General features: G+C 36.8%; 5 protein-coding genes across 5 annotated transcripts; all 5 read right to left on the reverse strand.

Moving 5' to 3' along the window:
- Window positions 1-5321: 5321 nt before the first annotated feature.
- LOC130851753 (olfactory receptor 2A2-like) lies at window positions 5322-6254 on the reverse strand. Its single transcript, XM_057732466.1, has one exon. It carries the CDS (start codon window positions 6252-6254, stop codon window positions 5322-5324), a length of 933 nt encoding a protein of 310 aa, XP_057588449.1.
- Window positions 6255-27993: 21739 nt separating this feature from the next.
- LOC130851689 (olfactory receptor 2A2-like) lies at window positions 27994-28923 on the reverse strand. The gene has a single exon (XM_057732354.1). It carries the CDS (start codon window positions 28921-28923, stop codon window positions 27994-27996), a length of 930 nt encoding a protein of 309 aa, XP_057588337.1.
- A 6665-nt stretch (window positions 28924-35588) lies between these two features.
- Window positions 35589-36521, reverse strand: LOC130851709 (olfactory receptor 2A14-like). The gene has a single exon (XM_057732389.1). It carries the CDS (start codon window positions 36519-36521, stop codon window positions 35589-35591), a length of 933 nt encoding a protein of 310 aa, XP_057588372.1.
- An 11930-nt stretch (window positions 36522-48451) lies between these two features.
- On the reverse strand, window positions 48452-49384 carry LOC130851707 (olfactory receptor 2A12-like). The gene has a single exon (XM_057732387.1). The coding sequence runs from the start codon at window positions 49382-49384 to the stop codon at window positions 48452-48454; it is 933 nt and encodes a 310-aa protein (XP_057588370.1).
- A 12995-nt stretch (window positions 49385-62379) lies between these two features.
- LOC130851712 (olfactory receptor 2A12) lies at window positions 62380-63312 on the reverse strand. Its single transcript, XM_057732395.1, has one exon. The coding sequence runs from the start codon at window positions 63310-63312 to the stop codon at window positions 62380-62382; it is 933 nt and encodes a 310-aa protein (XP_057588378.1).
- Window positions 63313-72089: the final 8777 nt, after the last annotated feature.

Raw genomic sequence — 72089 nt, forward strand, 5'->3', positions numbered from 1 at the left:
ATGTTTACTATCATTCCTCTAAATACTTTTTCAGGCAATTTGCCTATTTCTTCTTCATTCATTTGGTCTTGTGGGTTTTGATCTTGCTCCTTTGCCTGCAAGATATTTCTCTGTCTTCTCATTTTGTGTAATTTACAGTATTTGAGGTCTCCTTTCCCTGGGCTGCAGGGTCGTAGTTCCTCTTGCTTCTGTTCTCTGCCCCCAGTGGTGAGGTTGGTCCAGTGTCTTGAGTAGGCTTCCTGATGGGAGGAACCGGTGCCTGCGTTCTGGTGGGTGGAGCTGAGTCTTTTCCCTCTGATGTGCAGGGCTGTGTCAGATGTTGTGTTTTGGGGTATCTGTGAGCTTAGTATGACTAGATAGTCTGTGTGCTGATGGGTGGGTTTGTGTTCCTGTCTTGTTTATAGTTTGGTGTGAGGCATGCAGCACTGGGAGCCAGTTACATAGGGCTCTTTATTGTCCTTTCCAGTGTCCAAAGTCTTTTGCTAGTATTCAGCCAGTTTTCTGTGAGAATAGTTGCATCTATAGATGTATTCCTGATACATGTGTGGAGAGAGACGAACTCCTCATCCTTCTACTCTGCTGCCATCTTAACTGCAGTATGCTTTCCACATGATCCAGCAATTCCACACCTGGGTATATATCTTAGTAGCATCTTATGGTAGATTATCCACGTCTATCTTCTCATTTTTATCACTGAAGTTCAAAGCTGGAAATACCCCTGAAAACCAGCAGCTTTATTTCATTGTTCCTTGAAAATACATGCTTTTTTTCCTTTCCTTTTGTGTTTCATCTAGTTTCACTTGCTCATAGGGTGCAACATAGAGGCCTCACACCTGGTGCTTCACACCTGAGTTCCTAGTGCAAAACAGCTGCACCTCATACCTCAGGTCAGCAGGCTGTATCTATTTTCTATTCATTTTCTATAGGACCTCATGAATCCCATGGATTTCAACACATTTCATGTGCTGATAACACATAAATTGGTATCACAAGCCAGGCCTTTCCCCAAAATGCAGTGGTCCAGAATAAATGTTTATCTACTGCACAAAATGAATCAGCAGATCCTTTGACTTCCCATATCCTAGAGTAATTCCAATGCCAAAAAGCCACCTACAAGGAGCCAATTATAAGCTTTTCTCTTATGCCTTACTCTCACTTGTTGTCAAGAGAGTGCCTGGTTTATAATAGATACCATTACAAATGGAAATACATCAAACTAAAAATTGTTTGCACAACAAAGGGAACTATCAACAAAAAGAAAAGGCCATGTACCAAATGCAAGAAAATTATTTTCAAATGATTTATCCAATAATGGATTAATATTCAAAATATACAAAAAACTCATACAACTCAACATCAAAAAAACCTACAACCTCATGAAAAAATTTGTCAGAGGATCTGAACAGACTTTTTTTTTTTTTACAAAGAAGACATACATATGGTCAACAGCACATGAAAAGGTGCTCAACATCACTAACCATCAGAGAAATGCAAATCAAAACCACAATGAGGTATGACTTCATACCCATTAGATGGCTATTATCAAAAAGACAAGAAATAACAAATGTTGGTGAGGATATGGAGAAAAGGGAACTCTTGTTCACTGTTGGTTTGAAGGTAAATTGGTATATCCACTATGGAAAAAAATGGGGAGATTTTTTAAAAAAAACTAAAGATAGAATTACCACATAATCCAACAATTCCACCTCTGGGTATTTACCCAAAGAAAACAAAAACACTAATTTGAAAAGATATGTGCAACCCATGTTCATTGCAACATAATTTACAATAGCCAAGATATCCAAGTAACCTAAGTGCCCATCAATAGATGACTGGATAAAGCATATGTAGTACATATACATGATGGAATATTACTCAGACATAAAAAATAATGAAATCTTGCCATTTCCACAATATGGATGAACCTAGAGCTGTTATGCTGAGTGAAATGTCGGACAGAGAAAGACAAGTATTTTATGGTTTCACTTACATGTTGAATCTAAATAATAAAGTAAATGAACAAACAAAACAGAAACAGAGATATAGATACAGAAAACAAACAGGTGGTTGCCAGAGGGGAGGGGGATAGGAGGAGGAAAAAAATAGGCGAGGGAGATGAAAAGGTACAAATTTCCAGTTGCAAAGTAAAAGAGTCACAGTATGAAATGTACAGTATGGGGAATACAGACAATAACTATATAACATCTTTGAATAGTGATAAATACTAACTAGACTTACCCTGGTGACAATTTGGAGATGTATAGAAATAGCAAATCACTATGTTGTGTAGCAGGAGCTAACATATAGGTCAATTATTCTTCAAAAACAACAAATAATCAGGCTTATAGAGAAAGAGATAGGGTTTGTGGTTATCAGATATGGGGGCGCTGGGAACCAGGGGAATTGGATGAAGATAGTCAAAATTACAAAATCCTGGCTATAAGATAAAGTAGTATTAGGGATATAATGTATAATGGAATAGATACAAGTAACACTACTATCCACTATATACGAAAGTTTCTAGGAGAGAAAATTCTAAGAGTTCCCATCACAAGGAAAAAAATTTTTCTATTTCTTTAATTTTTTATCTATATGAAATGATGGATATTTACTAAACTTATTGTGATTAAAAAATTCAGGTTTTATGTGACTCAAATCATTATACTCTGCATTTTAAACTTAGTGCTGTATGTCAATTATAGCTCAATAAAACTGGAAGAAAAAATAAAAATTAAAAAAACCAAAATGGGACAAAAGAAAATTTTGAGGAAATTATTTTGGAGTATTTCCGAATATGATAAAGATTATGTTTCCATGAATACAGAAAGCTCAGCAAATCAGAGGCAGGGTAAGTGGAACTAAAACATCATTGGGCATATTATAGTCACACTTCTGAAAACAAAAGAGAAAACTCTCAAATCTCAAAGAGGAAATAATTATATGCAACTTCATCAGGGAGCATTTCTTTCAGATTGAAAAAATATTTTGTTTCGTGTTTCTTGCAGTGCACCTACTGTCAATAGACACTTAATTTTGTTTGGTTTTATTTTTTCCCATACTGGATCCTTGAGATTTTGTCCTATCTATTATTTCTCACTTAGATTTATTTCTGAGTAAATATAGGTAAATTCAGACTCTCCGAGATTTCCTTTCGTTAATCAATTATTCACTCTTTCTCTGTTCCCGGATATAGATTCAACTATTAATTTTGTGTAAGTTAATAAGTTATGTGAAAGGATCATTGTTTACCAAGCTGCTGTGCTTTAGAGTTGGAGAGTTATTTGTGAGGCTTGCTCTGATGATTACTGCTTTCAGTATTCACTGTTAAGTCTTGCCTCAGGGTGAACCACATTTAAAACAACTATCCACTCTTCCTCCCTTCAAAATACAAAATGAGAACCCTGAACTGAAAATCAAAAACTCCTCATCATTAAAAAAGAAATTAGTTGATTAATTGCATTTAAAGACTTTCGCACTGTGAAAAACACTAGTAAGGATGTGACAAGACAAGCCATGGGCTGGGGAAAAATCTTTGCACATGTAGGAAATATGACTTGATTCTAAAATATAAAAAAGAACTCTTACAACACAATAAAAAAACAAACAACTCAACTTAAAAAATGGGCAAAAGATCCTGACAGACATCTATTCAAAGAATACACACAGATGGCAAATAAGCATATGAAAAGATGGTCCAATCTATGTGATCAGGGCAATGCAAATTTAAACAATGAAATCTCACTGTACACCTAGTAGAATGGCTAAAACTAGAACACTGGCAAAACCAAACACTGACTCATGTGGATCAATAGAAACTTTCATATATTGCTGAGGGGAATTTTCATTCACTGCAAAATGGTACAGCCACATTGAAAAGTGGTTTGACAACTTCTTAAAAAAAATGAACATACTCTACTCTATGATCTACCAATTGTACTACTAGGTATTTACCGAAAGGATTTGAAAACATGTCCAGACAAAAACTTGCACAGTTATATTTAAAGCAGCTTTATTCATAATTGCCTGAACGTAGAAGCAAACAAGATGTCCTTCAGTTGGTAAGTGGATAAACTGTGGTACAGCCAGATGATAGAATCGTATTCTGCACTAAAAAGAAATGAACTAGCAAGCAAAAAAAACAAAACAAAGCAAATGTAAATACATACTACTGAGTGAAAGAAGCCAATGTGAAAATACTACATGCTGTATGATTCCAACTGTGTGATCTTCTGAAAAGCCAAAACTGTTGAGGCTTTAAATTAAAATATCAGTGGTTGCCAAGGACTAGTAATGACAGAGGAAGGAAGAGGGGACTGTCAGGGGGGTGAAACTACTCTGTATGAAAAGGTATTTGTGGGTGCACATAATTATATACTCCTGCAAACACAGAGAATATACAACACCATGAATGAATGCTAATGTAAGCTATGGACTTTGGGTGACATGGATGTATCAGTGCAGATTTATGAATGATAATTAACGTATGACACTATGGGGGGATGTTGATAATGGGGAGGTTATGCAGGTGTGGAGGCAGGGAGTATGCGGGGTATCTCTGTACCCTCCACTCAATTTTGCTGTGATTCTAAAATTACTCTAAATATAGAGTTTATTACATAAAAATGAGAAAAAGATGTAAAGAAATACCTCACCAAAGAAGATGTACAGATGGCAAGGAAACACCAGCAAAGAAACTCAACATCAAATGTCACAAGGGAATTTCATGTTAAAACAAGAATGAGATACCAGCGCAGATCTATGAGAACTGTGAAAACCCAAAATACCTCTGTATATCATTAAAAAGTTGAAGTGCTTGCCATACCTCTCAGTGGTCCCAACAAGTAGTCCAAAGTACCATTCGCATCAGTGCTCTGAGTCAGGCATGACACAAAAAAGCCCGCAGCCTCCCCCACACCACATCAAGTTAGAAAGTAGTAGGCATGGTCCATTTTTCTCTTTCCCTCTTGAGGAAGAGCTGGGAGTTGAGGACTTTCTCCTGATCCTAACACACTGGGACAGGGAGGTGAGGTGGATATGGCAGGTAAAATGCCATCAATTTGCCTAAAACCTTCACTGTATCTCTTCTTGGCTTTGTGCTAGCCTGGGTGGCCGCAAATGCCTATGTGGTTTCTGTATTTTCATAAAGACAATTTGATCTACATTATGTCTTCTCCATGGAGGAAGAGGGGCATGGGGATTCTTATTCTCCCACCTGGCTGATGTTACCCGTGAATTATTCTCATCCTCAACTCATGTATTTTGTTGGAATATTTTCTTGAGTTTTAGGGGGAAAATTCAATAATCCATAATTCTACCTTTTGTTATATTGTTCTATTTTTCTGCAGTACTCTGTGGAAGGCAGCTTTCACTTGAGCATTCCTTAGACTGTAGACAAGGGGGTTCAGCAATGGGTTGAAGAAGGTATAAAACAGGAAAAGGATTTTCTGTTGCTCCTCTGTTTGACTATCACCTGGGACCAAGTAAACCATCATGGCTATGCCAAAGTAGAACCCAACCACACAGAGGTGGGAGGAGCAGGTGGAAAAGGCTTTCTGGCGGCCCTCCTTTGACTGGATCTGCAGGATGGCCCAGAGGATGCGCACATAGGAGACCAGCATCAGGGAAAGGGGCCCAACTAAGATAAACACACCGTCAGCCAAGAGGAAAATTTCATTGATCCAGGTTTCACCACAGGTCACTTTAAGGACAGAGTGAATTTCACAGAAGAAGTGGTTCACCTTCTGGGGCCCACAGAAGGGCAGCCTCAGAAAGAGACTTACTTGTACGAGGGCCAGGGAAAACCCACATGCCCAGCAAATGATGGCCAGGACCGTGCACACTCTCCAGTTCATGATGACAGTGTACTGGAGGGGGTGGCAGATCGCCACATACCTGTCATAGGACATCACCACCAAAGTCAGGCACTCGACAGAAGCAAAAGCCAGATAGAAAACCATCTGCATAGTGCATGAGAAGTAGGAGATGGTTTTTTTGTGTTTCACTAGGTTTTCCAGCATATTGGGTAAATTGCTGGAAGCATAGGATACATCAGTGATGGCCAGATGAGAAAGGAAGTAGTACATGGGGGAGTGCAGTCTGGGGTCTAGGCAAATGAGTCCCAAGATCATGCCATTGGCCAGCAGGTTGAAGATATATAACAGGAAGAAGATAATGAAGAGGAGCAATTCCATGTCTTCACTGAGCTGGAATCCCACCAGGATGAATTCTGTGATCCACGATTGGTTTCCCTCCATTCTTAATGACAGTCTGCAAAGGACTGAAGTGTGATGGAAAGGTCAGAGCTGGATAGCAATGAAAACTGGAGTTATTTATCTGAACTGAATTTGGAGGAGGCTTGTGTGCTTGTCTCTACCTCACTGAGGTTTTTCTTCAGTGTTTCTCTGCCTTTACTCTTTATTGTGAAGAAACTCAAATTTTCAGATAAATATCAAGAAATATAAATAAATTTAGTATATACATTTTACCAAATTTTTTTCACGTTTGCTTTATCATTTCTTTTTCCCTATATATATTTTGTTAATTTTCTCTGGACCACTTAAGACGTAAGTGCAAACATAAGGCCAACTTATTCCTAAACTGTTCATTATTTCCAAGAAAAAGGATATTCACTACTTTATTTTCAGTATAATTACCAAAATCAGGAGATATTAACATCATTCCCTATTCTAGGTATAGCATTTTCAGCACCTGTGTTCCAAAATTGAAATCCAACAAAATAAATAATAAAATATTTTACCTCCTCTAATCTGAAATATTCAGTCTTTCTTTCCTTGACACTGATAGTTTTGGCGAGGATAAGCTCTTGTTTTCTATAATGTCTCTCAATTGGGGTTTTCCATTAATTGTCCATGTTTCAAGTTCAGATTATAAATTTTTGGTAGCAAAAATATATTCTTCTTAATCTTAAAGCCTCTCATGAAAACACAGGTACTGCTAATTAGTATCAATATAGGTGATGCTAATGTGGATTACTTGGTTAAGGTGGTGTCTCCAAGTTATCTCTATTATAAAGTTATTAATTTTAGGTACTTTCTTCCTTCTGACTTAACAAATTATTCTGTACCCATCTTGAACATTTCTCACTTCAGCTCAGAATCAGTACTTTCACCAAAAATATTTGTTTCCTTACTGAAGAATCATGTTTTCAAAGCTGTATCTCGAGTTATTGAATGTTAAGTAATTACTATTTTTATCAGGATTGTTGCCAAATTTCTAATGTTCTCATTTAATAGAGGGTATGTATAATTTGGGAGAATACCTAAGTTTTTAAGGGGAAAACAGATTCTCAACTTCACTTGCCTAATCCTAATATACCTTTACTGACTTCTTTTGGAAAATATCACTAATATTACTATTTAAAAAATGATATCAATATTATGTGGTAGTATTTTTTTTAGGCAAAAGTACATTTAGAATTCAGTTATCTTGTTTATACTTTTGCTTTTCTTTGTATTTAAGTAATTATAGGCTCTTAAAAACTTTACACTTACAAATTAAGCTTTTAATAGTCTGGTTCATTATGTGAACAAAGTGGCATCTATCTCATATGAGACTTTTGACATCAAGTTTTCTTAAGTCTTAGAAAACATGACATTCAATAAAAAGCTTAAGAGAGAGTATATATGTGAAACCTATGGCCAACAGTGATCATCGCCAATAACTTGTACATATAGTTTTCCATTAGTCACTGCACCTATATTTTTATATATATAATTAAAATTATATAAACATTATTATTTCTTTCATTTGTCATATTATGTACATTTTCCATGTCAAAATATTTTTATGCAAAATACTTTAAACATTTACATACTATTTTATTGCATACAAATATTTTAACTGATTTAATTCATTACCTTCTAACTAGGTTGTATGTACTGTAATGCCACTGATTACATTTTATACATATATTTTTGCATATCTTTTATAATTTTCTTATTGTATACTCCTAGGCATGGAAGTTCTCAAATCTCTCTCTGTCATCTTTTTATCTATATCCATCACCATCTATAAAAAAGTCAAAAAAATCAAAATATATTGTCACTACAAGAAACCATTAAATGGTAAAGGATTTCTGATTTAACAGTCATGACTGTAATCTCAAGTTCACCTTTCTTATGAAGTTGTCCCACTTCAACTTTTCTACTTTTATCATGTTGACTCTTACTTTAATACAATTTAGCCAAACCTATTATAAAATGCATTTCCTTAGGTTCATCCTCGTCTCAGCTTCATATTAAATACCAAGGAAGAACAAGAACAGTTCATGGAAAGTACAACTCCATGAAGGTTAAGTATATCATTTGACTACAATAGACGTAACTTCTTGTTTACTGGGTTAAATCTGTCCTCTTCTTAGTCTACATACAACCTTGAGATATCTACACTGATTACAAACTCATGTTACAATTTTATTTGTCTGTGTTTCTTACTGCCCAGGATTCAAACGGTTCCATGTGGAAGTAACTATCCCAATACCCACTATTTAGCATTTCCTCCCTAGACATCTTTTTACATATTTGGTTTTAATTAACCTAAAGTTACAAATTTATCACTTTGCTTCTAATCTATTGTTTCTTCTTAATTTCACTTTGGGACTTGAAGAGATATTTGTTCCCTAGATGAATGACAAGAAGGAATGACTTGACATTTAAGACCTACACCACCCATTACACAATGATGTCTTTACCAACAGTCATCACAAGTTTAACAATATTTTAATATAATTAACACACGGCTTTTAAATATAAAATGTTGCCAACAGTGATGTGACTTTTATCATTCATGGCCAAAGCATAGTTTGTACAAAACTAATATATTCCTGATGATATGAGATAAATCTCTTAAGAGAGATGATACATATAGTTTTAATTCATACTTCTGGACTTACGGAAGTATATTTTGGAGGCAATTAGTAATTAAAATATTCTGGAAATTATTATATATCTCTGTGAATAATATCAGATTTAGGCAAATGTAAATTTTGAAGCAGGCATATATGGAGCTGGAAATGCATGTAGGCCATTCAAAAGTACCAGTATGGTTACACACTATGCTTATTCACTAATCTTATATAAGCCTGAAGGGGTGTCCCAGAGATCAGTGAAGACATAAGGCTCCGCATCCGAGGGGTTTTCTTATGTGCCCGTAACCAGTTAGTATACAAAGGAAGATGGTAGTCTTGTTTATTCTTCTCTAGACACCACTAAATGTCTAGGTGACAAGCAGTCTATTAAGAGGGTCTTTTTCTTTAAAGAAAACTTTGTGAGTTATGACTGACATATAAAATGTTGTACTTATGTAATGTATACAACTTGATGACCTTGGAAATAAATATTATCCATGAAACCATCACTATAATCTATGTTACAAACATATCCATTACCTCCAAAATTTCCTACCACCAAGAGGATCTTTTTCTGTCCTAGGCAATTAGAGGAGATTAATATTAAGTATAGATTAATAAAACAGGCTCTGACGATTGTAACAGCAAATGTTCTAATCTCACTAGGAAGGTCTGTGTAATCCTCAAGATAAAATCAAGATTAGGAGGGGCTGATACCAACTGTCATTTAAGTGAGATGACTCAACTGATTATAACAACCTCACCAGTGGGTACTATGTCATATACATGTCTTATGTCTCTTATAATAACTTGCAGAATTCTAGATGAAATAGGCACTCAACAAATATGAGCTAGTATGGGAGAAGAATTAGCAGGAGGAATTTAAAAAAACCTAACTGGGAAGTTCGAGTGTTGAAATTTGAAGTATGTGCTTTACAAACATTAAGACTGAAATTTCAGTTTCTGTGCCAATTAAAGTGTAACCAATAAGTACCTTCTAGCCACATGCAAACTTTAAGTCCATTCTAAATAAAGGATGGATTAGAGAAGGAGGGGGCAAAAGGGGTAGGAAATTAACAGGTCCAAACTACCACGTGTAGGATAAAAAAGTTACACAGATATATTGTACAGAACAGGGAATATAGCCAATATGTTATAACTTTAAATGGAATACAATCTACAAAAATATTGAATGACTATGTTGTACACCTGAAACTAATATAATATTGTAAATCAACTATACTTCAATAATTTAAAGAATAAACTTCAGTTTTTATTAGCAACACACTTATGCATGTTGAAAATATTAAAATCTCTGTAGATGACCTCTTATAATAAGCAAATGTCCAAAAACCTGGAACATACATAACATTTTATGGAATAAATGAACATTTTGTAAAGACTGCAGATTTCTTCATATTGATCTATAGGTTCAATGAAATCCAAATCAGAATTTAAGGAAGGTTTTTTATGTGCAGAAATTGATAATCTTACTTATAAGTTTCATGAGAAATTATACAAGATCAAGGAGAGTCAAGGAAAAGGTGAAGAAGGATGAAGTAAAAGGACTTTGTCTACGAAACATTGAGACCTGTAAAGTTACAGCGACTTTATCCAGTCAGCCAGTGTTGTAATGGGACAAAGATAGACTCGTGGAATAGCATGGTTAAAGCAGAAACTCAGAAATGCACATGCCCATCTCTCCACAAGCACACTGAACCAAGACAAAGGCATGCGTGTTTTCAATAATAATGCGGGATCAATTGATTGTCTACTTGAAGAAACTAAAGCAAAACAAAATACAAATACAGGTAGGTAATAGATCTAAGCATGAAAGATAAAAACAAGCTTTGTAGAATATTAAACAGTGGCATGTAGTTATGACCTTGGAGTGAGTGGAATTGAAACAACATAAAAGATGGATAAAACCAAGAAATTAACTGCTATTTATCTAAAGGCATCATTAAGAAAGCGAAAGCACAATCTACATAATAGAAGGAAATATTTATAACAGGTATAATAAATTCAGGGCTCATATTCAGAATATAAAAGAATTTCCGCAAATCATTAATGAAAAGATAGATAATCCAGTTTCAATTGGGCAAAATATTTGAACTTACATTTCACATGAAAGATCATTCAAATGACCCACAAGCACATTAAGACATTAAGAGGTACTAAATTTCCTAGGTCACCAAAGAGATGAAACTAAAAATCACAGTGAATGGCTAAAATTCTTAAGTATGAAAGTACAAGGCCTTGGTGAGGGTATGAAGCAGGGATACATTACTGATGAGAATGTAAATTAATGCAATCATTTTGGAAAACTCTGGAAGTATATACTGTTTTTGAACACATGCTTACCAATGACCCATGGATTCTACTTCCAAATATACTCAAATGTGTGTGTACATATACATGAGTTATATACATATTTAGATTTATAGAAAGATTTTATATATATATATTCTTAAAATGATTGTAGTAATTTTTTTCCTATCTTCCAAGGGGAAGATCTCTCTTAGCTTATTAAAGAAGATTGAAGCAAGGACTTATCTCTTCGCTTGACCTTACAATCCATGTGAGCAAACAAATATTTATTGCAGGGATTCCTATAATAGTTTTAGATATGTTTGATTTAATTTACTTATTCCTAGAAAAATGAAGTTTGGGGAAACTCACTTGAGAATATTCTGGCTGGTATCTATTTTTTTAAAGCTCTTTATTGGGGTATAATTGCTTTATACTGCTGTATAACAAAATGAATCAGCTGTATTTATACATATATTCCCATATCCTCTCCCTCCCACGACTCCCTCCCCATTCCCTATTCCACCCCTCTAAGTCATCACCAACCATCGAGCTGATCTCCCCATGTTATGCCTGGCTGGTATCTCTTTACAAAGTCATTTTGCAGAAATAAAAAATGAGGGTCATAGGCACATTCCCAAAATTGTGTGATCAACACTGAATTCCATAGAAAGTTCTCTGATTTCAATATCTGTGAACATCAATTTACATTACTTAATTTATCTCTATAATATGAATGAAATGATATCAATGAGATTTTTAAAACTGTAGTATAACATTCTGATAACCAAGCATTTTGGTGCTAAAATACCCAGACTTCTACAAATATCTTTAATATTTGTAAACATAAAAATCACCATGTCAAGTTTCTATACATATTCAAAATTGCCTGAGTTTGTATCTTTTCCCATCGTGAATTAAGTCAGTCTAAATATTGGCTTCAGTTAAAAGATATATCTTTGTTTGGGTTCCTCCAGAGGCCAATCCTGGGACAAGTATTCAACTACAAGTAGTTTGGGGGAAGCAATCTCAGGAAATGTAAGTAGAGTAATGGAAAAGGGGTACAAACGGAAAAGACAGCCACTGAAGGTTGGATGATTAAAAAGGACAAAATTGTAGTAACTGAAGTTAGATCCTAATGGAAAAATCTTGGAGCCAGTATAGAATATGTTTCTCAGTGTTAATCCACCTGGAATGGAAGGGACCTGAAGTGTCTATATACCAACCAGTATTCATTATTGGATGAGTGCCTTGAGGTGGGTGGACCAATATTAGGGCTCCTTTTCCCTGAGTAACAGGCTACTAAAGTGGCTCTGGTGGCCAGGGAACCCGCCCAGGCAAACACATGCAGGTGGTGGCATTTGGAAGTCAGGCTAGTGTGCACTGAAGTGGGAAGGCAAGGTGTTATGTACGGGGCACCCACAGCATCAGCTACAAAATCCCTGTCTGTACATCACCTCTGGCATCCAAAATTTGATTGGACATAATCAGGCAAAGGGATAGGTGTGGTTTTCTGGTTCCAAATTGAAGAGGATAATTAACTACAAAAATTTAATGAATATATTTTTTCTAATGATTTTTAAAATTACAGTAGCATAGATATTTCTCCATAGTTAAGTTGAAAGGAAGCTTATTTTTTTAATGTCAAAAGTTGGCTTTAATGATACTCAACATACTAGCCTCCTTTATATTATGTATCTTGCCCCTGAAGTAATTTTATAAAATTTCTCTATTTAGATAAAATGTAATCTAAAAGATACTATCTAATATTAGCTCTATTACTCACTGTAAATAATATGAGAAAAGCCATTTATGTGCATCAGTAATGGGTTGAGAATGGTGTGGTAAATCTATGTAGATGAATTAAAGTTTCTGGTCTATTTACCACATGAAAAGTGCTCAGCAGATTTTCAACAGGAAGGCACATTTAGGATGGAACATAGATTATATAATGTGTACAAAGTCTTATTTCAGGGGCACTCACCAAGGAAGACAGTCATCCTTCAAAAACTGAAACTGCAGAAAAGTCTGATTTTTAATCATTGCATTTGGGGTAAAATAAATAATCAAACACTGATTTCAAATATGAGCCCCCAAAGAAAAAAATCAAATGGGCAAATACAACATATTGTAGGCATTGATTTATTAACTTTTTATAATGACAAATCTCTGTATTTTGTGCCAGGCAGAATAGATCAGAGGTTTTTCTTTTCTTTTGCTCTGTTTGAATTGAAGTATAGTTGATTTACAAGATTGTATTAGTTTTAGTTGTATAGCACAGTGATTCAATATTTTTGTAGAACATACTTCATTTAAAGTTACTATAAAATGATGGCTATATTTCTTTATGCTGTGCAATAAATCCTTTTTGCTTATCTGTTTTATACGTAGTAGTTTGTATCTCATAATTCCACATCCTAGAGATTTTTCTATTTAATGATAGTTTATGAGTTTCTCAAGCAGATTGAGTCAGCCAGGTAGTAAAATGATCCTAAGGCCCTCATCCTATTTCAGTGTATGTCTCTAATATCCAAGATTTAGGTCCTAAGTTACAATGAATGGTAGCATAAACATCAAATGTTACTAACGTCAGCATGAGCATTAAAAGCCACCATGGTAGCTGCTGATTCAACTGCTAGTTCTGGTCTACCCTCCTGTACTGAGTTGTTTGAGTGAGGCCTTAGCAACTTAGTTTAATATAGAATCTGCCTTCTACACAAATTCATATATTGAAAGATAAATCAAATCTCCAGTAGCTTTTGTTATCTTAGAAGTAGTAGTATCCTGACAACACTGCCTGATTCTTTGGCTCACAGACTTGTGCTCTCAAACTCTTGTCTTTCCTCATCGTTTCTGCTTGAAGTTCCCAGTTATGTGATATTAGCTTCTAAGTCCAGCCTCCCAATAGATTCAATATCTCTAAACCTTTTTCTATATTCTGGCATGTTGTTATTACAGGCTAAAATCAGGCTAAAAGAATATATTTGTCACATTGTACATTACATAAGAATATAGCTTTGGGAGATTCAGTTATATTTAAATTTCCACGTATTTTTAATACATGCTTAAAATGTGTATTTAATAAAAAAATAGCATTAATAAGCATTATAAGTTGATTATTGGAGGCCTTTTTTTTAATATTTATTATTCCTGGAACTTCTCCCATCCTACTTCATGTCTGTAGAGAATAATCACTACTTTCCCTGACTTTCTACAGAAGTGAAACCCTTTGTTTTAACACCTAGTACTACCACAGCAGATTCTGACTTATAAGCTCTAGGGGCTACCTAGAATACCTTTCCAGTAATTTCCTATTAGCAGATCATCAATTCTCATCTTTTACACAGCAAAAATTAGGTTAATATGAATATGAAACCCTTGTTAGACTCATAAATAGTATCTTGAATCTTATGTATTAGAATGCTAAAATATGGATAAAAGTAACCAAATTACAGCAGTTTACAGGAAGGTATTAGAAATCCTATGCCTCATTAAACATTACCAACACTGACAAGATTCTCCTGATTTTCTTTTTCATGATGTAAAATTTAAGAACAATACATTTTCGTTTGTCCCATTTTTCTTTAAAAGTGACCCAAAATAAATGTGAAGAGAATAAAAGCAGAAGTATTCACTGAAAATTTGCCAGGTACAAACTCATGTCAAATAGAGAAATTGTTTTTGTAGTAGGGACATTTTACCATGTTTTTTTTTACCAGCTAGAACTTTTCCCCCAAATTTGATAAATGACCACGGTAGTCATGTTATCCCACTCCAGGAGATGATCAAGGGTTATCCCGGATGAGGCCAAAGATGAGGTTATCCCTGGAGAGAAATTCTGGACAGGAAATCAGGATAAGCTAAACTGGCTCCTGCACCAGCTTCCCTGCTACAAGGGGAAGTAATAACGGGATCTTTATCAAACAGCTATAGGATTTCTCCCTGCCACTTACTAACACCTGCCTACTGGGCAGCAAAGAAAAGGACATTAATGATCCTTTCTTCCCTGACAAGAGGACGTTCCCAGGATGTAGTAGGAGCAGATGGTCCTCAACAGAAAAAGAAATGAAAGACATTAAAGAACAAATCACACAACATCCCCAGCCTCATCATTTGTAGGGAGAGGCAACAGCTTTAGATGGCTCTTAATGACCCTTTCAGTTTGATACGTGACTCAGAGACATTGAGTTTCACCAGCCCCTTCCCGTAAGTGGGACTGGAGAGGGACTCTGACTAAGAGGAATAAGAAAGCTTTGTTCAGACAGTATAGGTATCAGATGTTACTCTGAGACTCTAGGCACAGTGCAAGAAAGGGGTCTCTCAAAGGTGCCTTTTTCTTCTTCCTATATCTGATGTTTTCTGCCAGTCTTCTGTCCTGCTCTTCTGTAAACCATTAGCCAGTGGTAAATAATGATTTATACAACTGGGGGCTGGTACTATTTCTGTTATTTTCCTCAAATTGGCTTGAATGTACAGGAAAACTCATGGAGATGGGGAATGGTTGGAGCTGAGTTGCCTGATTCCTGAAGGAAGTATAGTGGATGATGAGTCCCGGATATCTTTTCTGCCCTCATCAAGAGCATAGGACTCAGGAGTGCTCAGGAGCTTCTATATATATACAAAGGCTTTATAGTCTGATCACCTAAAACGAACCCACTCCCCAGAGACATACCTGTGGCGTCCAGAGAAAAAATTAATAAGTGTCTCCTCATCATTCTATGTCTCCCCTACAGAGTAATGCAAAACCTGCCCCTTTCCCCTTGGCTCTTTAGCTTTGCTATCTGTGAGTGTGAGCATGTGTACGTGTATGAATGTATGAGTGAGTGAGTGAGAGAGAGAGAGAGAGAGTGTATGTGATCATGCAGAGAAATAAGAACTCTGGAAGAATGGCAGGGGTGTTCATCCTCAAGAACATGTTGCCATAAGAATTTAACAGGTCTAGGTCACGCATTATGAATTATGCCCCATAGCACAATCCCCAAGGATATGAATGTATTATGTACTTTAACCTGAAATTGTTCCTGTCTCCATATTCTACTTTTGGAAAGTTTCAGGATGTAATAAATGTGACCCCCATGGAGCTTGTTAAGGTATCCCCTCAAAGGACTGTATTTTCCTCAGGGAGGAAATCTTTGCTGAAAAGTGTTAATGTGAAATAATTTCTATAAAGTCCCCTTGCAAATATTACTTTTTACTTGGAAACTCATGGAGACTGCATCCACTTCCTCAGTGTTTTCCTGCCTTTTTTTTTGGTTTCAAGCTACTCTCCAAGTGTTCATCCCTTTTCTAAAATATTTTTCCCATAAATATATATCTTACATCTAGAGAACCCATTGTAACCTCTCTGCTTAAAACATTTAGATGATACATTAAATTCAGATGATGGACGGGTTTGCCTACATCCTCACATCTAGAGAAAACATGCAACCATAATGGCTGAGATCCCTTTAAATTAATTCTTTCATTAATTCTCATTTTTTGGCTCTTGATGCTACCCCAAATGATATTAAATTTCCCTACTCTTCTCTCCAAAATGAAATTTTTCTATTTTCTCGCTCTTTAAATCTCCCATATATTCTCTCATTCACAGTCTCAACAACTGATTGAGAGTCACTGAGAACATAAAAGAAATCAGATGACAACATTCACAATCTATATCATCACCTTCACAGTTACTAAATCTATGAATTTACCCCAACTTCTCTGCTGTTAATATTGAGTTATTAGTTTGTGCTTAGCGAAGGCCAGCCTTCCACTTAGGCTATGAATTCCATCCCTCTTGCCTACTCAAGAACTTCTCTCTGGCAATTTCTGCCTCAAATGTCTCTGCTCCTATTGTCTTGTGAACACAGTTACTCAGAATGTGAAACTTTTTATCAAAGATACCGATTAAATTTACTTTGCTAAATTCATGGATTCTTAATTCTCCTATGACTAGACCTGTCAGCAGCATTTAACATAGGCAAGTACTCGCTCTGTTTGAAACATTTTTTCCTACTTGACTATCATGTTTTGTTCCTTCAGTTGTCCTTCTACCTTTCTGGTGGTTCCTATCCCGTCTCCTTTGCTGGTTCCTCCTCATTTCCCAAATCTACAAACACTGGCATTTTTCAGGGTTTGTTCTTTGTGTTTATTTTCTATCCACTTTCTGTGAGACCTCATCAGGCCCAGGGATATCAATACATTTTATATGCTATTAACACAAAAATGAATTTCTCAAGCCAGGCCTCTTTCCAAAATGCATTGGTCCAGAAAGAATGTTTACCTACTGCACATTGGTGTGAATCAGCAAGTCCTTTGAATTACTATCTCAAAATATTAAATCCTACACCTTAAAGCCACTTAAAAGGCCCCAGTTATAAGCTTCACTTTCATGCCTTTTCCTCTCTTGTCAGGAGTGCCTGATTTGCCTGTTATCAAGCATTTTTTAATTTCTAAAGTTTTTAAAAAGTTGACTGACAAATTTTGTCAGTGCCCTTCTTGCTTTTATGAAGCAAAGAATCTGGGGAAGTCCTTACTCTGTTATTCTTAGTGATCAGTGCTTATTTTTATTTATTTATTTATTTTTACTACAATGAGATATCACCTCACACCTGTTAGAATGGCTATCATCAAGAAGATAAGAGATAACAAGTGCCAGAGAGGATGTGGGGAAAAAAGGAAACCTTTGTACACTCTTGGTAAGAATGGGAGTTGGTTCAACCATTGTGGAAAACCATACAGAGGTTGTTCAAAAAATCAGAAATAGAACTATAATATGATCCAGCAATTCCATTTCTGGTTATAATCCCAAAGGAGATGAAAACAGGATTTCAAAGAGATACACTCACTCCCATGTTTACTGCAGCACTATTTGCCATAGCCAAGACATGGAAACAACATAAGCGCTCATCAGTGGATAAATGGACAAAGAAGATGTGGTATATATACACAGTGGAATATTATTCAGCCATGAGAAAGGAGGACATCCTTCCATTTGCAACCACATGGATGGACCTTGAGCACATTATGCTATGTAAGATAAATCAGACTAAGAAAAACAAGTGTGATATCACTGATATGGGAATTTCAACAAGCCAAATTCATAAAAAGAGATTAAATGATGGTTATCAGGGAATGGGGGTAGGGGATATGATAGATGTTGCTTAAGGGTACAAATTTAATGAGTAGTGAATAAGCCCTAGAGATCTAATGCACAGTATAGTTAATATAGACAACAATATTGTATTATAATCAAACTTGCTAAATTACTACAATTTAACCTTAATTTTATAGTGGTTAGAATTTATACTAACCACTATAAAAAATGATAATTATGTAATGTGATAGAGGTGCTAATTATGGCTACAATGGCAATCACGTTGCAACATATAAATGTAACAAATTAACATTGTACACCTGAAATTTACAAAATGTTCTATGTCAAGTATGTTTCAATTTAAAATATAATGAAAGCAAGGCAAATTATTTTAGAATTATAGTAAAGAATATAACCTCAATGAAGAAGGTTATGAGACTCAATCACTAATCAGAGCTGGAAGAAGCTTTTAATCCAATTTACTTCACAGCATTTAAAAAGCTTCTGTTTCAGTCCCTACTGTGTGTATAACATTATGTAAAGTAATAACAAAGGTTATAAACATTTAGAAACAGTGTTTTTGTTTCTGAAATTAATAATCCAGCTAGGGAATATTTTCTATATATGATTATAATAATATTTTACATTAAAAAAATAACTTGTTATTTGCACTCTCTCCTCAGGATTCTTAGCAATTTCAACAAATAAAGTTGCTTTCTCTAGGACACTAGATACATTTTATTGTTTGCAGGGATATTGCTAAGTATGATATAAATCAAGTTGCCTCCTTTGCAACTGATGAGCATTATGTATAATGCCCATCAAAACAGTGGATTAGAATTGCAGACCTGTGGCACCATATTGGCCTTGACTGCTGTTCAATTTCTATTTTTATTCCTCCTCCCAAACTCCTATACTATCCTATCTATAAGTGCTTTACCTACTTATAAACATATTCTATAGGTATTCCTTCATCCAGTCAGTCATTTATTTGTAATACATTCATTCAAAAACATTTACTTCACTATGATATTATTCAAACACTAATGGTAAAGATCAATTGATTACTAGAACGGACAGAAATATTGTTTTTTAAGAATATTTAAAATTTTTAAGTTATTTAACATTATTTATATAAGTGCTTGAAATATTGGAGTTTCTCCTAATAATGTCAAAGGGATGCTAAAAGTTCTATACTGTGACTAAATATTGCATACGTAAAATAACAGGGTAATCTCGCCGGCTTTGTTTTCACTGCCCTGGGAGATGAGTATGAACAGGCTCAAAAACATTTGTTGACAGGAACGTTGTGTGCTTACACTTAGGTTCAGTTTTAGGTATATGGAGATTTTTAACAGAAAAAGGAAGAAGAAAGAGAGAAAGAGGGAGGAAGAGGGAGAGAGACGATGGAGCGGAAACACAGGGAGGAAAAGAAAAGATACTGCACCTCTTCCTTTACTTCCTCACTATTACTTTACAATTCCTGCGGGGGAGTGGGAGGGAGTCTGAGTTGGGGGTGGGATGGAGCATATAACACAGAAGAAGGGAAACTGAGTGCTGGATAGCTATAGAGAGGCTGGACCCAAAATTGCTTCTGAAAAGTTAATAGGATTTAAATGGTTGGTGTCAAAGACAAAACTAAGTCTGAGACAGTTTTAAAAGCTTGTTTATTTGTAGACTTTTGGCACAAACCCATCTGCTGTTGCTTTTATGTCAGTAGCGGTACAAAGCTGTTAGCAAGGAGAGTTAAGTTTTATACAGTAAAAAAGAGGAAGCACAGACAAGTCTCTGATTGGCAAGCATTCTACTATGGTGGGAACTTTTTTTTCTTTTCTTTCTTTTTTTTTTTTGAAGTGGGAGAGTCTTTCTAATTGGACTTTAAGGATATTTGGCAGCCCTTGGTTGTCTGCAAGGGGGCAAAGGAGTAGTTTAACGACACTCAAAGGCAGAAGGGTTGTCCAATGTTAGAAGTTTTTCCTGTGTTCCATTTCTTGAAACAAGTGAGTGGTTGAGGTGGTTTTTGCAGGGGCGGGGGGGGGGGCAGGCCTCAAACTGCCACAATGGTCCTCACAGGGTTGGTGGCAGGTAGCCCTGGTCCATGACAGGCAGTTGTCATTAGGAAAGAGTTGAAGGCCCCTCCAGCATGGAAAACAACAGGAATGAGAACATGAGCTGATAATCAACAAACAAGGGGTCTTGCTATTTAAACAGTGAGAAGACCCTGAGAAGACCACCCTAACAAAAGATCATGAGAAGTGAAACTTGTGCTGCCAGAAGATGAAATCTGAATGCCTATGACTAGAATTTGGAATTGATGGACTAGAACTTTGGATATCATTTACAATGCTTTGGAAACAAGGGTGAATAAATAAACAAGAATTTAAAGAAGGTTACAAGAGAGACATTAGTAAAGAGAGACCAAGTGGCTTATAAGGGAGTCACTACTAAGCATAGAGATGTTACTTTGAAAATAATTCTGGCCTTAATGATCCACATGTCCTTTGTGGGAGAGAAAAAAATACTTAGCATTTAAGCCTTGGTGGAAAACACACACATACACACACACACATACACACACACACACAATTTCTGAATACCAGAGACTGAAGGAAAATTCTGCCCATCCTAATTAGTGGAAAATACAAAGCTAACTCCAAAAATGAAGAGTTTGTACAGATTAATAAAAATACTTAAGCGTTACATGCTAACCATAGGATCCCATTTTTCAGAAATTTTCTTGTGACTCTGAGTCCGCTAGTTAAAAACAGCTAAATATGGGAAAGGCTTTAGAAAAGAAATAGCTTCTTCTACAGAAAGATATAGAATTTATTCACAATATGGGTCAGTGAATTTTATTTTTTAAGCTCATGAATAAGCAGAGACTTTAACCAAATATTTCAGATTTTTGTTCTATTCACTATGGAAAAAGGCACAAGTTACCAAACTTATTACCAGTGCATTTCATTTCCCTCAGGAGAAACTCAAACCACAATTCTCTTAACAGAGTTAAAAAAAAAGCCTCATCTTGCAACTAAGCCCATGCATCACAACTATTGAGCCCGTATGCTGCAACTACTGAATCCCGTGTGCCTAGAGCCCCTGCTCTGCAGCAAGAGAAGCCACCACAATGAGAAGCCAGCGCACAGAAACGTAGAGTAGCACCCCCCTCGCCACAACTAGAGAAAGCCCGCACGCAGCAACAAAAATCCAATGCAGCCAAAAAAAATAAATAAAATAATAAATCTTTAAAAAAAAGCCTCATCTTCCATGAAATAACCACTGTCCCCTTTTGTGGGCATCCTCCAAGCGCTGACAGCTTGAAGCACCCCGAGAGCAGTCTCCCAGTTATAAAGAAGCCATAGCCCTTTGAATAACACAGCTATGCCCTAGAATAAAGGAAGACTTTGGAGGTAGAAGTGGTTTCAAGCACTTACCTTCAATCTCTCCCTCACCCCACCGCAGACTCAGAGCTGGAACGGAAACTCGGCTGACTTGGGAAAGCTGAGGTTTTCGGTTGTTGTAACTCTCAAAAGACCATAATTGACTGAGGATATACAGCAATAATTTTAGTAAAATACTGGATGTTTCTGCCAAAGTTCCATAGTCTTTTATGACGATGCCTTTGAGAAGAGCTCTCTCACCTTCCAGTCTTATTTCTTTTTCTGTAAGCACAGCATCCTCGCGCAGCTTTCCCGCTGCCTAAATTGGCCCGTGGTTGGGGTATTTCCTTGCTACCCAGATTAAAAGATATCAGAGAGCTGTAACTGCTACTGGGATTTTTCTTTTTTTACCCTTAGAGCACACATCAGAATCACCTGGAAACCCTCACAATTCTGATGCCAGATCAGTGTCCTGATTCTGACGATGTGGGTCTGGGGTAGAGTCCTGGCCTGGTAGTTTACCGTGCTCCCCGTGTGATGCTGATGACAGCTCATCCACAGTTGTTTTAACACGGGTTTTAACAACTCCAAAGATGTTGCCAGATGTTGTGGGGGTGGGGGAGGAGGGGTGTGTTTGTAAAGGTCAAACCTGTTCCCCAAATAACCTCTAACTGGGAAAACCTTCGGGGGGACTGTTTTGATTAACAGAACCTGCCCCTTCTTAGATCGATCCCACCTGCAGGAGCTTAAAAATGGGGAGAAGGACTCCACAATACAAATTGCATTCGTTTTCCCCACCCCTTTGTTCTATTGAACAAGGCCCCTGAGGATGGGGGGAGGGAACTCTGGATTTTAGGAGCCAACAAAGACACGTTTGGGTCAAGCATGGATCTGTCTCCCCATCCCTTTCTCCTGGAGAAATTTGCTGAAGATCAAATAGGGGAGAGTGTCTTGAGTAAGCGAGTTTTGAAGTAAGTTCAACCAGTTCTTTTTCCAGTTGACAATGATACAGTCCAGCCCTTACAAAAAATGCCAGATGGTAGAGAATCAGAAGTGGCTTCTCAGGGTGAGAACCTGATGACCACAGGGAACTCCCCACTGAGGCTCTCCAAGGAACCTTCCTGACACCTTCTCCCATCACATCCTTTAGCCCTCTATCTACTCAGCACTTTCCGCTCCAGTGTGACAGTCTCCCAACATCATGCATTTGGAATATATGTCTCTTAGTCCACCCCTCTCCCGGGGTAGGGAGAGCTTTGGTGTTTGGGTAAAGAAGAGAAAAGGTGTGTCTGGCCTGAAGGTGATGATTGAAAAGGGATTTTCCTTCGAGGTAGCTTATTTCATGTGTTATTCCTTGACAGGCACCATCTGCATCACCTGGAAACTTGTTGGAAATGCAAATTCTTGGCCCTCACTCTAAGTTTATGGAATCAGAAACTCCAGAGTGAAGCCCAGCAATCAGAGTGTTAACAAGCCCTCCAGGTGATTCTGGTGCAAACTCAAGTTTGAGAACTACTGGTGTCTCATGTCTTCTCTGGTCTTATCCTTTCCAAGCGAGAGAGAGAGAGAAGAAAGAGGATTTATTATTATTTTTACTTTTGTCTGGAGCCTGTATGGGAAAGGGAGAGACAATAAACAAACAAATAAATAATAGATAAACCCACTGAACAAACCTGTTTGCCCATAGAAAGGATAAATAATGGCTTATTCAAGACACTTACATTCGGTTAAAGTTCTTTGAGTCTCCATAGCTGCAGCTGAGAAGATACTTATGTTTTAAAAAAGTTGGTCTAGTTGATCCCTTATGTCTCTTCCAACTTCAGTTCAGTGGATCTATGAATTTTTAGGATTAATAAAAAGCTTCAGGGAGTAAGAATCATTAAGAATATAGGAAGGAATGCTGTATTAAGTTGGGACATATGTATATATATATGTACATATTTAAAGACAACTTCTCAGATAAAATAATTTTGTGCTCACATCACAGTTTTGTTTCAAACATGCTGGTAAATGTGAGGTTGCCCAGTAAGCTGCACTCAAGGTTGCCCCCTGCTGGTGAAACATTTTGTAGGAAAAAAGAGACAATAACAATAAAAAAGCATCCAGTTAAAGATTATTAGGCTACTCACAAAAGAGATTAAAATGTAGGCAAGTTCCAAATCTGATAGTCAGCTGAGTGGGTGTCTACATCCCCAGAAAGGATCTTGAAAGATCATGAAAGTCTCTTAGAAAACTGCTCAAGAGTTTTATCAAGACTAGTTGCTTTCAGGAGGGCTGTGAGTTGCCTCTTCCTAAAAGGTCTGTTTCACAACAGGTTTAGGACAACTCTTTCCTCAGTTTCTAGTTCCTCTCTTCTCACTGAGTTTCTTTTTTCTTTATTCACTTTTGGTTAGTAATTTAAACTTCCTGAATCTTCCTGATTACTTCATCTATAAAGTGAAGAAAATAATTTCTTCCCTAAATGAAAGAATAAGGCTAGGAAAAAACAACTATCTTTCAAGTTCTATGACTGACCGATAAAAATTATACACTCAAGGGGAAAGTTAATATGATGTAGTTTTCTATCCTTGGATTCTGATCCAACCGTAATGCTGAGCCTGTGGTAGATTGATTTATTCTGTGTCATTTATCAATCAAACGCTTACACAGTTCCTGCTATGTGTTGTGTGTGCCCTATGCATTTACAAAAGTTAACTCAATCTGTATGATTACCCTATGAGGCGGGTGCAACTATATTCTCCCCATTTTACAGATGATAGAATGGAGACACTCAGAGGTTAGATAAGCAGCCAGGCACAATATCTGGTAAGTGGCAGCGCATGGATTTGAACTCAGGTAGCTGCATCCAAAGACTGTTCACTAAATTGTTCACTAATCAATATCCCGTTCCTTTGCTTGATTCTGCACCAGTCCGGCTGTGCCTTGTCAGGGATCCAAAGACAACAGATAATCTTAAAGGAGTTGAATTTTAAAGAGCACTGGTAAGAGGGAATGAAACACCTAGTGCAGGTAACTGGAACCTACGTCATTTCCTTCTATTCAATTGTATCGCCCGCCACCCACCCTGATGCTTGTGTGTTTATACTTGTCATCTGTCCCTGGACTGAACCCCCTATACCATAGGCACGGGGATTAGCGCTTATTCGAGAAGATGGTAGAGAAAGTGACACAGAAGCACCTCTTTTGACAGATGAGGGTTCCCTACCCACGTACAGTTAACATATGAACAGCACAGGATTGAACTGCATGGGCCCATTTATATGTAAAATTTTTAGTAGTAAATACTGTAGTGCTACAAAGTCTGTGGTCGGTTGAATCCACAGATACAGAAGAACCGCCCATAGGGAGGGCCAACTGTAAGTTATACACGAATTTTCAAAAGCCCATGTTATTTAAGGGTCAACTGTAAATGCTGCTGGTCATCTAGCAAGTACTCTAAAAATGATTTTGAACCAGATAATAGTTTAAAAATGCAGTTTTTTAATTCCCTTATTTTAAGAATATTAAATCTTTTTCTTTGACTTTTCCATTCATTCTCTCAGTAAAAAAAATAAAATAATGGAGAAATGCTTTATACTTTTACCTAAAAATGCATCATGTTTAATGTCACAACCATATGATTTTTCTTATTTTTGATTATATGGAGAAAATAAACATTTGATTCACTGGAATAACTTTATAGTTTATGAAATTGCTTATATTGATGAATATATTTAAGCTTATTCAAAATATACAGCCTCACATTTAGAATCTGAGGTACTGACTTTGGGCAACAGTTGATCCAATTTTTAAATTCTCACTGGAAGCACTGAATTGTAACACTGAGATCTTCTCTAGAAATATTTTCTTTGAAGAGATTCTAACTCTAAAAATGGTAGCCATTTATATTTTAAGGAAATATGATTATCTTGGTCAAAAAAGGGAAAAACCATAGAATTGCCTTTATTTTAAAATTATGACAATCATATATTGGCAGCACATGTGAACAATTTGGACATAAAATTATGATGGAAAAAACCTGCAACAAAGAAGTTTGTGTAGATAATGATCCTCTACCAAATAAAGTGAATTCTATTTTTCTATTTATTTATGTGCTTATTTAGACACAGTAAATGTCTACAGCAGCAATCTGGACTTTACCTTTTTTGGTTGGTTGTCTTTTTTAATACCTATATTTGCTTACCATGTTGAATATTATACATTTTATCCTTTGGGCACTATACATTTTTAAAACGAAAGTTAATTGTTTAATTTTGTAATTAATCTAGAATTTTATAACTTGAGAAAATAGAGAATAATCAATGTCCTTATGATACATTTTATAATAAAAACTGAAAATCTCCTGCATAGCAAAGGAAACCATTAACAAAATGAAAAGGCAACCTACCAAATGGGAAAAATTATTTGGAAATCATATATATGAAAGGGGTTAATATCCAAAATATATAAAACACTAATACAATTCAATAGCAAAAAAAAAAAAAAGGGAGAGAGACAAACCAATTTTAAATGGGCAGAGGATATGCATAGACTTTTTTCTAAAAAAGATATACAGATGGCCAATGGGTACATGGAAAGGTTCTCAACATCACTAAACGTTAGGAAATACAAATAAATCACAATAAAATACTACCTTACACCTATTAGAATAGCTATTATCAAAAAGACAAGAAATGACAAGTGTTGGTGAGGGTGTAGAGATAAGAGAACCTTTGTGCACTGTTGGTGGGAATGTAAATTGGTGCAGCCAGTATGGAAAACAGTATGGAGGGTTCTCAAAAAAAATTACAAATAGGACTACCATATGCTCCGGCAATTTCAATTCTGGGTATTTATCCAAAAGAACAAAAACGCTCACTCAAAAAGATATATGCACTCCCATGTTTATTGCAGCATTATTTACAATAGCCAAGATATAGAAGGAATCTAAGTGTCCATCAAAGAATAAACTGATAAATTATATATATATATATATATATATACACATACACACTCACAAAGTGGATGAAGGAAACTTTGCCATTGGCAACAATATGCATGGAACTTGAAGGCATATAAGTAAAATAAGTCAGAGAGAAAGACAAATACCATATGATCCCATTTATATGTGTAATCTAAAACAAAACAAGACAAAAATAAAAACAAAAACCGAGCTCCTAGTTACAGAGAGCAGATTGGTGGTTGCCAGAGGCAGCGGTGAGAGGGGTGGAGGGTGGGAGAAATGGGTGAAGGGGGTCAAAAGTGATAAACTTTCAGTTACGAAATAAATCAAGGGGATGTATTACAGCATGGTACTATGGTTAGTAATACTTATTGCATACTGAAAATTGCTAAGATAGTAGATCTTAAAAGTTCTCATCATAAGAAAAAAAATTTTTGTAACTATGTTTGGTGATGAATGTTAACTAGACTTATTGAGGTGACCATTTTGCAACATATGCAAATATCTAATCATAAAAATCACCATTAGCATTATGGAGACAGTTCTTCAATTTGTTTTCATAAATCCAGAGGAACTTTTGCCACCATGAGAGAGAAATAATGTCAGCTATATCATAGTTGTCTCATGCTGCTTGGTGTTACCCTAAACCATCTTCAGATAAGTTGGTTCAAAATTACAAAAATATTAGTAGGAAAATTTCAAGAACTTCAACAACTGATTAAATCTTGCCTTATTAGAAATTACCATAATTTAAAAATAAATGTAAAGTTTGAGCAATGCTCAAATGAATTTCCTTCATTTGACCAAATCCTAAACCTTTCTATATTTTGGGACTTTTCTTTCACCTAGTTTCTTGTTGGACTAGTACCTTCCCTAACTTTTTCTCTTTACTCCTAAATTATTCCACAAGGAAATTAGAGTTTCTCTAAACTCTTATTTCATCCACTGGCCTTACAATTGGTGAGGTAGATTCATTTAAATATAATATTTTCTGTATTGAAATTTCAACTCTACTTTGGAATATTTCTCTTATGGTATTAATTTTATTGTACTGTTTCCAGCTACTACCAGGTGATAAGAAGCTATGTATGTCTAAATACATAAGCCAGAGAAATGTGATAATATAATTTTCTTACATTTAATTTTTTTCTTCATTCATTAATATCCCTGGCTTTAAAAAACAGACTTCAGTATTTTTTAAGGAAGACTAAAAATTCTGATAACTTAGCTCTCCCTAAAGATAAAGGGACAAAAGATTCTCTTTTCCATGGATCTTTGCCCTATATTCAGAGCTAGAATTTGGACAATTACCATATTTATATCAAACTTTTAACTGGGAAATTTTTCTGAGTTTTTCTTTCAGCAAACTACACATTTTAAAAGAAAATCCCCAATCAAACAATACTCTATGTACCCCTCACATGGGCCTCTTCTGCAGAGCTCTGCACAAGGCAGCCTTTACCTGAGCATTCCTCAGGCTGTAGATGAGAGGGTTCAGCATTGGATTAAAGAGACTGTGAAACAAGGACAGTATTTTCTCCTGCTTTTCTCGTTGATTGGAGTCTGGGACCACATAAACCACCATGGCTATGCCAAAGAAGAGTCCAACCACACAGAGGTGGGAGGAACAGGTGGAGAGGGCCTTTCTGCGCCCCTCCTTGGACTGGATCCTTAGGATAGCCCAGAGGATGCATATGTAAGAGACTAGCATTAAGCATAGGGGCCCGACCAAGACAAACACAGAGGTAGCAAGGACGACCACTTGGTTGATCCACGTGCTGACACAGGCCAGCTTGAGAACAGACAGAATTTCACAGAAGAGGTGGTTCACTTCCCGGGGCCCACAGAAAGGCAACCTTAGGAGGAGAACTGCATGTACCAGAGCCAGAATAAATCCACATGCCCAGGAAGTGACAGCCAGGACCGTGCACACTCTCCAGCTCATGATGACAGTGTACTGAAGGGGGTGGCAGATCGCAACAAACCTATCATAGGACATCACCATCAAAATCAAGCACTCTGTAGCAGCAAAACCCAAATACAAAAAAGTCTGCAATATGCATGGAACAAAGGAGATAGTTCTGTTCTGGTTCACTAAATTGGCCAACATCTTGGGGACATTATTGGAAGCATAGGACATGTCAATGATGGCCAGATGTGAAAGGAAGAAGTACATGGGGCTGTGTAGTCTCAGGTCCAGACAGATGAGTCCCAAGATCATGCCATTGGCCAACAGACTGAAGATGTAGAACAGGGAGAAGATCCAGAAGAGAAACATTTCCATCTTTGCACTGAGATGGAATCCTACCAGGATGAATTCTGTGACCCATGAGTGGTTGCTTCCCATTCCTTAATGACAGTTTGTCAAGGAATGTAATGTGATAGAGGGGTCAGAGCTGGAGAATCAATGAAAACTGGAGTTATTCATCTCAAAAGGAGCTCAGAGAAAGGTTGTATCCTTGTCCTACCTGGCAGCTCCCTTACTCATCAAAATTGATTACCTCTTTTTAACTTCTAATAGGAAATAAATTTAAACTTACAGAAAAGGGTCAAGAATTATGGATGCAAAGACCTCCCATATACCCTCACCCAGATTCAACAAATTTTAATATTTATTTTATATTTGCCCTTTCATTCTCTTTTTCTCCCTACATACATATTCTTTCTTTCTGAACCCCTTGAGATTACAGTGTAGACGTGATGCCCATTTCCCCTAAATTCCTCATTTTTTCACCAGGAGCAAAGATAACCTAAACACAATACAGTAATCAAAATCAGACAACTTAATATTGACATGATTCTTTAATCTACAGAATTCTCTCTCTAGCTCAATCACTCCCCATCTAGGACCCAGTCCAAGGTTACACATATTTAATGTCATCTGTCTTTAGTTTCCTTTCATCTGGAACAGTTACTCAACCTTTCTTTGACTTTCATGACACTGATATTTTTTAAGAGTATAGAGCAGTTCCTTAGTAGAGTGTTTCTTAAATTGAAATTGTATGAAATTCCTCATTTTTGGTTCAGATTATTCACTCTCTTCAGGAAAAACAGGTACTCTCCTGGGTGTATCCATGAGTGGGTGTCTGCTGTTAATTTGTCCCTTTGTTGATGACGCTAACTTGGATCACTTGGTGAAGATGCCTCTCAACTCCATTAAAATTAATAGGTAGATAGGTTTTTACCTATACAAATTACACAATTACAAGTTAACGATATTTTAAGATAATTAATACCATATCACTTTAAAATGTTGCATAAATATAATGCCATTTTATCACACATGGCTTACAGTAAAGGTTCAGTAGAACAATCCTATTTGTGATAGGACAGATATTTATATAAAATATTGTGATTTCAAATCCGATAATCATCATAACAGGGTGATAACCTAGGATGGTTCCAAAAAAATGAAATATATGGCAAACTTACCTCTTAACATTGTTTCAGCAAAGATTTACTGTAACTTATTAGAGTTTTATTTTCCATCAAGGGAGGCTTCACTGAACATCAATATCTTCATTTAGGCTAGCTAATGTATGAAGTCCTTTTATTAATTTGGCTATTTCAGAGTCTTATTCAGAGATAACACCTGGATATAGAGCTTTTCATTCTCTGAGACCCTTCTTATTGAGACAGCAGTGCTAGCTCTGATCCCCACCACTCAGTTACATGGGGAGGTGATTGTGAGAGAGATGCTGAGGGAGTTCAAGGGCCCCCCCCCCCACCCACAGCACAGCAGGCAGAAGTTCCCTAAGGTGGGGGAGGGAGACATCAGTGTCTGTTATCCTACCTACAATGCACAGTATGAGTCAGAGGAAAGATCACCAAGGGATGTCGTTCTTGTCCACAGAGCCATGGTGATATCTGCTGCTGTCCTTTCCCATCTCACCTACCTGTACTGAAAACCACCTGCCAGAGTAAATCAATCTCTTCTGCACAAGGAGATGTTAGCTCTGGATTCTCTCATGAGAATCTTCTTTGACCTAGAATAAACCCCACAGAGGTGAGAAATGTGCCTCTAAAATGGATGCAGTGTCCTCCTCCCTCGGCAGCTTTCAGAGGATTAAATTCCATACACAGGATGAGTTGCTCATTGGACTTGCTAAAGATTCTTCAAAGAACCCTAGGAGCATAGGTTTTATTTTAGAATCAGACAAATTAAAAACACTGAGTTTCTATTGAGAATTCAAATTCCCAGAAGGATCATAAGATACATTTTTATCTTCTCTCTAAGGGGGAGGTGGGGGAAAATCCCTGAATTTCCTCTCTGGAGGAGAGCTGAGATTATGTTGAATTGTTCTTGGTGGAAAAATTCTAGGGAATAGTCAGAGCATACATGAGCATCATGTTGTTTCTACACACATTTTCAAATATCTCTAGGGTTATCAACCAGAGACAGATATCACAAATTACAGTACCCACACCCTTAAAATGATTAGTTTTATGAACTCATGCTTTTCTACCACTCCCATGAAGGTACACATTTAGATGGTTGAGAGGTGGGTTCCCATGGGGACTGTTATGGCAGCCCTGAGAGAGAACATGCCCCAAGCCAAGATGTGCCTCTGTCTGCAGTCAGGGTGGATAGATACAAATGAGGAAGGAGTGTAATAGCTAAAAGCAATCATTATTAAGCCCTTCTTATGTTTCGGAATATGTGCCAGATGCTTTATGTTAGGCTACATAGTTTAATATCATCATTATCTTCCCTTTACAGATGCGGAGACCAAAGTTAAAATATAAATTTAAAATAAATTCCAATGTATAAATTATTAATATAATTACATATAGTAATATATAATAAACATATATTTTTCATTATGTAAATAAATTATTTAAAAGATAATTAAAGGTTTTGACTCTTTAAGTAGGAATCTCTGAGAACCTTTCCAAGGGTCCATGGGATCAAAACTATTTTCACAATGATATTTAGACACGTTTTGCCTTTTTCACTCTCACTCTCTTAGTGAATTTTCCAGAAGCATCATAACATGTGATATTGTAACACACAGAACGCAGAAGAAGATATAAAATCCAGCTGTATACTCTGTTAAGCCAAACATTTAAAAATTTTTCAAAAATGTAAAACATAGCCACTGTTTTCACTATTTTTTGTTTTGTAAAATATAGTTATTTTTCATAAAAATAACTATATTATATAATGTAAACATTTTAAGTGAATAAAAGTAAATATTTAATAAAATCTCAGTTTTAATTTCCAATATGATACATATGAACAAAGATAACCACATAAATAAAATATGTTTGTGTCCTTAGTAAGTTTTAAGAGTTCAAAGGGGTCCTAAACAAAAAGTCAGATACCGTTGAAGCAAATGATAGATTACCAATCCAGCAAGGGCCAGAGCTGGAAAAAAATGAATTTTATCTGATACCAAAAGTGCTTTAGTTTTTATTGCTGCTGCAACAAATTAACACAAATTTAACAGCTTAAAATAACGCATCTATTATCTCACAATTTCACCCGTCAGTAGTCCTGGTCCCAGTCAGCTGTATTCTCTGCACGTGTCTCACAGGCTGAAATCAAGGGTTTGGCTAGATCTCATCTGAGGACCTTGTATGAGCCCAGCTTCATCGTCACACTTCAAACCTCCCTGACTTCCACCACTGCTACTAGATGGAGAAAACTCCCCGCTATTAGGAGGCTTAACTGACTGGGTCAGGCCCCAAGATAACCTCCATATTTAACATCAGTTGATTTGCAAAATCCCTTCCCATCAGTACCCAGATTAGTGCTTGATTAAATAACGGGGGCAGGGGGCAGACATCTAGGGAGGCCATCTTTAGAATTCTGCCGGCAGCACAAAGCCTGTGCCATAACTGCTGAGCAGTGCCTTCATTTTTTAGATCTTATATTTTCCCACAGAAAGATGCATCTTGTCATGGCCACCTTTATTATCAGCCGCATATGTCTCCACAATTCCCACCCAAAATAATCATGACCCTGAATCCTAACTCAGGAGGAAAAAATGTCTATTTCTGTCTTACTCTAGTGATAGGATTAGAATATTTTAATTTCGTTTAATTCCCAAATTATAGGAATTTGAGTTAACTCTTTCTGGCATAGTCCACCCACCTGGAACATGGCCTAGTCTCTCTTGCAGCAAAACAATCATATTTTTCTAAGCATTTACATTTAGAAAAGCATATATATAACAGCTACAGGAATAGTTTATTTTATACCATAGATACAGCAATAACATGAGTATACCTAACATTTGGAGGAGCAAGTGTAGGGTAGGGAAAGCCTCAAAGAAACATGTATATCCTATAAAGCCATGATATACATGTTCATATTTTTGTACTAATTTGATTACTTGTTCCCCTTTGAGACTGAAATAACCTTGTGCAGAACTATTTAGCATAGAGATAAGCTGATGATTAGCTAAATAACATCCTTCCTCAGGCCAGCCATTTTCCATTGGTATTAGATTCTGAGGCAGTTTTATCCCGATCTCCCAATACATTTGATCATCAGTATCAGTATTATCATGTGACTCATTTACATAAGAAAGTTGAATCTTAGCAACAAGCCAATATTACACCATATTACAGTATAGTCATGGTACCATTCAGTTCATTACAGAACCAATAAGTAAGAACTGGAAGTCTTTGCTCTGCCTTTCCAACAGGTCTGGCCCTTGTCCATATACCAGGTTATTATTATGGACAGGTGTCATTCCAATTAGCCATGATTCACTTATTTCTGGGTTTCAAGTCAGTTGGGGACAAAGCCAGTTACCCTATCTCCGTTTAAAGGCTTGTATTAAAGCTAGTTTCTACTGTGGGTTGTTATACAGTGGAGCCCACTTCTGTGCCTACCCCACCATGACAAGAAGGATATGGTGTTATTCAGAACAGTTTCTTTTTCTCCTAACTGTAATACGGATTATGTCTTCTTCTGATCTATTCTTCATAGGAGAGAGGGCAATCATAGCGCATCTGTGAAAATTACAGAAGCCTCCAGAGAAACTGAATAAGTTCCAAGGTCTATAAGATCCCCATAAGTGTACCCCCTTTGGCTTCAGCAGCTAGAATTATTTGCTGAGTCGGTCTGACCGATTTCACTAAAGTCTCATCATATTTCCAGGCTGACTCCCATCCCTTGCTTTTTTCCTAGAAGAGAATTCCCTCTAATTTGTTCACTCTAGTGAACAGTATCTTTTTTCCACTGGCTGTCATGCCTCATTAAAAGTGAGGCGTGAACAAAATTCAGCTTGTTCAATGACGCCTACAAGGCCATCTATCTCTTTTAAAGCCATTTTTGTTTTGTTTTGTGGGACCATCCACCATGCTTCTTGTTGCCATCGTATACTAATGTATATGCAGTTATGCATATGTTTTGCTACCCCAAAATGTTGGGTCCTCCATATAGGGCCTGATAAGTGGTAGCCTACCTAGAGGTAATTTAGTCTGAGTATGCCGTAAGTCCTCTTAGAATCTTCCTCCTGTCAGGGTGGGGCTATTTCCCAGGAAAATCATACCCATGATGTGAAGTCTCTACTTTATTCCTGTCAGAAACCCACTGTCTTCTCCCATTCTGTTTAACAGCTTTCCATCCACAAGAATGGAGGTGATGTGCCCCTGTGCATAGCACACCACGGACTGCTAGGAATGAGGCTGATGTATCTTGTCCATTTTAACCAAAGACCTTTCTAAGCATTTTATCATCAAGGTTTATGATTACACAGCGATCTGTCCACTGAGAATTGTACAACACATGGTCCAATGGCCACATGGAGAATGGTCCCCGGAAATTTCTTCCCAGTGAGATCTTTTGTAGTAGAAGCAACCTGAAAAATGAGTCAAAAGTTACTGCTCTATAACTAGAGTTCCAATCGGTCACCAACAGTGGATCCAGTTTATCATCCTATCATAAGACCAACATGGTTCCCAGAGCAATAGCACTCGGGATTGCATGCTTCCATTCCAGGTTCCAAAGCAGGGTTGGTTTTGGCAAACGTGACTTCACATTCTTGTGCATTTGGCATAATCGTGTTGAGACAACGTCATTCCCTAGCTGTAAGCCTCTCTTGAGGCATCAGTGTAATGTTAGATTTCCTTTACTGTTGTCAACTTTTAAAAAACACACAACCTAAAAGGTGCAATTTACTTTTTATTCGGGGACATTCCTGAGGACTATAGCCTCAGGGAGACAGCTGTCAGATAGTTCCAAGAATACTGTCATCATCAAGCCATCAGCAATGCAGCTGGTGGTGCACCCTAAGGGGACTCAGGATGGGGACAAACAGGACACTGGCCCTAGATAGTTAATAAAGGTGCATATCAAAGGGATGATTTCAATGAGCCCAGACTCTTGTATCTTCTTATACATAGAAAAGCATTAGAGTTATTAACTTAAGATGTCTAGATTTTTTGGGGTAAAATTTATTTACTTTTATTTTATTTTGCTTTTATACATCAGGGATGCCTCATTTCATGAACTTGAAGTTTACAATTGAAAACTTTCTTTTTCAAATTACTTCATATATTACTTTTTAACTACGTGTTTTGAATAAGACAGACAGAAGTCAGAAATGTCCAAATCTTCTTGTGAGAGGACAGCAAAAAGATATTTCAAATCAAATTGCAGAGCAATTTGTTAGTGGAATATTTTAATACCAGGGTAGAAACACCTGTCTGACCAACACATTTTCAAAAATACAAAGCACATGGTCTGTAATTTGCATTCCTTGTTTCTTAGTAGTGACTGTGGTGAGCAGCATGATTAATTTTGAAAAGGCCCAACATTTACCAAATTTTCAAATTTTATGTCTTTTGCTTTTTAGATCATCTCTAAGAACTTTGCTTACCCAAGTTCATGAAGATAGTCATATATTTTATTTTCTAAGGTCTATATAGTTTCTGGTTATATGTTTAGGTCTATAATATTCTATTATATTGTGGCATTATAGCACAAGGCAAAAAATGCCCCCTACCATAATTCAGATGTAGCAAAGCCTCCTCCTCCATGTTGCCCTTTGATATCTTTTACATCAGCCTGTCCTTCCACAGCACTCTTCTCAGGGCACCCTTGACCTCAACATTCCTCAAGCTATAGATCAGTGGGTTCAGCATAGGGTTGAAAAGGCTATAAAACAGAGAAAGGATCTTCTGTTGCTCCTCAGGGTGGCGGGAATTGGGGGCCATGTACATGACGATGGCACTGCCAAAGAAGAGTCCGACCACGCAGAGGTGGGAGGAGCAGGTGGAGAAGGCCTTTCTGCGGCCCTCCCCTGACTGGATCCGCAGGACGGCAACCAGGATGCGTGTGTAGGAGACCAGCACCAAGCAGAGGGGCCCGGCTAAGATAAACACACAGGCTGAAAAGATAACAACTTGGTTGATCCTAGTGTCAGCACAGGCCAGCTTGAGGACAGACAAGATTTCACAGAAGAAGTGGTTGACTTCATGAGGCCCACAGAAGGGCAGCCTCAGAAAGAGAACTAAATGGACCAGAGCCAAGAGGAAGCTTAACACCCAGGATATGATGGCCAGGACAAGGCACACTCTCCAGCTCATGGTGACTATGTAATGTAGGGGGTGGCAGATGGCCACAAACCTGTCATAAGACATCACTACCAAAATCAGGCACTCTGTGTGAGCAAAGGCTAGATATAAAAATGTCTGCATAATGCAGGGAACAAAGGAGATGGTTCTTTTCTGACTCACAAGATTTGCCAGCATCTTGGGGACATTGTTGGAAGCATAGGACATGTCAATGATGGCCAAGTGTGAGAGGAAGAAGTACATGGGGGTGTGAAGTCTAGAGTCTGAGCAGATAAGCCCCAGGATGACTCCATTCCCCAGAAGGGTGAGGGTATAGAAGAGAGAGAAAAGTGCAAAGAGGAAAAACTCCACTGCTGGGTCAACCTGGAATCCCAGCAGGGTAACTTCTGTGATCCATGTCTGGTTGCCTCCCATGCTCCTGGGCAGAGACAAACTAGCCCAAGTCCACAACAGGGAGGCCAGAGCTGTAGGTAAATCAAGACAAAACATACTTACTGAATGTTACGAAGTAACATTTAGAAATGTATTAGGTTGGATGGATTTCCTAGAATTTATTTTTAGGTATGTTGTTAAAACTAACTCTGTGTGCTCAAATGAATCAGAAAAAATCTTTGTATCAGTGAAACAATAGGATATCTATGTGTGTGTATATATATGTATATATATATATATATATACACACACATATACATATAAATGTAAAATTTATTGTAGATAATAAAATATAATAGGATACATTATTATATTCTCTACCTAACAAAATACACACATGAGCACATATGAGTTTGGGAGAATTCAAATATTCTGGCTGCCCTTCAAGGCTATGAGTCTTGATTGTTAATGTAGTTAAAAGAGAGAGAACCTTGACAAACCATCTGCAATAAGGGGTAGTTTCATTTTTCTAGCCTTGCTTGTCTTCTTGGTCAATATATAAAGTTAGTAGGATCCTCTGTTCTTTACGTGTTGCTTTGGCTTATGTATCCATTTCCCTTCTCGCTTGCTTTTCTATCCACTGCTTTCAGATTTGAAAGCCCTTAGAAATAACTTAATTTTGTAGTGTCTTTAAACTTGATAAGCCCCTCCTTTTCAGCAGCTGACTCATATTCCCTAGAAGCACCTTCTGGTACCTCTTTTCCACCTCCAGAGCTTCTCAGAGTTTTATTTACTTCATCAGCACTTGATCCTGAAATTTAGGCATAAGTGAAAGAAATCTTTGGCTTCGTGCATTGAATACATATTCACAACTTATCTTAATTCAGTTAAACATGATAATATTTCTGCAGCCTTTTGAAGATTGTAATTCAAAAGGGGAAAATGAATTTACATTAGCAGTGGGTACATTTAAAGATGACATCAGCACTGTAATTGGATTTTGTGTGTGTGTGTGTTTTCTCTTTTCCACTTAAAAAATAAAGAGACAAATCTAAGAACTTAGTTTCTGGTGTGAACAAATCTTTTGTTATCATGACATCATCCCAGGTTTGGCAACTCCCATTGCCATCAAATCCCCTGAAGACCTTCCTCATCATATGTTACCATACTGACCATCTATTGCTGTTGTGACGGATTCTGAGCAGGTAACAGGCAGTGTGACCAGCTGGAGCATCAGTTGGTTAGTTCTCTCTCTCTCCTGGAAGGTGTGTGGATCTATCTAGAGGAGGGTGGTCATGAAAGGGATGGATAACAACATCATATTAAGAAGCCATGTGACCAGGTGCTGTCTCTTTACACTTTCCTCACATTTTTTCCCTAGAAACAACCCGAACTATTTTTATTTTAAAATTAGGCTAAAGTTTCACATCTAAAAGAAAAGTTTAAAAATGATTTGTGTTTTCTTTTACTAAAAATTTAGATCCTCAAATTCTTGTTCTAAAATTTAGATTATTTATACAGAGTATTTTTAAACTAACACTTTTGCTTCAAATAATAAATGTTTTTCATGTATTAAAATAATCTTTAAGGATATTGTTTAAAATGAACACAATCTTCTATTATATCATAATTTATTTGATTTCTTATTGTTGGAAATTCATGTCTATCGTTCCTTTTCTGTTCGGTAGCATTGAGATTAATAATCTTCCAATCTAAAGTTTCATCTATACTCTCGATTATTTCCTTAGGACATATTCTAAAGGTGAAACTGTGGACCCTAAGATATAGACCTCTCAAAGCTTTTGACACCCATTGCTGTCTTCCCTGCAGAAAATTTGTACCAATTTCTCCCTCCAGTGCCTTCTTCCCACATGGTCATCAACTATGAATTATCAGATACAACCTTTGCTAATTGGATATGTGAAAAATTTTTTAAAGTTTAAATTTATATTTCAAGAATTCCTTAACATATTCCTTGAGTAAATCACCTTTTCCAGGCTCTGTTCTGAGCGCTGGCAGAACAGCAGCGAATGAGGTGGACATATTCCACAGGGAGACCAATAATGAAGCTTAGGGTGATATAGTGTCCTCCACGCCTCACATTTCCATTCAGGGGAGAAACCTCTCTGCCTCTGGAAGGAAACGCTTCTCAATAAACCTGCCCCTGTCTGTCCTGTGATTTAAATGACTTGTAAAACAGGACATGGAACTGAGGATACCCCTTCTCTGTTCTCTTTTTTATCATAAACACTTCTATCCATCAGGTTAAAGCCCATAGGAGTGTATTATGTTCCTACTGGGGGTGGAGGTGGGCTAATGGTTGAGAGAGAGAGAGAATTCATGAAAGATATAAATGATGTGTTCCAATAATCCTCACTAATAAAACACATATTTTTTATTTATACCTGATTCCTGGGTATAATTCTCAGTTTATTTTTTCAGACGAGGAGCAAGAAGAGCTCATGGTTAATTACCATTTCTAAAAAACAAGTAGTAAACAAATAAATAAAATATTTGCTCATAGTCAAAAGTGCTATGAAGGAAACAAACAAGGAAAATGATAGCAAGTGACTTGCTTTGAAGGGGACTCCTTTAGATGAGATTGTCAGGAAAGGTCTTTCTAAAGAGGAGACACATGGGTGGAATCTGAATGGTAAAGGGGAGTCCACCCTGACAACAGCCAAAGCAGACTGTTCCTTGCACACGGAACAGTAAAGGCAAAGTCCTGGGCAGGAAGGGCTTGGTGGATTCAGGGAACAGAAAAAATAATCCAGTGTTCCTGAGCCACAGTGATCAAGAGGTGGTAAATATTCATGGTTACCTTACTGACATTTTAAACAATTTGGAATTGACATAAGATTTATAAGTTGGAGATGGATTAAAATATTTGGCTATTTTTAACGAAGCAATGGACAAAGGATTAATCTCCAAAACATACAAGCAGCTCATGCAGCTTAATACCAAAAAAGCAAATAACCCAATCCACAAATGGGTGGAAGACCTAAACAGACATTTCTCCAAAGAAGACATACAGATGCCAACAAACACATGAAAAGATGCTCAACATCACTGATCATTAGAGAAATGTAAGTTGAAGCCACAATGAGGTATCACCTCACACCAATCAGAATGGCCATCATCAAAACATCTAGAAACAATCAATGTTGGAGAGGGTTTGGAGAAAAGGGAACCCTCCTGCACTGTTGGTGGGAATGTAAGCTGGTACAGCCACTATGGAAAACAGTTTGGAGGTTCCTTAAAAAACTAAAAATAGACTACCATATGATCCAGTAATCCCACTCCTGGGCATATACCCAGAGGAAACCATAATCCAAAAAGAAACATGTACCATAATGTTCATTGCAGCACTCTTTACAATAGCCAGGACATGGAAGCAACCTAAATGCCCATCAACAGATGAATGGATAAAGAAGAGGTGGCACATATATACAAAGGAATATTACTCAGCCATAAAATGGAATGAAATGGAGCTATATGTAATGAGGTGGATAGACCTAGAGAGTGTCATACAGAGCAAAGTAAGCCAGAAAGAGAAAAACAAATATTGTATGCTAACTCATATATACAGAATCTAAAAAAAAAAAAAAAATGGTAGTGATGAACCCAGTGACAGGGCAAGAATAAGGATGCAGATGCAGAGAATGGACTGGAGGACACGGGGTTGGGGGGCAGGGGGCGAAGGGGAAGCTGAGACGAAGTGAGAGAGTAGCATAGACATATATACACTACCAACTGTAAAATAGATAGCTAGTGGAAAGTTGCTGTATAACAAAGGGAGATCAACACGATGATGGGTGATGCCTTAGAGGGCCAGGACAGGGAGGGTGGGAGGGAGTCAAGGGAGGGAGGGGATATGGGGATATATGTATAAATACAGCTGATTCACTTTGGTGTACCTCAAAAGCTGGTTAAAAAGTGTAAAGCAATTATATTCCAATAGAGAGCTTAAAAAAAATTTGGCTATTTTTATAACATAGAATATCACACAGCCATTTAAAAGGATAATAAAGGATTTTTATATGGTGATGAAAAATTTTCCACATAAAGTCAAAGCATGTGTACATAATATGATTTGATTTATATTTCAAAATTAAACGTATCTATACACAAATGCCTTTGGGGTCTACTTGCATATATGCAGGAAAATTGTGTAATTTAAACATGAAACTGTTTACACTGACTCTCTCTAGAGAGTAGGATTATTCAGGGACTTAACGTTTTGTGTATATTGTATGGTTACTGTTTGTTTTTAATAAACTTGTGCACTATCAAAAAAAAAAAGACATTTAAAAAATCCACTACGTAAGACAGAAGTAAAGTTGCACATTTTTCTTGCTCATTTGAGAGTAATACTCAATAAGTTGTAACAGGAATGTCAAACCTGAGCAGATTTTCTTAGAGTTTCAAATGGGAGAAATGAGTCACCACATCATGAAAACTAGTTAACATATGACAGGAAAGAGGAAATTGAAAACCTCAATATCCTTTTGTTCACTGAGATATGTTTCTGAATTGTCCTGATAAAGGTCACAACCTTGCATTGACTAAAACTGGAAAAGATTTCAAATCAAGTTGAAAATTACTGCCACATCCCCCCAAATGTGAAGAGGAACACAAGGAAAGCAAAGTTCCGATGTTGCACAGGTGAAAAATGGTGACACACTTGATCAATGCCACGAAATTGCAAATTGCAGAGACATTTGCCCTTCTGCATGTGAACTTCTGTGTCTTCGCCTATGTCTATGGAATTGGAGTTTCTCTTAGAAGGAGGTGGCCTCTTACACTAAGTTCCAAAATCTTGGGTGGACACTTCACTGTGCTTGTTTCCCAAGAAAGAGCACACATTATGGTCAGTAAATATCTTAACAAGTCACTCCAGTATTAATGAACTGATTTTATTTGAGCTGATAACTATACTTTGGGCTTTTTATTAAATGATTTTTTTTTAATTCATGCAAGCAGAGCACAGTTAAAGGATATATATCTAACTTCTATTTAGCAGATATCCAATGGGAGACAGCCCAAGTTTCTGGACAATACAAATTTAATGACAGAATGGAAGTTGGCACTTTGGGGACACATCAAATATTGTATTAATAAGTCCATGAATCAAGCAGATGGATTCTGGGAGAATAAAAAGGGCAAAGCTCAGTGGGCTCAGCTGTGATGTGAGCATCTCTGTTCCCACTGTACCCAGACCAGGGACCCAGGATAGCAGGCACAGGGATGCTTCAGTATCAAATACGCAAGCGATTAGCCTCCTTTTCCCAAAGGATTAGAAGTGTTTGACTAATCAAAGTTCATAATACAGACAATCTGGAATCACAGAGTTTTATGTATAATATTTTTAGTAAAATATTTTTGAATGAAACCAGTAGCCTAAGAAAAAAACTATTTTCAAGTGGCAGCAATAAATAAGGAGGCAAAAAATGTCTTAGTGAAACAACAGTTTTCATCAGGTGTGAACTCCGGACAAACTGTATTATGTAACATTGGGTGTCATCCACACTTTTTACAGTTTTGTAGGAAGGTCATGAGGGAGCTCTATGATGGTAGCTGTCTACACAGACTACTGTTGATCAGCAGATGTGTGAGGACCAGGTAGAAAAAATATAGTAAAAAAAAGAAAGCAATTTTCTTCCCTTTCAACATGGAATGGTTTTCTGCATTTTGAAAATCTCAGTTCAAGAAGACAGATTTTTTTTCCCTCTGAGGAAAAGCCTATGACAGATATGATAAAGAGACAGATACCTTAAATGAAGACGACATCTTTAAGTGTCCACCCTGCTACACCTTAAAGAAAGATCTTCAGGGAACAGAATGAGGGAAACGATTTCATGGATACATTGCTCTGATCTTCCATAGCATGAAAATGAGCAGGGACTGAAAAGAGCAAGATCCCTGAATAAGGATGGAAGCGGCAGGGTCAGCCGTGCTGGTCAGACCATCACTCCCATCTCCATTCTGCAGGGGAACCACGTGACCTTGAGTCACTGATTCTCAGCCTCATGGTTTTCATCTGGAAAATGGTGACAACAGAGTCTAAGGGCTGATGTGAGGAATGTATACAATAAACTGGTACACAGTAGGATTTAAACAAATGTTAGCTGGTATTAATAGTATTAAAGACAGCACAAAATTCAAGGAGAATCTAAATCATTGGGATTAGTAATTAGTAATATCAGTCATGGTACTGTAAATTTGTCCACAACTGCTTTTCTTTTTGGTTATTTCTGTTTAAATAAAAAACACACCATTTTTACTGTTAACATTTTATGTGCTGATTTTTAAGTTAAGTTTAAGAAGAATTTTAAAGAAATGGAAGAGTCCTTTAAAGTAACCTCGCTCCTGGAATTATGAAGAAAATACAGGTTTTAACACTCAAAGGGCAGCTCAACTATACAAACATTCCAATGTGAGAGGAGAGTAAATCTTACAAAAGAAAGGGGGCCATATTTAGGGTATTTTGCACAGACCCCAAGTGAAAATTTCTATTGATCACTCTCTCAGTGAGTGCCCTGGGGCTGTCAAAGATGAAGCTCTGAGGTAGCACAGATTTGTCCAGTTTTTCCACTTTGAAATTACTTAGCATCTCCATTACTTACTCAGCACTCATCTTGATCCTCGTGAGTTGCATAGTGTAAAAAGCAAAAGTAAGGATTCTTGAAACTGAGTTATTTGTAGAGAGGTGGATGGACCTAGAGACTGTCATACAGAGCGAAGTAAGCCAGAAAGAGAAAAACAAATACTGCATGCTAACTCATATATATGGAATCTAAAAAAAAATGGTACTGATGAAGCCAGTGGGCAAGAATAAAGATGGAGATGTAGAGAATGGACTTGAGAACATGTGGTGGTGGTGGGGGGGGTGCGAAGGGGAAGCTGGGACGAGGTGAGAGAGTAGTGTTGACATATATACACTACCAAATGTAAAATAGATAGCTAGTGGGAAGTTGCTGCATAACATAGGGAGATCAACTCGATGATGGGTGATAATTTAGAGGGCTGGGATAAGTAGGGTGCAGGGAGATGCTGGAGGGAGGGCATATGGGGATATATGTATAAATACAGCTGTTTCACTTTGGTATACAAAAAAAAAAAAAACTGGCACAACAGTGTAAAGCAATTATATTCCAATAAAGAGATTAAAAAAAAAAAGAAAGAAAAAGGATTCTTGACTGGAGTACCTGGGACCAAATAAAATCTTCTGCAGGTGAGTTTTGTGATCTCTCTGTCTCTCCATTCCTCAGTTCCCCCAGGTGTAAATTGGGGAAAATAGCGACCCTTACCCCATAGGAGAGTTGAAAATTTAAATGGGTTAACTCAAATCAGACACTTACTAAGACTTTAAAGATGTGTTATTGGGGATTTGAAAGCCATCATTGGAGAGTAACTTTTGGATCCAATTATCATAATGAAACGTTAAAAATAGTAATATTCCTCTACTAAAATAAGGAACAGAAAGAGAATCTGTACAGCAACAGATACTGGGTTTTCCCAGTAAGAAATGCCATCTCTCTCCTGGGTAAATGAAAAACAGGTCTTGTTTGTCCAGAAAATACTTCTGAGAATCCACAAGGGCAGGCAGTTAATGGTGGGAAAGGAAGATCAAGCTCTTGGCAAGCAAACCACTTACCTCTTCCTTCAGGATTTTTTTATTTGTAGAAAAGGCACTTGGGTTACGTGGCCTATGAAGTTCATTGTAGCCCTTTAGCCAGATCACGTACCGCATGGGTGGTTAGCTGATTCCTCTTCTCTGACACAGTCATGAGAAAAACCAAGAGATGCCACAGGAGGACCAGGAAGGGGACATAGACATGGGTCCTGGAGGGTCAGAGGCATCAAGGCCACACCATGGGGTTAGTAGTGGTCCTTAGAAATTCCCAGAGGATCCTAGTTTTAAATAAAGGCTTAGGACACAGGGAAGGCATTCAGTCCCTTATACCAGGAGTCAGTGGTTTCATTCCTCCCGCTTTCCAGTTTCCACTACAAACCCTTCTCAGGATTAATGAACCCTCTTACTCATAGAGATGGAATCTGTGTTCTTCTCTTCAATATGGACTTGGGGTGAGGAGAAACCTCATGGAGAGGGAGGACTGGCGTTGATTCTCCTCCACAGGGGTCTCATCAGGAGGCGAAGCTCAGACCCACAGCTCTCAGCACAGAACTATGTTATAGACTTGCTCCTGCAAGTCTATACAAATCATAATTAGGGTTCAGAACCCTGTGATATCACCTCTACTGATCTTCTCCCCAGAGAGTTTTAAACTGTTTGTCACTTTCCTATCTGCAGGTGAACCAAGGAATGCATTTCCCATGTTTATTAATTAAGTTCTTTCAGTAGGCCATGGAAAATCTTATGTGTGTTTGTCTGGGATGTGTGTGTGTGTGTGTGTGTGTGTGTGTGTGTATTGTTTTGTTTGCTTGGGATTGGATGAGGTCAGGATGTCTCTAAACTATATAAGATTCTGGCACAGGAAATAAAAAATTTAAGATCATGTCATAAATTAATTTCTCTCAATACTTATTTTATCAGTCTTAACATCGCTCCACTCTCTACCTCCTCCTGTGTGTAGACGAGAGGCTGTGGTTTCTTGATCTCTTATGGTAGGAATTCCGCAGACCTTTTAATACATCATCTACATCAAATGGGTATCTTCCAATGGAGAAATGTTGTTGCCAAATAATCACTGCACATTTCTCACTGACAGATATTTTTGACTTCACAGTTTAGAAACTCTTCTTAGTATTTTATACTTTTCTCTCCATTTCAAATATCTCCAGATTTCTCAACCACATGATTATTTCTTCATCCTAGGTTCAGGCCAAGAGTTAAAAGGAACAGCTCTGGTTCTTTCTGTCATATAAAAAGTGATACTGTTTGATGACTGGAAAGTCCTTGCAGTTCTAACTTTCTTGGTTTCTAGCTTAATCTAGTTCTCTAGAGAGTCTTAGTTCTTAAACTGTGGTGGAAGGAGCACTTCAACATAAAAATAATATCTTTACTCTATCAGAGCATAGAAAATACATATATTTAAGAGGAGGAAAACTTGGGTTATTTCTCTTCTTAAACTGATCTGTGTGCCCAATAGATCTTCACCCCACTTCCTTCTTGCTCTATTTTATTCAGGTACTCCTTCCCAATAGTTCCCATTCTGAAACTCTTATTTCTTGTTTCAAGTCAGTTTTATCCTTGTATTACCCATTGACTCCAAACATACCAATCCTTCAAAGCACTCACGGCATCCTCTTCAACCGTCCCAACCCAAATTGGTAGCATAAAAGCATGTATTAAAATATCCTTCAAGGTTGTTTTAAAATTTTTACCCTTACAATATTTTATTGTTCATCTTTCCCATATTTTACAAGCAAAACAATATTATTACAGAAAAATTAATTTTGCTCACCAACAACCAGATGGAGCTCAGGATAATAATTTGGTGCACGTTCATTCAGACTTGCGTGATCACTACTTTCATTTCCTTTGATGATAATACGGTGACAGTTAACACAGCTTACTGTGCATACACAGAGGTGTCATGATTTTCTCCCTTTTTTTGCTTCTAAGCATTGAAATGGATTGAGCCAAACAATTCACTGTGGAAAGTCTTAGACTTCTTGTCAGTGTTATTAATATTTACATTAATTTATATTCTATGAGGGTGAGTCAAAAATTATCCACACTCTGGCTGTAGAATTTCTTTTAATTAACTTTTATAAAAGATGAATACATCATTTTGTGACATAATCTCCTTGCTTTTCAATACACTGTATATCTGTCAACAAGCTTTCATATTTCCTCATTAAGAAATGTTTTAGGCTGAGCTGTGAGCCACAAATGCACCACTGTCTCACTTCATCAGACGTGAATCTTCGTCCTCACAGGGCTGCTTTCAGGGGACCAAACAGGTGAAAGTTCGATGGAGCAAGATCAGGACTATAGGGAGGATGCTTTAACACCCCAAAATGAAGTTTTTGCAGAGTGTAGACAGTGTGGGCAGAAGTGTGTGGACATGCGCACCCTCAGACCACAAAAAAATGAATCACTGCACACCGCTCTTCGTTCTTGCAGATCACAAGTGGGGCATCCTTTTTTGCTCACACTGCAGTTACAAATGAACTGATGTAACATTTTCACACCTGCACAGCAGTGACTGGGGAGACAGTAGCCTTGAACGGAAAGCACTGATAAGACAGTGCAGCCAACAGAAGTTTTAATATAACTGGAGTGCAGATAAGTTTTGACTCACCCTTGTATATTTTAGTAAGAATAAATATTGAAAGCATGTTGGTACCATCATTAGTGATGGATGTCTGTTAAATGAAGATCAATTTAGAGATACATGTGTTCACAATTAAATACAATACCTACAGCTGCACCTAAATATCATTTTAAAATTTTCTCATCTCTGAGAAAGAATTCCTTCTTCATAGGGCTTAAGTCCTTTCTTATTTTTTTAAGTCCACTTAGAACACAGAATTTCAATGGGGTATTTAAAAATATATATATATACGCAATGAGAACTAAGAAGTGTTGGTGACTGTTTTCACCATAACTTCTGCCACAGCACAACTTTTTAACCAGAGGAAGCCACTGTACAAGTTCCATCAACACAAGAGTAAACCAAGAAAGGGGAAGACATGAGATGAGTCACTCAGGGGTCTGGCACAGGATAAAGGCAGATGGAATTGCTAGGAATAAGCCAGACCTGATATGAGGAGAATGGAAATCTCCAAAGGGATGGCTATATTGAGGTCACTGAAAGGTGTAGAAAGCCTTAGAAATGGGTACAAGAAATCCAAGCAAAGGGAAAAACTAGGCAGTTAGTTCACAATTTTATTATTTGCAGCTGTAAACCTTTGATTGCTACATACTTCCTACTTAGAAAATCAGATGACAGAAAATATTAATCTAGTAAAGAGTTTTCTTTTCAAACTTGCTGCCACTGCTGATTTGTTGTGGACAAACTGTCTTCAAGTGGAGTGTTGCTTCTCTTTCCTACAGCAGTGGACGTCTCCAGTCACAATATTATAGGATATTGATTATAATTATATTAAATATATTTGAAGAGAGTGAATCATTGTAATAAAATGTTTCCCAATCCAAGAACCAGGAAAATCTCACATTGTATATCTGTCTATTTAGTTACTAGAATGCCTCAATAAATTGTTCAAATAACTCTTCATATTTTGTACATCCTTGTTAGATTTATTCCTAAACATTTCTAAGTTCATTCCTGTTGTTACTGATAGAATTTCATAAAATTTCATTTAATTATTTGCTAATGTTATATAAAAATATAGTGGATGTTCAAAATATTTGGTATCAAGTTACCTTGTTAAATTTTCTTTTAATTTAAATAATATATGAAAACACTTTTTTGGATTTCCTACATATGCAATCATGTCATTTGTCATCACAATTTATTTCTTTTGAAATGTGCATGCTGTGTGTGTGTGAAAACATCTACATGTGTGTATCTCTTCTTTTTGTGCAACTGTACTCGTCAGGATCTCTAGTAAAACCTTCAAAACAAGGAAAACAAGAAGTGATGGTGTACATCTTTGTCTTATTTTCTTCCTGGGCAATATGCTAGCATTTTACCATTAACTATGACATCTGCTGTGTGTGGGTATATTTGGTAAATTTTTTATGAATTCTTAGTGTTACACTAGGTTATAAAAAGTTTTATCATTAATTCACGTTGAATTTTGTCAACACATTTTTTCCACCTACTAATATATATCTTTAAATTTGATAATATGATTTTCTGTTTCGTGATGTTTATCTCAGATTTGCTATCAACCACTTGAACAATAAGACTATTTTATCATTTTATAGGAAGTCCCAAGATAAAGAGGGTAGGTTTGTTAAATTAAAGGACTGAAAAGGGCATTCAAAGACTCAGAATCAGGAGGACAGGCTCACACAGGAAACTCCAAACCATCCCTCACCATGATCTCTTCTTCCCCAGAAATCTCCTCAGGGCACCCTTCACCTCTGCATTCCTCAAACTGTAGATCAGGGGATTCAGCATAGGGTTGAATAGGCTGTAAAACAATGATAGAATCTTCCTTTGTTCCTGGGAATGGCTGGATTTGGGGGTCATGTACAAGACGATGGCACTGCCAAAGAAGAGTCCGACCACGCAGAGGTGGGAGGAGCAGGTGGAGAAGGCCTTTCTGCGGCCCTCCCCTGACTGGATCCTCAGGATGGCAAGCAGGATGTGTGTGTAGGAGACCAGCACCAAGCAGAGGGGCCCCAGTAAGATAAAAACACAGGATACACAGAGGATAATTTCATTCAGCCTAGTATCCGCACAAGCCAACTTGAGGACAGACAGGACTTCACAAAAGAAGTGGTTGATTTCATGAGGCCCACAGAAAGGCAGTCTCAGGATGAGAACTAAATGGACCAGATCCCAGAGAAAGCTAAATGCCCAGGAAGTGACAGCCAGGACAGTGCACACTCTCCAGCTCATGATGAAAGTGTAATGCAGGGGGTGGCAGATGGCCACATACCGATCATAGGACATCACCACCAAAATCAAGCACTCTGTAGCAGCAAAAGCAACATACAAAAATATCTGCGTAATGCAGGGAACAAAGGAGATGGTTCTTTTCTGACTCACAAGATTTGCCAGCATCTTGGGGACATTGTTGGAAGCATAGGACATGTCAATGATGGCCAAGTGTGAGAGGAAGAAGTACATGGGGGTGTGAAGTCTAGAGTCTGAGCAGATAAGCCCTAGGATGACTCCATTCCCCAGAAGGGTGAGGGTATAGAAGAGAAAAAAAAGTGCAAAGAGGAAAAACTCCAGTGCTGGGTCAACCAGGAATCCCAGCAGGGTGACTTCTGTGACCCATGTCTGGTTGCCTCCCATGATCCTGGGCAAAGACAGATTAGTCTATGTCCACAGCAGGAAGGTCAGAGCTGTAGGGAAATCAAGACAAAAAATATTTACTGAGTGTAACAAAATGAGCATTTGGAAATGTATTATGTTGGACAGATTTTGTATAATTTATTTTTAGATATATTGTAGGAACTAATATGTGGTCATACAAAGCAGGAAAAAATTCCCCTTGTATCAATGGATAATAAAGTATATTATAGATAATAAAATAACATAATAAATGCATTTTTATGTATTTGTATGTATACTCAGTAGTATACATACAAATACAAACATATTTTTTTGTAGAATTCAAACACTTGCTTCGATCTGCTTCCTTTCAAGGGTGTGTCTTGATTATTAATGTAGTTAGAAGAGAGACAGCCCTGACAAACTATCTGCAATAAGAGGTAGTTTCATTTACTTATCTTGCTTGTTTTCTAGGTCCAAGATCTGAAGTGATTATAGTTCTTTGTTACTTACATGTTGCTTATTCATCCACTTACCTTTCCACATGCTTTTCTACCCACTTATTTCAGATTTGAAATTCCTTTTAAATAACTTCTCAGTTTTGAAGTCTTTCAAACTTTGCACAACCTTCCTCTAAGCAGTGGACTAATATTGCGAAGAAGCATTTTCTGGTACCTCTTTTCCATCTCCAGAGTTTGTAGTTTTATTTTGATAATTTGATTTACTTCTCTGTTATCACCTGATCCTGAAATTTAAGCATAAGTGGAAGAATTATTAGGCTACATGCAATGAACACAGGTACACATATTACATTAAATTCAGTTAAACATGACGACATTTCTGCAGCCTTTTAAAGTATGAATCTCAAAAGGCAAAAATAAATTTACATTAACAGTGGGTGTATTTAAAGATGACATCTGTTTGTAATTACTTTATTCTGCTCTTTTCCCTTTATAACTTAATACAGAGACAAATTTCAGAGCTTATCTTATCTTCTGTTGTGAAAGAATCATTAGTTGTCACAATATCTTCCTATGGCAACTATCATTGCCATCAAATCTCCTGAAGTCCTTACTCATCACCTGTTACCGTGCTGACCACCTACTGCTGTTCTGTTGTATTCTGTGCAGGTAACAGGCAGTGGGATCAGCTGGAGCATCTGTTGGTTAGCTCTCTCTAGGGGGCTACTCCTGGGAGGTACTTGGGTCTATTCAAGGGAGAATAGTTGTGAAAGGGATGGATGGCAACAACACGTTGAGAAGCCATGTGACCAAGTGCTGTCTCTTTAACTTTCCTCACATTTTTTTCCAGAGACGACCTGAACTATGTACTTTTTAATTAGGTTAACTTTTCACATCCAAAGGAATGGTTAAAAAATAATTTCAGGGTTTTCTTTTAGTAAATATTTACATCCTCAAATTCATAGTTTAAAATTGGTACTATGTTATCAGACTATATTGAAACTAATGTTTTCACTTAATAAAGGATATTTTTCATGCATTAAATTAATGAATAACAGATATTATTTTAAATTACCAAAATATTCTATTATATTCCAATGTATTTAATTTCTTATTCTTGGAAATTTGTGGTTCTCATTTTCCTTATGTTTGGTAGCACTGAAATTGACATTTTTTCAAATGAAAGTTTTGTCTATACTCATGATTATTTCTTGAGGGTATATTCTAAAAGTGAAATTGGAAATGCTAAAGATAGTGACATGTAAAGTTTTGATACCTACTGCTAGCTTCCCTGCAGAAATTTTGCTCCAATTTCTCCTCTGACAAGGTATGAGAATTAGGCCTCTTTCCCACATGGTCATCAGTACAACAAAGTAGCAGTTTTAACCTTTTGATATGCGAGTTATTTCATACACTTTAAGTATACCTTTCAATAATTTAACACATATTTCTTGAGTATATCATCTGCTCCAGCCAAGTTCTAAGCTCTAGAGGAACAACAGTGAGGCAGAAATATTCCACAGGGAGAAAGAGAATGAAGAATAGGGTGATATATTGTCTTCTATGCCTCATATTTCCATTTAGGCAAAAATCTCTCTACCTCTGGATGAAAACACTTTGGAATATACCTGCCCCTCTTTGTCGTCTAACATATAATTTGTGAAACAGGAAAAAGGAAATGAGGATGCCCCTTCTCTCCTCTCTTTGTGGTCACATAAATTTTTGTGCTTCAGATTAAAGCCTACAGGAGCATGTTCTGTCCTACTTAGAGGTGCGGGTGGGCTAAAGCTTCTGATTTTATCTTGGAGAGAAATTTTATGAAAGATGTAAACCATGTTTTCTCGATAAACCTCACTAGTAAAATATATATAGTTTAAATTTCTACCTGATTTCTGGGTCTATGTCTTAGTTTAATTTTTCAGACATGGAGCTAGAAGATGTCTTGGTTAATTACCATCCCTGAAAAACCAGGAGTACAAAAAATATAAAATATTTGTTGATAGAAAAGTACTATAAAGAAAAAAACGGGAAAATAATAGAAAGCGACTTGGTTTGGAGGGGCTCCTTTAGATGGGATTATCAGGAAAGGTTTCCTAAAGAGGAGACACATGGGAGGAATGTGCATGATAAAGGGGAGTCCACCCTGACAACAGCCAAAGCAGACTGCTCCTTGCACAGGGAACAGCAAAGGCAAAGTCCTGGGCTGGATGGACTTGGTGTGTTCTGGGAACGGAAGAAAGTCTCATATACACAGAACACAGTGACTAAGGGGTTGGAAATATTCATTGTTTTCCTGTTTATATTTCTGAAAATTTAGAATTGACATAAAGTTTGAAACCTGGAGATGAATTGAAATACTTGGCTAATTTTATAACATATAATACCATGCAGCCATTAAAAAAGATAATACAGCTCTTTATAGGGTGAATGAAAAATTTTCCACATAAAGTCAAAGCATGTATGTGTAATATGATTCAATTTATATTTTACAATATTAATATCTCTATGTACACAGGTCTTTGGAGGCTATTTAGATATACGTAGGAAAATTCTTCAAGTTACACATGAAACTTCACACTGATTAACTCTAGAGAGTAGGATTATGTGGGGTCTTACATTTTGTATGTATTGTTTGCTTACCGTAATTTTGTGTTTTTTAATAAACTTGTGCATTATCACAGGATAAAACATTTTCCATTTTGAAAAAATTCAGTATGTAATATAAGACTAAAGTTGCACATTATTCCTGCTGAAACCAAGTAATACTCACCAAGTTTAACAGAAATCTCAGGTTTGAGTAGATTTCCTTAGCACTTCAAATGGGAGAAATAAGTCACTGCATTATGGTAACAGTTAACTTTCGGCAGGAAAGGGGAAATTGAAAACCTCAACTTCGTTTTTCTGTAGATATTTTCTTTTTTTGAGTTGTCCAAATAGAGAAAAAGATCAAGATTTTCTATTGACTATAAGGAGAAATAGATCATAAATCAGGTTAAAATTATTGCAATATCCACCAAAATGTGAAGAGCAGCACAGGCAAAGCTAAGTTCTGTTGTTGCACAGATCAAAGAAAGTGATCTTTGTTACGCAGACAAGTATATTTCAATATTCTTTACTTTTCCTATCTGTAAGGTAGCTTCTGGGGATTTCAGGTTAAAACACCAAAATAATGAAAACAACGATAAAACCAGTACCTGTAAATTCAGAATGAGAAGTGGCAGGGAATTTAGCTGTCCTCTAGTCCAGGAATCTTTGCATCAATTACTTAGAAAAAGTCACCTAGTATCAAACTAGAGGTATAGTATATCCAAGGTGCTCATGAAAGCCTCCTCTTTCCCTAGATACCCGCCAACTGACACAGTCCAATATTTGCCCCTGTGAATTCACTTTATTTATATTCCTGGGGTTGACCAATGTGCTCACTAGTAGACACGTTTCATCAGAGTGCTATGAAACTGCAAATTTCAGGGACATTTGCCATCCTGCATGTGAACTTCTGTGTCTATGCCTACATGGATTTGGTGTTTCTCTTATACTAACTTCCAAAGTCTTCAGTGTTCACTTCTGGAGCTCCCCAAATAGCAGCAAATTATGGTCAATAAAATATCTTACCAAGTCCCTGAAATGTTATGGAATTGATTTTATTTGAGCTGATAGAAATCTTTTGGCTTCCTTTTAATTGATTTATTCTTAAATTCATCTATACAGAGCACAAAGGATACATATTGCTAACTGAATTGATCCAATTAGCAGATATGAAATTTTTCCTGACAATACAAAAAAAAAATTAGTTAATTTTTACTTTCTGGCCATGCCGTGTGGCATGCAGGATGTAGGATCTTATTTTCCCGACCAGGGATCAAATCTGAATCCCCTGCAGTGGAAGCCTGGGGTCTTAACCACTGGACCGCCAGGGAAGTCCCTGGATGATATAAACAATGACAGAATGGAGTATGGCACTTTGGGGATATACTAAGTATTGTGTTGATCTCTCCCACTGATTCAAGCTGAATAGGAGGGCCTAAGAGCTTTTCATCTCTGGGATGCCCAGGGGATGAACTTTTTGTAATTTTTCTGGCTCATTTTGAATAAGCACATTCTGTCATCAAGGAAAGAAGGAACAAAAGTAATAACAGAAAATTTTAAAAAGACTTCAGAAAAAAGTCTCATGTTCATGTATTTAGAGCTAATAAATACACTGGAAACTGGAAAGATTAAATTCCTTTCCAAGGAGAGTATTTGAATGAGTCATAGGAGACTTACTTCCAGGAGGGGAAGTGTGGGTAAGAGCTTGAAGAAGAAGCAGGCTGAGTCAGGACCTGGGCCAGGGAGGCCTGTGTGGGCCTGAGATGGATCTTGGGAGAACAACAAGGGAAAAGCCGAGTGGGCTCAGCTGTGATGCGAGCATCTGTGTTCCTACTTTACTCAGACTGGTGACCTAGGATAGCAGCACAGGGATGCTTCAGTATCAAATATGCAAGTCATTAGCCTCCTTTTCCTAAATGATTAAAATTCTTGGACTAATCAAAGTTCATAATTCAAACAATCTGAAATTACAGAGTTTTACATGTAATATTTTTGGTTAGAAATTAAAAAAAAAAAAAAAACTATTAGCCTAGAAAAAACTATGTTCAAGTGTCGGCAATAAATAAGGAGGCAAACAGAATGAATAATGAAACAATACTTTTCATCAGGTGTGATCCAGAAAAATCACTGGATGCCAACTGCACTTCTTACAGTTCTGTAGGAAGGTCATGAGGAGACAGCTCTACAATGGGGCTGTCTACACACAGTAATTGTTGATCAACTCGTTTGTCAGGATGAGAAAAGTAGAAAAATGTAGCATAAGGTAAAAGCAATTTTTCTCCTTTTAAATACTGGCATGGTTTTGCATTTTGAATTTCACAGTTCAAGAAGCCAGATTTTTTTCCTCTGAGTAAAAGCCTGTGGCGGTTATGATAAAGAGACAAATACCTGAAATGAAGGTGCCTTTAAGTCTTCATCCTGCTATACCTTTAAGGAAAAGTCTTCAGTGCACAGAATGATGTAAAAGTTTTCATGGATACATTGCTCTGTTCTTCAGTAGCATGAAAATGAGCAGGGACTGAAGAGAGCAAGATCTTTGAATAAGAATGAAAGCAGCAGGGTCAGCCGTGCTGGTCAGACCATCATTCCCATCTCCACTCTGCAGGGGAACCATGTAACCTTGAGTCACTGATTCTCAGCCTCATGGTTTTCATCGGGAAAATGGTGACAACAGAGTCTAAGGGCTGATGTGAGGAATGTATACACTCAACCAGTACACAGTAGGAGTTAAATAAATGTTAGCCCTTACTAATTGTATTAAAGGGACCACAATTTCAAGAGAACATAAATCACTGGGATTAAAGATCCAACAAAACTACGGTATTGTAAACTCTTTCACATTCATCTTGCTTCTTTTTGGTTATTTTTTAATTTAAATAGAAAACACACCACTTTACTCTCATTTCTTTAATGTTTTTATATGCTGATTTTTAAAATTAACCTTAAAAAGGAATTTAAAGAAATAGAAGAATCCTTTAAAGGAAACTCACTCCTGGATTGAAGAAGAAAATACAGGTTTTAATAGGCAAATGGCAATTCTGCTATGCCAAAATACCACTGTGAGAAAAAGTAAGTCTTATGAAAGAAAGCAGGGCATATTTAGAATATTTTGCACTGACTCAAATTAAAAGTTTCTATTGATCATGCAGAGTGAGTGCTCTGGGGCTGTTAAAGTCAAAGCTCTGAGGAAACACAATTTGTCCAATTTTCATAATTACTCAAATATTAGTTACTAATTGCATTTGTAACTTCAACACAGCTTGATTCTCATGAGTAATTTAGTATAAAAAACAAACAAACATGGATTTTGACCCCAACTGTCTGAGTTCAAATTCTGGCTTTGCTGTAGGCTGAGTTGGTGATCTCTCTGTTTCTCTCCATTCTTTAGTTCCCGCAGCTGCAAATTGAGGTTGATAAACTTACCTTATAGGATCTTTGAAAAGTTAAATGAGTTATCTCACATAAGCCACTTAAAGTTTAAATATTTGTTATAAGGACTGGAAGCCATTATTGGAGAGTAAATTCTGGATCTAATATCATAAGAAAGCATGTTATAGAATCATAACATTTCTCTGCTAAAATAAGGAACAAAAAGAGAATCTGTACACCAACAGAACTGGACAAACCACTGACCTCTGCCTTCAGGATATTTTATTTGGAGAAGAGGCACATGGGCCATGTGTCCCCTGATGTTCTCTGTAGCCCTTCAGCCAGATCCTGTCCTACATGGATGAATAGCTGATTCATTTTCTCTGACACAGTTATGACAAACCCAAGAGCTGCCACAGAAGGATGATGAAGGGGACATGGACATGGAGGGTCAGAGGCATCAAGGCCACACCATAGAGATAGGTAGTGGTCCCTAGAAACACCCTCAAGACCACACTCTGAAGATAGGTTTAGGACACAGGGAAGACATTCAATCGCTAATACCTAGAGCCAGTGGTTTCATTCACTCCCCCTTTCCTGTTTCCACCTGCCAAGCTTTCTCAAGACTAATGAACCCTCCTACAGTGTAGAGTCTCTGCTTTCCTCTTCAACATGGCCTCAGATTGAGAAGAAACCTCACACAGAGGCAGGACTAAGGTTGATTCTCCTCTACGGGGTCCTCATCCGGAGGCGAAGCCCAGACACACAGCGCTCAGCACAGAACTGTATGATAGACTTGCTCCTGCAAGTGAGGGCTTTTTCTGTCATTTGGACCCAACCCCCTCCCTAAAGACACAAATAATGATCAGGGGAGAGAACCGTGTGTTATCACCTCTACTCATGTCCTCCCCAGAGAGATTTAAAATGTTTTCTGCTTTCCCATCAGCAGGTGAACCAGTGAATGCGTTTCCCATGTTTGTTCATTTTGTTCTTTCCGTATCCTATGGGAATTATGTGCATTTGTTTGGGATTTGTGTGTGTCTGTGTGTGTTTTGCTTGAGTTTGGGTGAGGCCAAGATCTCTCTAAACTATGTAAGACCCTGGAACAGAAAATAGAAATTTCAAGATCATGTCATAAATTAACTTTTCCCCATACTTATTTTATCAGTCTTAACATTGCTCTACTCTCTAAATTCTCCTGTTCATAAAGGAGAGGATATATTTCTTGATCTCTCATGATGGAGGGGGGCCCTATGGACCCTGTTAGGACATCATCTCATGGACATAGGTCTCTCCCAATGTAGAAAATGTTGTTGCCAAATAATCACTGCACATTTCTCACTTTCAGATATTTTTGACTTGGCAGTTTAGATATACCGCTCCTTAATTTTCTCTAGTTTGCCATCTTTTTCAAACATCTCTAGATTTCACAGTTAGCTTTTATTTCTTCATTGCAGGTTAAGGCCTACAATTGAAATGTATACCTTTCTCTTAATCTCTCTGTCTATTTTCCTCTATCTTGTGCACCAAGAGATAATGTTTAATGATTATAAAGTCCTCACAGTTCTAACTTTCTAAATGTTGATCTTAATCTAGTTTTCTAGATAGTCTTAGTTCTTAAACTGTGGTGGAAGGAACACTTCAACATAAAAGTGATAGCTTTAATCTACTGGAGAGCAGAATAAATGTTTTAAGAGGAGGCGAATTGTGGTTATTTCTTTTCTTATAGTAATCTGTGTCCAGCAGCTCTTCCGTCCACTTAGACCTTCTTATTCTCCAACATATACTCTCATTTCATTCAAGTACTGCTCCCCAGTACTCCCACTCTGAAATTCTTATTCCTTGTTTGAAGCCAGTTTTATCCTTGTATTACCCATTGACTCCAAACATAATACTAATCCTTCAAAGCACTGATGGAGCCTCATCTACTATCTCAAACCAAATTAGACTCCCCTCTCTGGTTGACTAAAAACACTTATAGCATCCTTCAAGTTTGTGCTTTATTGTTTTTTTACATTTTAGTATTTTTATTGTTTCCTATATTTCACAAGGAAAGCCAGATTATTACAGAAAAATAAGTTTTACTCACCAACAAACAGAGCTCAGGATAATAATTCAGGGCATGTTCATTCACATGTGTGTAATTACCATTTTATTTAGTTTGATGAAGACAACATGGTGACACTTAACACAGCTTTGTGCTTTGTGGATACAAAGAGGTGTCCTAACCATCTGTCTCCATTTTTTTTTTTTGCTTTTAATCGTTTTATTTTGCTAAAGCAAAATATTTATTCTGGAAAGTCTTAAATTCCTGCTGTCTATTTAATATTTATATTTATCAATATTTTAAATTTTAGTAAGAGTAAATATTACAAAGCATAATTGGCTCCATCAATGATGGACATATATTAAATGAAAGTCAATTCAGAGATAAAAGAGTTTGCAGATTACATTTAAATGCATACCTACAGCTGCACCTAAATATCATTTTAATATTTTGCTATCTCTGAGACAGAAATTCTTCCTACACAGGATTGAGTTCTTTCTTATTTTTTGAAGTCCTTTTAGCATAGAATTTCAATGGGGTATTTGAAAAAGAAGTGTTATAAGTAATGATGAGAAATTAGAAGTGTTGATGACTCTTTTTACCATAACTTCTGTCATAGCACACCTCTTTAACCAGAGGAAGCTATTGTAGGATGTGCTCCCCCAAAACAAATGAGTAAACCAAGAAAGAAAAAGATGTGAGATTAAATATACTAAGGAGTACAACACAGGATAAAGGCAGGTGAAGTTGCTAGAAAGCAACCAGTCCAGACAGAAGGAAAATAGAATCTCCTCAGGGATGGGTGTGTATATATCAGAGGTAGCTAAGGAGGTTTGTAAGGCGGAAAGTCTTAGCCGTTGGCACAAAGAATCCAAGCAGAGGGAAAAAGTAGGGAATTGGCTAACATCACCTTTATTACTTGCAGCTGTAAGCCTTTAATCAATCCATACTTCCTGCTTACAAAATCAGGCGCCAGGAAATATTGTCTAATAAAGAATTTTCTATTCAAACTTGCTGCCATGGCTGATGTGCTGTGGATGAATGGTCTTCAAGTGGGGGTGCTGCTTCTCTTTCTTACACAACATCTCCAGTGCTTGTCTCTCCCCGATTGGGCTGATTAATGGGACCACACATTGCACTGCACTTTGCTCAGCAGTTGGAGAGCTAGTGTTGACTCCCTTATCGAGTGTTTATTATACACCAGTAATGTATCAGGCACCATTTAGGTTACAGGCACTAAGGGATACCACTGACCCAGAGAGTCAAAATCTGCATTCCCCTGACTCACATCCTAGGAGCAAACAGGAGAGCTGCCTTCACGTTACCTCCTTTCTTTAAATTCTCCACCGTTCTTTACCATCCTCTCTCTCTATCCACCTTTAGGGAAAAAAATGGAATGTTTCTGTTGTAAAAAGGGCATAACTTCCATAGTACAAAATAAAGCAATTCTGAAAAATATGAAGGAAAAATCTAAAAGTATTCTATATCAAATCACCTAAACTCACCACTATGGTTAATAGCTCAATATCCCAGGGATTTCTTCATGAACATGCACAGATTCCAAGCTAACAGGACAGATAGATGCATAATTTAACACAATGTAATCATAGGATATTTTAGGAAAGTATTTTGACTTTTTAGTGTGTAAAGGGAATATTTTCCCAATGTGAAAATAAATTAAGCAATTCAGGAAATTACAACCATATCATCCACACATTTGGTTACTGGAATCCTACATATCATTCTGCTCTTGGAAAAATATAAACAAAAAAGATAAACAGATAATGAGAGATTATTATAAAAATTGGTCATATTTCTCATGCTATTTTAATGTATATGCATGCATGTATGTGTGTATATATGTATTTTTAATGTAGCAGCAAGAAAAGTATCTGCTATGAAACTGAAATGCTTAATCTACTTCAGAAATCTTTTTTAACTGCATAAATTCTTAATGCAATCTCCTTGATATAAGTATATTTTTTCATTGTATTTAGATTGTAGCCATTAGGCTTTTAAACATAATGCTTTATTTTTAAGAGAGTATCAACTGGATCTCTAAAACTGAAAGATGAGAAATTTAGCACATTTCAATTTTCCACTTCTTAAAATTTAAGAAGTTTTGCTTCAGAGCTGAAACTGTTTAGCAGATACTGCTCGTTGTCTGCCCTATAGCAATTAGCCCCTTCTTTGCTGACCTGGTACTGATCTTCTTCAGGTCTTAGGTGGTACAGTTATCAGAGAAAGGGGCTCACTCTGAGCCATAAGGAATTGATCTAAATCAAGCTCTCAATTTCATCCTCTTCTTCAGTGACTGGTTTAGAGATGGCCATTTGGCCCAATTTGGCCAATGGAATACCAGGAAAAATCTGCTGCAAGTATTCTGGAAAAGATTTTCTTTCCTGGTAAAAAGGGAAAGACATACAAAAAGAATTTTTCTTTGCTTCTTTGTCAATTTTAAATATTGTTATGCCAGAAAAATTCTCCCACCAAAACATTTGAAAATGGTTCATCAACCATATTGCTGTCCACAAATAAATCTTCATACTACTTTCATTCTTAAAGGTTGTTTTGGGAATTAAAGATACTTTTTTTCCTACTCTTGCCTTACCTTCCCTTTTGGTAATTTTACTAACTCTTTCTCCTTGGGACAGAGGAGAGAAATGTCTGTATTTTGTGTAGAATCATTGGATCCTTGGTGTAAACTACACTTGAATATAGAATTAGCATAGTATTAATACAGGCTCTGGATCTAGATTACCCATGTTTTATCTCCAACTTTTTCATATGCTGTTTCAATGACCCAGGGTAAGTTGTTCAACCTCTTTATTCCTTGGTCTCTTCATGTTAAAAGATGTGAATTAAACACAGAAAATAAAAATATATCTGTCTTTCCTCTAACTTGTGTGCTCCTTGGTTTCAAGAAAAAGATGTGGGGAGGCCTATTAGTCAGTTTGTCAACAGAGATTTATTGAGGGCCTTCTCTGTGCCTAGTTCTGCTCTAGACACTATAGACACAGCTATGAGGAAGACAAAGTGTATACTTACAGTGACAGTGATTTTGTATGTTAGAGATGGTAAGCTGAAAATAAACATGTGAACAAATATAAAGGAGGATAACTTCAGATACTTGATAATGCCATGAAAAAGATACACTTGAGAGATATGATAGAAACTCACCTAGTCCAGACAAGTGGGACTTTGAAGTATGCTGGTCTTTGAGGAGGTGATGTTTGAGACCTGACAAATTAGAAGATCTGGTAGAAGAGGATTCTCTGTCTTACCTTTTCAATCTTTTTATGTTCTTTGTTGATTAATAGACATTATTAATTCAAATTTATCAATGTTTTTTCTAATAATTTTGTATATTAATTTAAAAATCCTTCCTCTTCATAACTTCTAAAAGCTTTATAGTTTTGCCTTTGACACTTAGGCCTTGAAAATGCTAGGAATGAGTTTTTTGCATGCTTGAGCGTCTACATGACTACTTAATTGTACCAGAACATTTTTGTGCAAAGCCCTTCCTTTCCCCAGTGATCTTCCATGCCATGTCTCTCATATAGCAAGTATTTATAAAGTCTTGAGTCAGCTTCTGTGACTTGTATTTTGTTCAGTTTGTTTATTGGTCAATCCCTGGACGAAGACCACACTGTTTTACTTATTTGCACTTTATAGTACATTTTGTTATAAAAATCCTCTCACCTTGTACTTAATCCTTTTTAATGGTGTTTGGTCTAGATTTTGACCTTTATATTGTATTGATAGAATCAGCTTGTCAAGTTCTGCAAATACCCACACATTTTTCTGAGATATGGTAGGCTACTGATTAGTATTACATTGAATATATTCATCAATTTGAAGAGATTGAATGTTTATAATACTATATCTTAATCAAAGAACCTGGCATATCTCACATCATGTATTTGTATATTTAGTTACCATAGTGCCTCCAAATTTTTTCTAATTGTCTCTTTATAGTTTTGCACATCCTTTGTTAGATTTATTTCTAAGCATTTCAAAAGTAAGTCCTGTCGTTTATGATAGCATTTTATAAAATTTCATTTTAATTATGAATTATTTTAACAAGTTAATTTGTTTTTTTACTGTTTTATTTATATTTGGGAGGTAAATCTTCTTCAGGTTGGAAAGAGTTTTATCAGGAATTGTTGAATTTTGTCAAACAATTTCTTCAATGTATCTTTTAATTTGTTAATGTGACAAATTTTTTTCATTGTTTGAATATTAAACAATTATTGCATTTTCAGGATAAAAACTTTATCATAATTTAATTTTCATTGCATGGACTTGTTTTACTAATATTTTCTTTAAGATATTTGCATCTGTGTTCATGAATAGGATTAGACTGTGTATCTGTTTCATAATGTTTAACTCAGGGTTGCTATGAATGGCTTAAGCAGTTAGGGTATTTATTTTCTCATTTTATAAGTCCAATGATAAAGAGTACTGGGTTTGTAAAATTAAATGACTCAAAAAGACATTCAAGGACCCAGAGTCATGAGAACAGGCTCACACAGGATACTTTAAACCATCTCTTACATTGATCTCTTCTTCCCCAGAAATCTCCTCAGGGCACCCTTCACCTCTGCATTCCTCAAACTGTAGATCAGGGGATTCAGCATAGGGTTGAATAGGCTGTAAAACAATGATAGAATCTTCCTTTGCTCTTGAGAATGGCTGGATTTGGGGGTCATATACAAGACGATGGCACTGCCAAAGAAAAGTCCGACCACACAGAGGTGGGAGGAGCAGGTGGAGAAAGCCTTTCTGCGGCCCTCCCCTGACTGGATCCTCAGGGTGGCAAGCAGGATGCGTGTGTAGGAGACCAGCACCAAGCAGAGGGGCCCGGCTAAGACAAACATGGAACCCACAAAGAGAATGATTTGATTGAGCCTGGTGTCAGCACAGGCCAATTTGAATACTGATATGATTTGACAGAAAAAGTGGTTTATTTTTTGTGGTCCACAAAAAGGTAGCTTCAGAATGAGAGAAATATGGACCAGAGCCAAGAGGAAGCTGAATATCCAGCAAGTGGCAGCCAGGACTGTGCACACTCTCCAGCTCATGATGACAGTGTAATGCAGGGGGTGGCAGATGGCCACGTACCGATCATAGGACATCACCACCAAACTTGTACACTCTGTGATGGCAAATGCCAAATACAGAAAAGTCTGAAGTATGCATGGAGCAAAGGAGATGGTTTTCTTCTGCATTATAAGATTTGCCAGCATCTTAGGGACAGTGCTTGAGGCATAGGATATGTCAACGATGGCCAGGTTTGAGAGGAAGAAGTACATGGGGGTGTGCAGTCTGGAGTCCAGGCAGATGAGCCCGAGAATGATCCCATTTCCCATCAGCGTGAGGCTGTAGAATAACAAGAAGAACCCAAAGAGGAAAACTTCAAGTTCTTGGTCAACTTGGAATCCCAGCAGGATGACTTCTGAGATCCATGTCTGATTTCTTCCCATGTTCTTTTGACAGGTAAATAAAATGCTTCACTTATGACAGAAATTTTAGAGCTGAGGGGTAGAAAAGGAAAAAAATTGATATGCTCATACAGAGTGAGAATTTGTGCCAGAGGCCATAGATCAGTAATTCATGGATCCAATCCAGCCCAAGGCCCTGTGATGTTGATCTGATAGTCTGGCTTTAACTGATATTTAAAAATTTTAGTTATTGACCAATTTGAAGATGAACCTATTTGCAGGACAGGAATAGAGACACAGACATAGAGAACGGACGTGAGGGCATAGTGGGGGAGGGGAGAATGAATTGGGAGATTGGGATTGACGTATGTGTGCTGCCATGACTAGAACAGATAGCTAGTGGGAACCTGCTGTATAGCACAGGGAGCTCAGCTCGGTGCTCTGTGGTGACCTATATGGATGGGATGCGGGAGAGTGGGGGGAGAAATTCAAGAGGGAAGGGATATATGTACACAAATAGCTGATTCACTTCATTGTACAGCAGAAACAAACACAAAAATATGAAACAACTATACCCCAATAAAAAAAGAAAAAGAATTAGTAGATTTTGCATAAAAATTGGGATCTCTGTCTTCTTTTCAAAAAATAAAATTTGTCATTTCTTAAAATTCACTGTAAGCAATAATTAGCTGAAGCTAATGAGAAGATAGTGGCAGACCTTTTGTTTACCATTGTTTTCACTAATCTCTATTTTCTTCCAGAAACGGAAGCTTAATGATGTTGAACAACTTTATCAATGTACTTACACTATTGGTTTATATTCCATTTAGAAGAAAGTGAATATTCATCCTCAAGATAGGTTCTTAGGTTCTCCTGTACTTCAAACACATAGAAATAAAATATAAAATAAACTTCCAAATATACAACCAGCGTTTAAAGTGAGACAACAGAATTTAATCAGAAACATGATATGGTCCAAGTTTGAAATCAGAGAATCATACCTGGAACTCAGCTTTTATGGAGGCAAGACAAGTTTTGGGATATGGGTTACTAAGATGATTGATTGAAACTAAGGGTTTGGGTTGGGCCCATAAAACAAGATAAAAATAAAACAAAACAAAAAACATAGCTATTGGGCAGCTGGATAAGGTGATTATAAGGAAGTCAACATGCTTGCTGGCTCTGCCATTAGATCACCAGAACCTGAGACACTATTATAGGACCTGATTCCATATGAGGGGCCCACGCAGTCAGGTGAAGAATGACAAAACCACAAGAAAGGAGGAAAGAACAGGTGGAAAGACCAGATCAAAATAAAAATAATAGTAAAAACAAAAAGACTTTCACTGAAAATGTGTGCCTAAAAAACACACAAACTTCATGCTAAAGAGGAAAACAAGGTAAACGATAGAAACTTGAATTCATTCAAGATGAAATTAAATGCATAGAACAATCTTCCAAAAACTCTAACATAACTAAGGGTGATAAAGATGTTCCAATAGATTAATAGATTAATAGAGGCATAATATTTACTAAAATGTTTGATAAATTAAGAAAAATAAATAAGAAGAGCAGGAAACCACAATCAGTGTAAAAAATAGGTCAGCTATGGATCTCTGAAATAAAAAAGGAATGAAATAGAGCTATATGTAATGAGGTGGATAGACCTAGAATCTGTCATACAGAGTGAAGTAAGCCAGAAAGAGAAAAACAAATACTGTATGCTAACTCATATATATGGAATCTGAAAAGAAAAAAAAAAGGTACTGATGAACCCAGTGACAGGGCAAGAATAAGGATGCAGATGCAGAGAATGGACTGGAGGACACGGGGTTGGGGGGCAAGGGGCGAAGGGGAAGCTGAGACGAAGTGAGGGAGTAGCATAGACATATATACACTACCAACTGTAAAATAGATAGCTAGTGGGAAGTTGCTGTATAACAAAGGGAGACCAACTCGATGATGGGTGATGCCTTAGAGGGCCAGGACAGGGAGAGCGGGAGGGAGTCACGGGAGGGAGGGGATATGGGGATATATGTATAAATACAGCTGATTCACTTTGGTGTACCTCAAAAGCTGGTACAAGAGTGTAAAGCAATTATATTCCAATAAAGAGCTTAAAGAAAAGAGAAATATAGCCACACAATTTTTAAAAACCCATAAAGAGGATAATTTCCAGATCTAACATTAAGGAGGCAAGTAGAGTCTTGGGAGGTCACATTAAGAATCAGACTTTAATACAGACAGAGGGATAATATTTTGAAAGTGGAGTTTAGAGACATGAATAATAGATTGGAGGCTACACTTAGATATGATAAAGTTCCCAGAGCAAAAAAGAATGGAGAAAATGATGAAGAAATAATATTTGAAGAGATTTCACCATAAATATTCCAAAATTGGAAATAGACCTAAGTCCTTAAATTGCAAATATTCACTCTACTTAATGTATATAATACATAAAGATAAATGTACACTCAAGCAATTTTTCATAACTGAATTTTTCATAACTGAAGATGACATGAATCTTTAGATAAAACGTATTCAGAGAACAGAATATTATAAATAAAAAATAAATTCTCAAAAAATGCAAATTATTAACAATTTTCAACAATTCTCTCTTTGACTATTGTCTTTTCTCTATTCTCTACATTTCACTGTGTATAGACCGTCTGGAACTCCTATTTGATCAATGTTGTAGTCAATCAGCCTATCTTAAGGCTCATAATTATCCTTTCAGATTTCTTTTCTTATACTTTCTTCACCATGTTTTAGACATTTCATAACTATGTTTTGATTGCAGCACATTTATTCTATGACTGACTCCAGGTTACCATTTATGCCCCCAACCTATTTTTTTAATACTATTTTTTCCTTTACAAGATTTTTATATTGATTCTTTTTCATATCCATTGTTCTTGGTTCATTATAGTGTCTTTTTTGCTTCATAAGCTTTGTGATTTTTAATAGAAGCTATAATTTCATTTGTCTCTTAAGTACTCTTTGTTAGACTTTAATAACTTACTTTTTTTCAAAATTTAGAGGAAATATCAAAAGGTACCAAGGGTAAAAATAATTGTGTATATAGGAGCAACAATTCAACTCAACACGATTTCTCATCAACAGCAAAGGGTCTAGAGACAATAAGCTACTATCTTTAACGTGCCAAGAGGGGGTAAGCTGTCTTTCTAAAATTTTATATCTTCAAGAATTCTTTTGAATGAATGAGAGAAAAGTAAGACTTTATTTACATGCAAGTAAGAAGGTATTGCAGACCTACAGATCCTCAGTGTACTGTTAAAGTATATTACTCAGTAACAATAAAGGGGAACCCACAGGTAACTCAAATATATATAGTATTATATTAACACATAATTTTTAAAAATTCTATTAATGTTTTATGACCTATAGATTATAAAATAATTATATTGGTATTTTAAGGGGGGCAATTAAATCTTTTGAAAATGAGTAAATGGCGAAAGGATGTTAGATAGGTAAAGTTAATATTCTGGATGAGAACTGAACCCTGAGTCACTTTAAATTTGTTAGAATAATTGATTAAACTTGGATATTATCAATTAATGGAAATCATACAAAAATAGACATAAAATCTATGGTCTCCCAAATTACAAGACAAGTGAAAAGAAACTAAAAGTATTATGAATCCACAGCAGACAGAAGGCAAAAAAGGAGAAATAAAGAAGCAAGTAAGTTTTTGATAAACAGAAAGCACAAATTAAGCTGGTATTAAGAAGTCTATGTATATAGATTATCACATTATGTGTAAATGGAAGACACTAAAAGACAGAGTTAATCATAATTGAAGAAAAAAAGAAAATCAAGTTATAAAATCCTTATAGGAATCACACCTAAACTACCTAAATATTAATACAAACATACAAACTCTCTTTGTCTCTCTCTCGCTCTCTCTCTCACACACAAATATTAAAGATGAAATAATGGAAAAACATGTTTGAGCCATATAGAAACTGATAGTAGCAATATTGATATAATTCCAAAGCATTTATAGGCATGTGGGAACTACTACAGAACAATAGTGAAAGGGAAAATCCACCAAAAAGATAAAATTCAGAATCTATTTCCTGCAAAAAGACTTAGCAAATTTCAAATAGGAATAAATTTCTTTAATCTGAGAAAAATATCTCCAAAACCCACAGAAACATTATATTTAATGGTAAAATAATAAAAGCTTTTCCTCTGAGTTAGAAAATAAGCCTAATGTGCTCCACCAAAACCACTTCTACTTAACATTGACTCAGTAACTAGCCAGCAATGAGGCAACAAGAGGAATAAAGCGCAGAAGAATTAAGATGGAGAATATAAAGTATCAATTGTGTATGAAGAAAAAACCTATATGTGAACCATTGAAATTAATAAGTTTATTTATAAAAATTCAGGATTCAGCGTCAATGTACAAAATGAAAATATGTAGACGTTTAAAATTGGAAAATTTGTAAAGCTGCTAAATTTCTCCAAGTTCATCCATACTTTCAATGAAATCCAAATCAGAATTCTAGCAAGTTTTCTTTATCTGTGGAAATTAATAATCTTATTCTAGGTGTTGTATACAAAAATGCTAATTATCAAGGATAGCCAAAAAAAATCTTGAGAATAAAGAATGGGGTAAAAGGAATTTATTATTATCATATACTATAAAGCCACAATCGTTAATGCAGTATTCAGCAAAGATAAATGAACCAGGGAAACAGCTTGGTTAACTCAGAAATTCAGAAATATATACACATAAACACACACACACACACACACACACACACGCACACGCTTGATCTAAGACAAAGGTGGCACTGGTATTTTCAATAAACGGTCCTGCTGCGGTTGACTCTCTATGAGGAAGAAAACTAAGATGTGGCCCTTACTACACATGATACAGAAAATAAATTTCAGGTAGATTTTAGATCTAAATGTGAAAGATATAAACAAACCTTCCAGAATACAAATTAGAGGACCTTAGGGTAGCAATATTTCTTAAACAGAATCCAAACAAAGAAAGGATTGTCTCATTACAATAGTATACAAACTGCCTGGGTTTTCTTTTCTTTTCGTATTTTTTCAATTTAAGAACAACACATTTTAACTTTAGTGTATTATTTTTAGTGTATTATTTTTAAAAACCATTTTTTGAAGTGACTTAGAAAAAGAGAGAAAGAATGTATTTAAGTTTTTAAAGTTTTTATAAAGCAAATGTTTCCAATGAACATGATGCCAGATACAGAACAGAGGTGAAAAGGAGAAATTGTTTTCATAGTAGAACTTTTACCATATTTCCACCAACTAACACTTTCCTCTAAACTTTCATAAGTGACAATGGTAGCCAAATAATCCCACTCTAGGATCTGACTAAGGGTTTCCCTGGGATCAGAACCCCCACCCCTGGAGAATAAGGCTGGAACCCTGTGGCTGGGGAGGGGCTCTGACTAAGCGCAGTGAGAAGCCTGTGTTTAGACAGCAGACGTTACTCTGAGCCCCCAGCACAGTGCAAGAAAAGGGTCTCACAAAGGCGCCTTTTTCTTCTTCCTACCTCTGATGATTTCTGCCTGGCTTCTGTCCTGCTTTTCTGAAAATCATTGACCAGTATATAAATAATGATTTACACAACTGTGGGCTGGTACTGTTTTTGGTATTTTCCTCAAATTGGGCTTGACCAGGAAAACTCACAGAAATGGTGAATGGCTGGAAGCTGAGTCGCCTGCTTCCTGAAGCAAGTGCAGTCATGGTGCAGGGGTGCTCAGGAGCTTCTGTCAGATGTGAGGGCTTTATAATCTCATCACCTAAAACCAGTCCACTCCCCAGAGACATACCTGTGGAGCTCAGGGAACAAATTACTACGTGTCTTCTCACCATTCTAAGTCTTCCCTACAGAGCAGTGCAAAACCTGCCCTCCGCTCTTTGCTCTTCAGCTTTGTTATCCATGAGCAGGTGAGTGTGTGTGTGTGTGTGTGTGTGTGTGTGTGTGTGTGTGTGTACCTGCTTATGCAGAGAGGTAAGAACTCAGGGAGAACGGCAGGTGTGGCCCTGCTCAGGGGGTCTTGGTATGAACACTTAGCAGGTCTAAGTCATGTTTTATGGCTTATGTCACATAGCACAATCTTCAAGGATTTGAACTTATTACGTACTTGATCTTCACGTCATGCCTGCCTCATATCCCCTTTTGGAATGATTTAAATTTCATGTTGTGATAAGTGTGGACCCCATGGAGCTTGTTAAGGCAGCACCTCAAAGGACCAAATCCTCCCTAGAGAGTAAACAATCTTTGTCTGCTGAAAAGTGTTATTGTGAAATGAATTATCAAAAACTTCCATTGCAAATATTTATTTTCACTCAGAAACTCATAGAGATTGAACCCTATTCTCTTATAATTGGGGCATTTTAAGTGGCTCTAAGAAGGCTGGATTTACTCTCTTGAGATAGAAAGTCATCAGGCATCGGTGTGAATCAGGCAAACATCCATTCTGGACCACTGCATTTCGGGAAGAGGCCTGGCATAAGATATTAATTTATGTGTTAACAGCATATATAATGTATTGAAATCTCCCTGATGAGGTGCCATAGAAAGTGGATAGAAAATAGATACGAAGAATAAACCCTGAAAAATGCCAGTGTTTATAGATATGAGAAATGAGGAAGAGCAGCCAGAAAGGTATGAGGGCCACCAGGAGAGCAAAATATCAGCGATCAGGCAGGCAGTTCATCTCCCCACACTAGTCTTCACTTCTTACTTACACAGACTCCTAAGGTCAATTGGGGGTGAGAGTTTAGATCGTCTCATTTTTTTCTTGTAGATGCCCAGAGTCTTGGACATGCACATATCCCTACACATGTGCATGGTCTTCTATATTCCCAGGAACATGCTGAAGCCTTTCAAAGCCACCTGTATCCATCTCATTGCTCAGCTTTTCCTCTGAAGTGTTTTGGTCATACTGTTTGGAGCCATATCTTCATGTGCGATGCCTGTTATTAGTACCTCTGACAGCTGTGATATTTAATAATTGCCCCTCACTGTTTTCCATAAATATTCTATACATACACAATGAGAGAGGTGAGCCAGGTCAAATAAACACAAGTCTTCAAGCAGGATTTTCTGCGAGGTTACCTGACTAGTAAAGTGATGATAGATACCTTAATACTGGGCATTAGAGGAGCTTCAACTCTTTTGCTGCTTGCAGAGGCTGCAGGAATGCTGGTTTTCACCATGGTTGTAGGGCTGTAGGTTTTCTAGGCTACCCCAGAGCTGGAGTGACGGTAATGGGAACAGAGCCAGCTAAAACCCCACAGAGCTCACTGTCTTAACAAGGTTAGCAGTTTTTCTTATATATACTCTCCAGATTTTTGCCTTTCTTTAAGTCTTAGTGTTCTGAGACTAGATTTTGACAAATTGGTCAGTGTTCTTTTTCCTTTATGGAGCAGAGGAAGTTCAGAGATTCTTACTCTGTTATTTCGATTAACCAGGGCCAATATTTTTTAAGGAAAAGCATGTTTCATGTATACCCAGATAACATACAACTATTCTTCACACCATATAAGCTTAGATGAATGTAAAAAACTTTTATAGCCCTTCATGTCTTTAACTCTTGTCTGTTTAGAAGGCTTCAGCCTAGGTTTCTGATCAGCTCTCCCGTTTGTGCCAAATTGTACTGCACCTGTCCCACTATTTCTGGTGTTTATAACATGAGATTAGGGAAGATTTAGCGTGGATGAGATCTCTTTTTGCTCTTTTGAATTCATTCTGTTCACCATCAACCTAGGTTGGTGACTGAAGAAGATATATATATATGTATGTGTATGTGTATATATATATATATATATTTATATGTAAAAATAGAACTGTTAACTACTGGAGCAGTTTTCTATCTGTGTAAATTATCTATAAATGCCTTTGCCAAACCCTCTTTATATATATTTATACACACACACACACACACACACAAACACAGTTGGCCCTCCATACCCATGAGTTCTGCATCCTTGGATTCAACCAACGGTAGATCAAAAATATTCCAAAAAATTTCAGAAAGTTCCAAAAAGCAAAACCTGAATTTGTAGCATACTAGCAAGTATTTACATAGCACTTAACATTGTATTTACAACTACTTACATAATATTTACATTCTGTTAGGTATTATAAGTAATCTAGAGATGATTTAAAGCACACAGTAGGATGTCTGTAGGTTCTATACAAATACTAAACCATTTTATATAAGGGACTTGAACACATGTAGATTTTGGTATGGGAAGGTCCTGAAACCAATCCCCTGAGGACACTGAAGGACAATAGTGTATATACACATACATACTTTCCACAATGGAATTTATTTTCACATTGCTTTGATTAATTTTAAGGTAAAATTTGATTACACAATTCTTTCAGAGGGTCTCAGAGAAATACAATGCTTGGACAAATTTACAAACAATCTTGATGTGATTATTGTGCTTTTACTTATTTGTTATTTCCTATATCTTTCAGTCTTTATTTGCTTTCTATTATGTAAGTTTCAGGTGTACAACACCATAATTCAATAGCTATATACACTACAAAGTGATATATACACTACACCACCCCCTTTCCATCTGGTAACCGCTAATCTGTTCTCTGTACCTATGAGTTTTTTTTCGTTTTGTTTTGTTTGTTCACTGTTTTTTATTCCATATGAGTGAAACTATATGGTATTTGTTTGTCTGACCTATTTCACTTAGCATTATACCTTCAAGGTCCATCCATGTTGTCCAAATGGCAGAATTTCATTCTTTTTTATGGCTAAGTAATATTCTACTGTATATAAACA

This window comes from Hippopotamus amphibius, chromosome 4 (assembly GCF_030028045.1).
Source record: "Hippopotamus amphibius kiboko isolate mHipAmp2 chromosome 4, mHipAmp2.hap2, whole genome shotgun sequence".
In the NCBI taxonomy this organism is placed as follows: Eukaryota; Metazoa; Chordata; class Mammalia; order Artiodactyla; family Hippopotamidae; genus Hippopotamus; species Hippopotamus amphibius.

Excerpts from the sequence above, each read along its gene's own strand:
- LOC130851712 (XM_057732395.1), bottom strand. The coding sequence starts at position 63,312 with ATGGGAAGAAATCAGACATGGATCTCAGAAGTCATCCTGCTGGGATTC.
- LOC130851689 (XM_057732354.1), bottom strand. The coding sequence starts at position 28,923 with ATGGGAAGCAACCACTCATGGGTCACAGAATTCATCCTGGTAGGATTC.
- LOC130851707 (XM_057732387.1), bottom strand. The coding sequence starts at position 49,384 with ATGGGAGGCAACCAGACATGGGTCACAGAAGTCACCCTGCTGGGATTC.
- LOC130851709 (XM_057732389.1), bottom strand. The coding sequence starts at position 36,521 with ATGGGAGGCAACCAGACATGGATCACAGAAGTTACCCTGCTGGGATTC.
- LOC130851753 (XM_057732466.1), bottom strand. The coding sequence starts at position 6,254 with ATGGAGGGAAACCAATCGTGGATCACAGAATTCATCCTGGTGGGATTC.